At 38.8% G+C, this 60948-nt stretch overlaps 1 protein-coding gene across 4 annotated transcripts; it reads right to left on the reverse strand.

The window, feature by feature from the left end:
- Positions 1-4081: 4081 nt before the first annotated feature.
- Positions 4082-60622, reverse strand: TRAF5 (TNF receptor associated factor 5). Of its 4 annotated transcripts, none has more exons than XM_078156328.1 (12): positions 60455-60622; positions 58679-58795; positions 27143-27367; positions 26483-26540; positions 24129-24230; positions 20302-20466; positions 19417-19494; positions 17846-17920; positions 11264-11356; positions 9698-9838; positions 7854-8022; positions 4082-7066 (listed from the first exon to the last, which is right to left on the reverse strand). In XM_078156328.1, exons 2-12 carry the CDS (start codon positions 58711-58713, stop codon positions 6489-6491), a joined length of 1719 nt encoding a protein of 572 aa, XP_078012454.1. In that variant the 5' UTR covers positions 58714-58795; positions 60455-60622; the 3' UTR covers positions 4082-6488. The 4 variants fall into 4 exon arrangements, with proteins under 4 accessions (XP_078012454.1, XP_020863512.1, XP_078012455.1 ...); XM_021007853.2 differs by having other exon boundaries at positions 58764-58795; positions 60455-60621; XM_078156329.1 differs by lacking the exon at positions 19417-19494.
- Positions 60623-60948: the final 326 nt, after the last annotated feature.

Genomic DNA, 60948 nt, shown 5'->3' on the forward strand with positions numbered 1-60948 from the left:
TTACACCCAAGAAGCGCTTTCACCTTTCGGGTGCGAGAGACTCTTACTCATCTCCCTTCGAGCGCCTCGTTTCATTCACTTCAGTCAGCATTTAAGTGCCTACTATGTGCCAGGCACCGTGCCAGTAGCTACATAGAGGATGAATAGGAAGTAATTAACAGAGGGAAAGCCCTAATTAAAAGGGGCTGGGGAAGGCTTTCTGTAGAGAAAAGGTGGGATTTTCATCAGGATTTGAGGGAAGCCAGGGAGGTCAGCAGTTGGAGGGGAGAGGGATGGCATTACAGAGATAGGGAACAGCCCGAGAAAATGCCCGGAGCTGAGAGATGGCGCGTCTTGTTCGTGGACCAGCCAGAAGGCCAGTGTCACAGGACTGAGGAGTGTTTTGGGGAGTGGGGGCTGGGTTATGAAGGGCTTTGAATGCCATATAGAGCATTCTGTATTTGTTCCTGAAGGCAATGTGGCAGTCAACTGGAGTTTGTTGAGTGGGAGGGTAACATGACCAGACCTAGTTAGAGGCAAATCACTTTAGTGGCTCAGTGAATTTTATCCCGGCGTGGAAGCTGAATTAAGAGGGTGCTGACATTAGCGCACCACCTCTAAGGGACAAGGAAGCCCCTATATTTTCTGCTGTCACAGTCTACTTGGAGCGAAGAGTTGGGGGGTTGTAAAGATAAAGGGCCTACCCACGAAGTGGCAAGAATAGCTTGGCTGACTCTGGGCAAGTCACTTAACCCCAATTGCCTCACAAAAAAAAAATGGTCATCCTCATTACCTTGGTTTCTCCACTACAATGTGCCTTGTAGGAGAGGGAGTTTCTCCACCTCGTGGAATCCTGCGAAGAATGACTGCACCTGGGCAACCTTCTACAGTGTAATTAAAACAAACGTTAATTAGGGTCAAAAGAAAGAGTAGAATAAATGAGGAGGCAATAGGATTAAGGGAAATAGTATTTCACAACATGTCTACCATGGAAGTGTTTTGCATAACTGCGCATGTATAACCTATATTGAGATGCTTGCCTTTTCAGTGAGGGTGGATGGAGAGGGAGGAAGGGAGAAAATTTGGAACCCAAAGTTTTAAAAACACATGTTTAAAAAAAATGTTTTCACATGCAATGGGAAATAAGAAATACAGTAAATGGGGTAGAGAAATCTATCCTGCACTTCAGAAAAATAGAAGGGGAAGGGGATAAGAGAAGTGGGGGAGAGATAGAAGAGAGGGCAGACTAGGGGAAGGGATATTCAGAATGCGTGCCATATTCAGAATGCGTGCCATCTTGGGGTAGGGGCGAGATGGGGTAAAAATTTGGAACTCAAAATCTTGTGGAAGTAAATGTTGAAAACTAAAAATAAGAAAAATATTTAAAAAACGTTAATTGAGCCCCTCCTGTGTAGAGTTCTGTACTAAGCTCAGTGGAACATGCCATAGTTAGAGAAGACAAAGACAGGAGATCTGATGGCATTGCCAGGGTGTGTAGATTACTTAGCCCAGGGCAGCTTCATGGAGAAGGTGGCATCTAAGTTAGACTTTATGGTATGGGAGTAACTTAACAAGCAAGAAGGAGGTAAACAGAATTACTAAAGTAATTCAGAAAGTACAAGATATACTGGTGGACAGAGCAGTTCTCAGTTTGACTAATAGAGAAATATGTGATAGGGTAGTATGAAATGAAGCTGGGAAACTAGGATGATACCAAGTTGTAGAGGGTGTTGAATACCAGGCAAATGATACTGAACTTTATTCAGAGTGCAGTTGGGAATCACTGAAAATCTTTATGTAGTGATATGACTAAATCTTTACATAAGGAAGATTAGTTTGGTAATGGTATGAAGGACCAAATGGGATCTATTAAGCTAGGACCTTAAAAATCCAGGCATATGTTATCAGGGTGATTGCAGTGGTTAACAGAGAAGATAGATGGAAGGGATATTGCAGTAGTAGGATTGACAAGACTTGGTAACTAGTTGAATATGAATTGAAATAGAGGGAAAAGTCAAAGATAAAATCAAAATTTCAAACATGGGATATTGGGTGAATAACATTGGTATTACAATGAAATCAGAAAGAAGTGGTCCCAGTGCCCCCTGTCTTCAATGTGTTCTTGCTCACCTGTATCTTACAGAATCCCTAGCTCTTTCTACAGAAGACCTTTCTTAATTTCTCTAGTTGTTAGGATTCTCCCTCTTGAAATGAACATGCATTATTTTGCATATTTTTTATGTTTATGTTGTATCCCAATAGAATGTAGGCTTCTTGAGAACAAGGACTGTATCCCTTGTGTCTTTGTATTTATTATGAACTTAACAAACTTTAACAAATACCAATAAGAAAAGAGGATTGCACATGAAACTGGGAATCTCTTATGTAGAGTGTTTGTTTTAAAAAGTATTTATTAAATTTAACATAATGGTACCAGAAGTGCCATGCTTATCTGTACCCAGTCTGAACTTTTGTTCTCTTCTTAAATTTCGTTAATATTCTTTTTTCCTTTTTTTAATGGAATTATCATTAACCCCCATTCCCATCCCCTAACTCTCTCATAAATAAACCCCTTTGGCTTGTAACAAAATAAATAAAATGGCCAAACAAAAAAAATTCACAGGTTGACCATGTCTTTGAAAGTATATTTCATTTTGCATTTCTCGTCCATCACCTCTCAGTCAAGAGGTGGGAAGCGTGTTTCCTTGTTAATTTTTCTGTAGTCCCTATTGGTCCTTGCATTGTCTTTCAAAGTCGTTTTCCTTTCCTAGTTGTAGTCATATAAATTATTCTTCTATTTCCATACACTTCACGCTGTATCAGTTCATACAAGTCTTCCTGAATCTGTCCCTTTCATCCTTTTTTAGGATACAATATTCCATTTGAGTCATTTGTTCAGCCACTCCCCAAGTGATGGGCACCCCTTTGTTTCCAGATTTTTTTTTTGCTCTAACAAAAAGGCCCTATTCTGAATATTTCTTATATATGACTCTTTGCCCTCTTTTTTTGGTCTCATTGGGTTAAATGTTTATATTTCAACTGCTTTTTGGTATTGTTTTTGTTTACGTTATTGAGCATTCTGTGTATTATTAGTTTTGCTTACTTGGCTCTACCTCACTTCATACAAGTGTTTCTTTGCATTCTTCATATTTTCCATTTTTTATCAAATATAGCAACGTTTCATTACATTCATGTACTGCATCTTCTTTAGCTATTCCCTAGCTGATGAGAATCCACATTATTTTCACTTTTTTTCTGCCACAAAAAGTACTACTACAAATATTTTGGTGCTACTCTCTATGTATCTTGTGTTCTATCTACACAGGACTAGTCACCATGCCCTTATGTCAATAAGCATTTATTAAATTCTTACTATGTATCAGAGACTGTGCTTAAGAGCTGGGGATAAAAAGGCAAAAACGGTATTTGCCTTCATGGAGCTCACAATCTAATGGACAAGCTTGTGGTCACATGTCCTGAGCTTTTCTACCTCTGTTCCTTTGTTCATTCCTATCTTATGCCTGTAATACCACCTGCTCCCTTTGGATTTCTATCCATTCTTTAAAGCCCAGTGCAGCCCACCTCTTTTGGGAAGGCTCCTCTGAATCAATTAGCTAGTAATGACCTTCATTTCATAAAACTTTTCATATCTTTCTCATGTACTTTTGGTATTGTTTTTACACATAGGTGAGCTCTCAATTCAATAAACATTAAGTGCCTACTATGTGACAGGCACTGTGCTAAGCACTGGGAATACAAAGAGGTAAAAGAGTGTCCCTGACCTCAAGGAGTTTATAATCTAATGGGCAAAACAACATGCAAACACATATATAGAAAGCAAGCTGCATACAGGATAAATGGGAAATAATTAACAGAGGGAAAGCACTGGAATTAAGAAGGGTTGGGGAAGGCTTGCTGTACAAGTTTCCTCATCTGTAAAATGAAGCTACTGGACTAGATCTTTGAGGTTCCTTTCAACCCTTTATCTTTGATTTCTATGAACTTTAGTGAAGCGAAATACATTTAAAAATTTACTTTAAAAAATTAAAAGTAACAACTGTTCATAACTTGGATGGATGGATAAAATAAACACCTCAATGGATTCATCTTTTTAAAAACACAGGTCACTTTTAATTTTGTCAACAAAAATGATAAGTTTTCTACCACAATTATTTTTACATTTTAATCACTGATTAATGGCAGTTTGAACCAATAAACAAATCAGTTCAAAATCAGACCTTTTATACATAGTTTGATGAAAATAAGAGCCTTTTGCAAACGCTTAAGTTTTTTACTTTCCACTAAACCCATTATAAACATGTTTTCATGACCCTTCAGAACTGTGGCCTAAAAAAATGATAAAAAAAAAAACAACACTGAAAATCATCATAAATAATTGTAGCCACCTGGGCTTAATATGAATAAAAAATAGCAAAATGCTTTCAAAGTCTGTCTGAGAGCATCTGTTCACATTATAAATCCACAAACACAACAAAATTCACCAGAAGTTACAGAGGGATTCTTCAGTGAAAGGCAGTTGTTTACATATGTCTTTGTAAATAGTTTGACCCTTCTGAAAACTAACTGCTTTATAACTCATTTCAACATCTTAATGTTTTACAGGAAGTGACAATGGTTTCCATCAGTCTCAGAAGATATTTGCACAGTTGATATTTTTTAAAGTTGATATTGCAGTTATTATTTAGTAGACCATTATTACCTTTATACCACTAAGATATTTACCTTCTAATATTAATAAACTATCTTTTGCATGCAATATTGTCCTTTACATGCACTTGTAAAAACAAACAGATTTTTAAATAACATAAGAAAATATTGCATATGACAACAAGGTTATAGGGAACATTGCAGTTTACCAAAGTGTCATTCTTTGGCAGAAGGAATAAATACTCTTTCCACTATATCCAGATTTGTATCCATACTCTTAGAACCACACATGTGCATGAGAACTTTATCCTTTCCATTCTACACAAAGTTCCTGTCAGTAATATGTCTGAAATAATTAAGGATGATGCAAATAAGTTTTATTCATTCCTATTATGGCCACTTTCATATATTAATAACTGACATCTATATAACATTTCAAAGTGTGTCAAACACTTGATATATATTATTATTTCCACCTCCTACCAAGCCTGTGAGGTAGGTGCTACAGGTATCATCCCCATTTTGCAGATGAGGAAACTGAAGCTCATAAAAATTAAATTATTTGCCCATAGTTGTATAGCTGATAAGTGTCAGAGTTGGTATTTGAACCTAGATTTTCCTGACTCCAAGTCCAATACATAGCCATTATACCACACTTTGAATTGCACAGTCCTCTCAAAAAATGTATCACTTTTTGAAATCAGTATTTGATAGGTGTACTATCTTTAAAACAATTTCAAAGCCCAAATGACTGATCTTTCATTTTCAAGTCCTTTTGGAATCTCCTTATTCATTTTCTTCAACACTACTCAAATGGATCTATGATCTCATCTAATGAGGCATACAATCCATCCATGCCTTACCATCCTGTGATACTATTATCCATGTCTACCCAGAAGTACGCCACAAAGAATTTCACTCAATATGCTGGGGATCTCCATGGCTTTCTCTTAACACTGTAAGGATACAAGTGGAACACATGGACTGCCCATTGATTATCCCTGGCTTTTGCCACATGACCAGACCATCATTATCCTCACTCTTTTCTTCACCATACAAATTTTTCCCAGTCTCACAAGTAATTCAGCTGGGTGTTCCAAAGTCTTTCTCATCCTACTAACCTGTAGATTCTTAATCACCAACTAAAGGTAATAATAAAATCCTTTTTCTTTTACAGAGGCTAAATATTAGCTGCACACACCTCTGTATCACCCTATTTTTGTGCTTTTCAGCATCTTTTTTGCTCCACCCTGGGAAAGAAGGACAAATATTCAATCTATTTACCTTTCTTCCAGTAGGTTTATGCTACTATGCTTATAGATTACTGAAGAGCTTCACAAAAATTTTAATAGAGCCCAAGTAATCATAAGTTTAGCACACTGTCCAAAAGGGTCTGGTCCTAGTTAGATACCTTAGACCTGCAGTAAAATCACTTGTTAATGAAATGCATTTCTTCAGTTGCAGAGTCAGGTCTAGAGACACATTTTTATCTTATCATCATCATTAGTAACACCAACAACAAACACAAAGATACAAAAGTTCCTGCCCTCAAGGAACCCACAATCTAATTGTATAGAAAGGTATATACATCAAAAGATATACAACAATATGAAAGAGAATAGGGTGAGTATTCTAACAATCAAAATGGGGCATACATTCAGCCTACTGATAAGAAAAGACAAGCCAGAATTTGGGCATTTTTATATAGCTTTAAAATATTAAACCTAAACACATTTCAGTAACGGGTTGAAATACAGCTTACTATGGCAATTAAGTCTGACCTTCACTACTGTCAGCCCAAGAGCTTCTTTCATCTTAACAACAATGAATCTTGTTACTCTTTACAGGTCCTCAAGATCAGATAGATCTACAACCACTTTCATAAAGAGGGTATCTTCTTTGATGTAGGTGTTCTTGGTGTTCTCCAGAGTGGAATGTGCCACAAAGCGAGGACAGCCCGATGCAATGTTCATCTCTCCATCAGGTCTTTTAAAGCTACTGCTATTGGGGTCAGCCTTGAAGATCTCTGTAATGTGGTTCTTTTTTCCACTCTGATCCAAAAGCATCATGGTAACTCTCTGCTTGAAAGGCCACTGCAACAATGAGTCGAATTCCCCTTTCATCACAACAAAATACAGGGATAAATGTGTCCCTTTCCCTGACCCATCTCCATTCAAGTAAGCTCTTGCACAGAGTCGGTAGCCACAGCGGCTGGTGTAGAAAGGCTGGCTGAATATGGACACTGTGCGCCCTTCTGTTGCTTCTCTTTTTTTCATCTTGTAATCCGTCACCTTCCATATCAATTTGCCATTATAACAAGTGCCTTCTAACATTTTAAATCGCTCTTCATTTTTATTCAGCTGGGCTTTGTGGACATTAATGTGGGCATCATGTCTGTTAGTTTGGCCTTCCAACGTGACTACAAACAGAAAAGAATGCCAAATGTCCCTTTAGATAAAGCTGCCATTACAATTCATCAAAATATAGTTATCTGATCCTGAAATCTAACACAATCAACACGAACTCTATGTATACAAAGACCACAAATGGATAATTTAAGTTCAAACTTGTTATAAAAAAATTAAAAACAAAACAAAAACTTCTGCTTATTCACTGTGCTATAGAAAGTTGGGTATTGAGAGGACTGTGCTCAAGACTCAATCAGCACAGCCTGTGTAAGCTGATTGCCTGAAGTTTTGTATAAAGAACCCAAAACAACCATTTTTTTCTATCTTTTATATGGGCATCTGCCACCCATCATCCACTTTATCCCCTCATTTCTGGCTCCCATTTCTTCATCCACTGGCCTTTTATAGACCTGTGGAGGCCACCTATAAAGATCTTGTTTTTTTTAGAATACTGCTCAGTTTCATGAACATCAGATGCAATACATCTTATATGTTTTGCTTCTAATCATAGTTGGGGACAGTAGTTTTCAATTTGTCTTGTCAAGTGTTTAATTGTTTCTAATAATAATAACTACCATTTATATAATGTTTTAAGGTTTGTAATGTGCTTTAACATACATTATTATTTCATTTGATCCTCACAATTACGCTAGGAGGCAGGTGCTATTACCATCCCCATTTTACAGTTAAGGAAATTGAGAGAATTCTGCCATGTAAATGCCTCTGTTTCATAAATCTACAGTAACTTGGCCCCAATTTCCAAAACAGCCAAAAGCAATCAATAAAATATCAACATACCCAATCTCTGGTCATAGGTTTCCAGCAAAGTGATCTTCTGCTTTATAGTATCAATTGTATTCATCAAAGGTCTTAGATCAAATTTGTTTTGCTGCTGGTTAGCCGCCTCTAGTAACTCCCTTACTTGTGTTTCCAACCAAGCAGATTTATCAATGTGACTGGCAAGAACCTTCAAGTGTAATAAGGTTCATAAAATTTGAAAGAGAGAGAGAAAAAAGAATTTCAGCCAATATTCCAGGTATATCCCATTTCCTTGGACAGGTTTTACTGCCATCATCTATATCCCACAAAAGTATCCTTTTCTACAAAATAGCTCACATTTATAGCATTTTATATGTGTAATATAGTTTGTTCTTTATATCAGTTCTGAGGGTTAGATAGATAATAGATAATTTGTAGAAGAGGAATTTCAGAAGCAAAGGTTAAATTGCTTTCCCATAGGATAAAGGCTAGTAAATGTTTTGAGCTTGAGCTCAAATCTAACACTATTTTCATTATACCATGCACCTTCTGTCTAGTAGATCAGCTAAATTCAGTTTTACAGGTAAACCATTTTCTTTAATCTTCAAAACTACTCAATGTCTTATCATTATCATGATAAATGAAACATTCATAATTCATTAATACTCATAATTTCCAAAGTAACCCTCCACCCTTCCCTCTCTCCCACCCCCACCCCATACTTCCATTCTATCCATTAACAGTGCTAACAATAGACAGAAACTAAGACAAATGGATCACAATATGTAGAGCTAAAAGATATTTTGGAGACAGGGGTGAGCTGGCTGTAGCATACCTCTGTCTCCAAGGTATCTTTCAGCTCTACAAATCATGATTTTTGTCTTGTTGATTTTCTAGATTTAAGAAAGTCTTAATGCTGATTAAACTTAAAGTACATGTGAATACTTTTTAAATATTTTCCATAAAGCCCTGTTGTTAAACATTTATTAGCACACCTCTCTATCTCTCTATAAACTTGCTTGAGTTCAGCAGGAGTGCAGTAGAAGACTCAGGGAATGAAGTCATCACCAGACTGGGGCTTGACGACTTATTAACTAATAATAACAACTTGTACTTATGTTAGACTTTAAGGTTTGCAAAGTGCTTCCCCTCTATTCACATCTCATTTAAGCCTCACGGTATCTCTGCTCTGAGATCATACAGTCCAAATTCCTTATTTTAACAGATGAAGAAACTAAAACCTAAGTGTGCCCTTTCCTGCCTAGTCAGGCATACCATCATCATCTATACCCCATGGAAGTAGGGCCCACGGTATCAATGGCTCTCAGATCTAGGGCTGGGGAGAAGAAAGAGAAGCTAAGAGAAATGTTCAATAATAAATTTGAAATATTAAGCAGAATGATGTCACTGAAAACTTAGAAACCTCAGAACTTTTTGCTGAAATCTCTAAGAAACAGGCAGATATCTTAGCCTGAGCTGGGGTAGGAGGAGAGGCATTGTCAAACACCTCTGAGTTGATGGTTTCTGCCTAGTGGTTGGACTACATTTAGACCTATATATAAACCAACTTCTGAAATGTTTTCATATATCATATACGTTATCATGATAAATTCACTATACATTGGGAGTTTATTAATAATTTACTGATATTTGTAAATTTCAATGTCATTTTAACTTTACTTTAGGGATTTTGGAAAGACTATAACATTTTCTTTCCAAAGGAATTAACTTTACTTTATGGACTGCACAACATAAAACTACATATCCTTGCAGTGACTCTGAGATCAAGAGAATATTAGTGGTCCAATAGATCATAATAGTTATTACCAAACTTTATATGCAAATGAGAGGAAAAAACTGATCTTGGATGGTTAGTATCTCACCTGGGTATTTGCCAGCAAGTTACCATTTTTGCCAAACAGTTGTACAAATTGCCTAAACTCCTTTTCAAATTTCTTCACAGTTTCACTTAACTGCTGAATTTTACTTTCCTTTAATTCTAAGTTCTTGTGCAAGTCATAAATCTAATAAAAGAAATTAGAATAGGAAAAAAAAGGAGGTCATTTAAAAATACATAATTAAGTTAAAATAAACAGTGTATAGCATTAGGGGGAAAAGGCAGTTTTGTAAAGTTCCTTAAAATTCTATAAGATCTCAAAAAAATTTTATCAGCTCTTTTTTTTTAATTTAACCAATGATATGGTAATATAGCACATCTCATAGCAATGACCATTAACCGAAAGAATTGTAAGACTGGTACTAACTTTATTTATTCATTCTGTATGTGTTCAGGGAATGACCACCATATAAAATTGCTACATGAGGTGCTACGTGGCATACAAAAGCACAAGACAGAGTCCTAGTTCTCAAGAATGTTTATAATCTAGATAGGCATGTAATAACAATAATGCCTTATGTTTGTGTAGCACATGTTACAAGCACATTCCAATAAATTTCATTTGATCTCCCCAACCTTGTGAAGTAGGCACAATATTATTTGTTACCTCCATTTTAGTGATAGAAAAAACTGAGGCTTAGAGATTAAATTATTTGTCGAAATGTATACAGGTAGTTGAGAATGAAGCTGGGTCTTGAAACCAGATTTTTAATTTGAAGTCCAGTGGTTTTTCCATTATACCATAAAGTACACAAAGCAATCAGAAAACAGTTACAAAGCAGCACATCTTATGCCATATTACCAGCAATTTGTTTTTAATCAGTTGCTCGCAGCCTGATTTCATTTAGGCCATATTTAATTTTGTGGAGATTTACATGCCTAGTTTGAGGCTGTATCAGATAGTAATACCAAACTTATACAAAGTGGAAAAATTCTGCACCATTCCTAGTGATACAGAACGGTGTTTTTGGAAGATGAAGCCCCATGGACCTGCACAGAACTAAACCTGGCTAATCATGTCATTCAACTGTTGACTTTTCAAAGGAAGAAACTAAAACCTAACAAAAACCCTGCAAATTTCATAGTTCCTTAGATGTCTTTGCTGGCAGTGTTAGTATTGGCTAGCATTTATATAGTGCCTTAAGGTTTGCAAAGCACTGTAAGTTCTTATTTGATTCTTAAAACATGACTATCAGATAAGTTCTATTTTTATTTCAGTTTTACAGATGGGGAAACTGAAGCTGAGAAGGAAAGTGATTTGCCCAAGGTTATACAGCTGTCTGAGTCAGGATTTAAAATTAGGTCTCCCTGACTTCTCCAGTGCTCTTACCCATTGCATTGCGCTCCCTTGCTATCTGTGCTGCTTCATAATATGTAAGGATGACATGACATAAAAGCATTTGTCTTTTTAAAGTATGAACAATTACTTCACAGAAAATCATCTGCTTCCAGTTAGCTAATATTGATGTACAGTAAAATACAAATATTTAGGGATTTTAAAAAAGGAAGGTAAATCCTATTTAGTTTTTAAAAATTATACTTTAAAGTTTACCTGTTCTTCTAATCTGCAGTTCTTTTCTAAAACCAGGAGCATGTGTTCTCTTAAAGCAGAATTCTCATGTTCCTTAAGATTTACCCTTTTGTCCTTAGTAGCAAAAATAAAAACACAAGCAGTCAAAAAGCATGCCTCAGAAATGGGAAAATAGGGACATTTTTTATTAAGGCTATCTTAATATCTTTGCACATTTTTCAAGAATTTGTATATTTACTTGCTTTAAATGCAGGGTTCCCTTCCAGTTCCAGAATTACATGACAAGAGGGGTGGAGCCAAGATGGCGGAGTGAAAGCAGTGACTTGCTTGAGCTCTCCTCCAAACCCCTCCAAATACTCATAAAAATGGCTCTAAACAAATTCTGAAGCAGCAGAACCCACAAAAAGACAGAGTGAAACAAATTTCCAGCCCAAGACAACCTGGATGATTGATCAGAAAGGTGTATTGTGCCGGGCTGGGAGTGCAGCTCAGCACAGCGTGGGCACGCAGGCTGCAGCAAACCTGGAGCAGGCCTCAGAGGACTGAACCGTGGGCAGCTGTGGAGATTTCCGGACTCCTCAATCCACCAATGGCAAAGACAACTTAGAAGGTCAGTGGGAAAAGTCTGTTTCTGTCGGTAGTCAGAGAGGAAGGCGGGGTTTCAGCTCCATTCCCCAAGAGCATGGCCCTGGAGGGGGGCAGCTGCTTCCCGAGCTTCTGGCCCACAGACTGAGGGGGAATCCAGTGGCTGATCAGAGAGGGACTGCAGGGATCTCTTTGCCAGTGCTGAGGCAGGAATCTCTTCCTTTGCCCCTGTTTGGATCTGGGTCACAGTTCTGGGCTGTGGTGCTAAGGGTAAGGAGGAACACTGGCGTGGTAGAACTTGGAGTGGCTGTGGAGAGGAACCCTTCCTCACAGTTACAGGACAGAAAGGAATACTTGTGGTCACAGGCCAGGAAAGGAGTAAACACCTCGCCCCTTATCATACCACCTTGGAAGAACTGAAAATTTACAGGTCCCTACAAGTATCTCTGAAAACAGCTACACAAACCCCTGAAGCTTGGGACAATACATTCTCCACATTGGAAGCAGACTCTTACCTTAACAAAGAGTTTAAAACTCAAGTAATTGGCTGGGATCATGAGCAAGCAGCGTAAAAAGAGTCAGACCATAGAATCTTACTTTGGTGAAAAAGAAGATCAAAATACACAACCAGAAGAAGACAACAAAGTCAAAGCTCCTACATCCAAAGCCTCCAAGAAAAATATGAATCAGTCCCAGGCCTTGGAAGAGCTCAAAAGGGATTTTGAGAAGCAAGTAAGGGAAGTAGAGGAAAAACAAGTGATGCAAGAAAATCACGAAAAACAAGTCAACAGCTTGCTAAAGGAGACCCAAAAAAATACTGAAGAAAATAACACCTTAAAAAATAGCCTAACCCAAATGGCAAAAGAGGTCCAAAAAGCCAATGAGGAGAAGAATGCCCTAAAAAGCAAAATTGGCCAAATGGAAAAGGAAGTCCAAAAGATTACTGAAGAAAATACTTCCTTAAAAATTAGAATAGAGCAATTGGAAGATAGTGACTTTATGAGAAATCATGACACAGTAGAACAAATCCAAAAGAATGAAAAATTAGAAAACATGTGAAATATCTCATTGGAAAAACAACTGACCTGGAAAATAGATCCAGGAGAGAGAATTTAAAAATTATTGGACTATCTGAAAGCCATGATCAAAAAAAGGCCTAGACATCATCTTTCAAGAAATTATCAAGGAAAACTGCCCTGATATATTAGAACCAGAGGGCAAAATAGAAATTGAAAGAATCCACAGATCTCCTCCTGAAAGAGATCCCCAAAGGAAAACTCCTAGGAATATTGTAGCCAAATTCCAGAGTTCCCAGGTCAAGGAGAAAATATTACAAGCTGCCAGAAGGAAACAGTTCAAGTACTGTGGAAACACAATCAGGATAACACAAGATTTAGCAGCTTCTACATTAAAGGACCGCAGGGCATGGAATATAATATTCCGGAGGGCAAAGGAGATAGGATTACAACCAAGAATCACCTACCCAGCAAAACTGAGTATAATCCTTCAGGGGAAAAAATGGTCATTCAGTGAAATAGAGGACTTTCAAGCATTCTTGATGAAAAGACCAGAGCTGAATAGAAAATTTGACTTTCAAATACAGGACTCAAGTGGAACATGAAGAGGTAAACAGGAAAGAGAAATCATAAGAGACTTATTAAGATTGAACTGTTTACATTCCTGCATGGAAAGATGATATTTATAACTCATGAGACCTTTGTCAGTATTAGGGTAGTTGGAGGAAAAAAATTAAATGTATGTATGTGTAGATAGATAGAGGGCACAGGGTGAGTTGAAGATTAAGGGTCATATCTGGAGAATAAAATTAAGGGATGAGAGAGGATTATACTCAGAGAAGAAGAAAGGGAGAGGTAGAATGGGGTAAATATCTCACAAAAAAAACAAAAGAAAAGTCTCTTACAGTGGAGGGGAAATGGGGGAAGGTGAGAGGAATGAGTGAATCTTATTCTCATAGGATTTGGCTTAAGGAGGGAATAACATACACATTCAATTGGGTATGGAAATCTGTCTTACCCTACAGGAAAATAGGGGGAGAAGGGGACAAAGAGCAGGGGATGATAGAGAGGAGGGCAGATTGGGAAAGGGGTAATCAGAAGCAAACACTTCTGAGGAGGGACAGGGTCAAAAGAAAGAACAGAATAAATGGGAGGGCAGGATAGGATTAAGGGAAATAGAGTTAGTTTTTCACAACATGTCTACTATGGATGTGTTTTGCATAACTGCACATGTACAACCTATATTGAGTTGCTTGCCTTTTCAATGAGGGTGGGTGGGGAGGGAGGAAGAGAGAAAATTTGAAACCTAAAATTTTAAAAACGTATGTTTAAAAAAAATGTTTTCACATGCTACTGGGAAACAAGAAATATAGGAAATGGGGTACAGAAGTCTATCCTGCCATACAGGAAAATAGAAGGGGATAAGAGAAGGGGAGAGAGATAGAAGAGAGGACAGACTAGGGGAAGGGATATTCAGAATGCATGCCATCTTGGGGTGGGAGGAGTGGGGAGATGGGGTATAAATTTGGAATTCAAAAACTTGTGGGAGTGAATGTTGAAAGCTAAAAATAAATTTATATTAAAAAATAAAGGGTTAAAGAAAGTAAAAAAAAACAGAATTACATGACAATCTAAAAAACAAATTCAAAACTTTCTGAAGAATGGGGAGCACTCTTTGGTACTTTAAGGAGGATGCAGCTGCTAGTCCTCCAGTGAATGATAAGGTGGGTCCACAAGTATTGTCAAATAGGATATTGTCCAAATGGGATCAGAGGAAAAAGAGTAGAGTCCTGGTGGTTTCATGACTTCCTGCTGAGGGAAACTGGAGCATGCATCTGTGGGTGTTGTAACAACAGAGATCATCTCAGGAATGGTCAAAAAAGATGACTGTTATTTACTTTTGGTAGCTTACATAACTACAAGTGTAGATGGAACCTAAAGTATTGCCAAAGATTATAAAATCTTGTTAAATACAGCAGCAACACTAGTAGTATTTTTAATCACTGCTGCTCACTGAAGGCAGGAGACACAAAAGAGAAGCAATGGGACATAAACAGCTGGTTAAGAAAATGGTGTCTGAAAATGTGATTTACATTTCTGGATTACAGCTGAAAACAGACACAATAGACAGATGCTACAATGTAGGAGGACAAATAGCTATTAAAATACCCAGACGTTCATAGAAAACAAAAAATAGAAAAGGAGTTGGGGTAAAATGAATGGCTTCAAATATCCATATATAGATGCATGCAGTGTAGGCAATAAGCAAGATGAACTATGGGTCCCAATGTAAAGAAGCATATTTGATCTCTTACTGCTACCAGTAAGATTTTGTGAGATGAGAAACATTATTGTAATGTAGATATGAATGGATACAGCATATTCAAAAGAAAAAAAATAGTTACTAGGTGATATCGGAAGCATCATTTACTAAGGAGGTAACTTGTAAAGTTACCAAGAGTCAGAGAGGCAAAGCATGGTGGAGATCATTTGGGTGAAGGTCACTGTAGACATATATAAAAGGAGTTTTATTATCTGAGTATATTATAGACCACATGGGCAGAAAGAGGAAGTAGGTAAGTTTAGCAAACAGATCACAAGCCTGGCACAGAGACAAGAAATAGTAATGATTGTTGTTCAGTTATTTCAGTCATGTCCAACTCTTCATGACACCTTATGGGGTTTTCTTGGCAAAGATACTAGAATAGTTTGCCATTTCCTTCTCCAGTGGGTTAAGGCAAACTGAAGTTAAATGACTTGGCCAGGGTCACACACCTAGTGAGTGTTTGAGGAGGAATTTGAACTCAGGTTTTCCTGACGCCAAGTCCATCCCTCTTAAAAACGGATTTGAGCTCAGGTCCTCTTGACTCCAGGCCCAGTGCTCTATCCCCTGAATCACCTAGCTCCCTCAATTATCCAGGTATCTGTTAAAGACTGGCACTTCTCTCTGTCCCAAACACAGTAGCCAATAGCTTCTTGACTCATCTTAATGAGGATCTTGTCCTTTAAAAGGCAGAGGAATTAACAAGGGGGAATGCCATTTCTATCTCTGATTCTCATCACCAGGATGGAAAGCAATCAGGTAGAGGGGGGAATGAATTTGTTCTTTTTGACTGCAGAAGACCAGAATAGGAGCAATGGGAGGAAGCTGTAAAGAAACAAATTTAGGCAGGTAAGGAAAAACTTCCTCCTATGTTAAGCTATCCAAAAGTTGGCTGTCTCAGTGGGAGTCTTCAAGCCAATGCCATGTGACCGCTTGTCAGACATGCTCTGTAGTAAGGACTCTTTTTAGTTTATAAATTGGACTAAATTAGAGTCTCTTATAACTTTGAAACTCTGTGAATTTACCATAATATGTGACAATCTCAAAAGACAAAAGTAAGTTCTCCAAAGGGGAAGATAAAAAGATCTGATCATTAAATGGCATGGCTAACTAAGGATTCTCTTCCTTTTCCTTGAGGTCACATGCCTTTGGTACAACATATAGCTGCACTCAATTCTCTATTATCTCCAAAAATTTCTTATCTATGTAGTGGATGAGATCCATCAAATTTGTAGTACCAAGAGCCTGGACACTCTTCTTTCATTAGCTAGCTAATGTGTGCACAAAGAGTACACCTTAATTTAATTTTCAGCTCAAGTTAACTGCACACAAAAAAACCACAATATATTTCCAATCCAAAGGGAATGATTTGTAGTTTCTCTTTGTGATTACTGCTTCTAATTAGAATACATAAAAAACCAAACATAATATTTATACTCAAACTTGAAATAAATCAGCCATTCTCTTTTAGAGCTGACATTTTGAACAGCAGGCTCTATCAAAAAGGGATCTCTGAAATTGTTTTCTGTACCTGACCCCTACCCTAACATGTCATCACAACCAGGGACAATTTTTTAAAGCAGTAGGCACTGATAGCTAAGGCTTCCACTTACCACATTTCAATGGTTCTTGATGTTTTGGATGATTTGACTTTTTTTTTTTGCGCTTAATAGTATTTTATTTTTTTCCAATTACATGTAAAGATAATTTTAAACATTCATTTTTGTAAGATTTTGAGTTCCAAATGTTCCTCCCTCCCCAAGACAGCAAGCAATCTGATATAGGTTACACATATACAATCATGTTAAACATATTTCTACATTAGTCATGTTGTGAAAGAAGAATCAGAACAAAAGGGGAAAACCACAAAAAACAATAACAAAGTGAAAACAGTATGCTTTGATCTGCATTCAGACTCCACAGTTCCTTCTCTGGATGTGGATAGCATTTTCCATCATAAAGCTTTTGGAATTATCTTGGATCATTGTATTGCTGAGCTAAGTCTACCATAACTGATCATCACACAATGTTGCTGTTACTATGTATGATGTTCTCCTGGTTCTACTCACTTCACTCAGAATCAGTTCATGTAAGTCTTTCCAGGTTTTTCTGAAATCTGGCTGCTCATCATTTCTTATAGAAAAACCAGTACTCCATCACAACCATATACCACAACTTGTTCAGCTATTCCCCAATTGATGGGCATCTCCTCAATTTCCAATTCTTGGCCACCACAAAGAGAGCTGCTATAAATATTTTTGTGCATGTGGGTCCTTTTCCCTTTTTTATGAGCTCTTTGGGATATAAACATAGTAGCGGTATTGCTGGATCAAAGGGTATGCACAGCTTTATAGCCCTTTGGGGGATTATTTGACATCTTATTATTGTTTATTTGATATTGTAATAGAAATTATTTCAGGAAAATTTATATTGTACACATGGGAATCAATTCATTGTAAGAAACTCAAGAAATTTCAGAAACACTGGAAGAACTGGAATCAAAACTGTGAATGACTATCATTGCTATATTCCCAGAACTTTAAGAGATTATTCTGGACCTTAAAGGGAAACCTCAGTTTTTAGGCTGCATACAAAAATACCATCAAGGACTGTGAAATAAATTGCACAGTAGTGGAGGGGGGCAGGGAGGGCCAAATTAAAAAACATTTATTTCCATACCTTTACAGGACAGCCATAATGCTTATAGGGGCATTCTTGTTCCACCTCAGGACACACAGTAATATGCTCATCAACCTGTGAATATGAACAGTCCCAAGCTGATTCAACATTACTGATTCAACTATAATCAGTCAGTCAATCAACAAGCATTTATTAAGTTACTATGTGTCAAGCTCTGTGGTCCCTGCTAGAAATACAAAGAAAAGCAAAACCAGTCCTTGCTCTCAAAAAGCTTTCATTCTAGTAAGGAAGACAAGATGAAAATAAAATATATATAGTAGCACACATTCACAGCTAATTATTTCTATTCAACAAACAGAAAGAAAGATACAACATAAACACAGATAGGTAAATATAAATTGAATCAAGGGGGCCTAAACTACTAACAACTAGGGTGGTATCTAATTGTCACCTGGCCCGTACTAGCTAATAGAAACTACATGAGCGTCTTCTCAATGCCATTATGAGTAGAGCTTTAGAGAGTGGCCATACCCATAACAAAATACAGTATATGTTAAGTGCCCTTTGGGTGGCACAGATATTAACTATCATAGGAGTCCCAAGGAGATCACTTTGTGATGTGGGAGAGTTTAATGGTGTATGTAAAATTTGAATTAGGTCCTGAATGAGGGGCTGAATTTTGGTCAGCAATGAGGAAAGGAGGGTGCAGTATGGTGATGGAGATAAATGCATCAATCAATCAATCAGTTAAGCATTAAGCGCCATGCCCTCGGGTGGGTAACGAAATCATTCCAGGTAAGGGAAATGTCATGAACAAATGTCCAGAAGTGAGAAAATTCAAGGACTTAAGGGAATGGACACAGTTGCAGGATACATTTAGTTGAAGCACAGGGTTTCTGAGACTCATCTTTTTGATATAAGTATTCTTCTAGCAATGTTTTATGGCCACGAATCATGGCATACCACAGGGTCAGCAGAACCAAGGCTGCTGGCCACCCAAAGAGCAATGGAGAAATGCATGACGGGGTGAAAAGGCTGCAACATATGAAGAACTAACTCCGCCAGACAATCAATATAAAGGATGTCATCAAAGAGGTGTACAGCAGATAAGCAGGCGAGCCTGTTATGTAGTGATAGCAAGGGATAACCAACAGACAGGCTGTGTGCCTAACAGGCTCTTCCATGCAACGTCAAGAGGTACTGAAGAAGGCTCTTTCACAATGAGTTTAATACCATGGAATATTCATGGGAGTACAATGGAGAAAGTACCCATCACACTGATGAGATCACACATTCATAAAAATAAGGAAGTAGATGCCCTTATTATATAAAGGCTAGAGAGGCAAAGATTGGGCTGGGTAGGGGAAAAAGAAGAGACAGATGTTTGGATGAGTGACAGGAGGAAAAAACTGATGCTTAGGTTTGCAAGGGTAAGGCTATGATGGAAAAAAAAAAGAGAACATTTGGGACTACAGCAGGGAGGAAAATCACAGAGAAGCAGGCAGACAGGTCCTAGCGATAACCTTAGATCTCTAGTATTATCAATTCTACAGTACTGAAAACCACTAAAAATGTTTAGTAATTCTACTCAAACTGCTTATTTACAGTACCTTAGTTCTGGGAATAATTTGTAAACAGTTATTGGGACAAGATACAGGGTAGTCAGGGCAAAATTTTTCCTTGTGATTCTGAAAAACAGAATAGATGATGAAAAGAAAACAAAATACATAAGGTCTGTCTTTTCTTTTCAGCAGGGTTTAGAAAGAGAGGTCTCACTGTGTGTGTTTATAAATATCTTTTTTTTTTAATAGTGGAAACTCTTGAAAACCAGAGAGGATATGCTGTGGTCCCTTCTGAACAGTGGTCTTAAATAACAATTAATAATCAATATAATATTTTATACTTTTTCTAAACCTTAAACCAACATTGATCCAAAACAATCTGATGAGACAGGAAAAGGAATGCTTCCAAATATTCTGTCATTTTAAAATCGGAATTATTGGCTCAGTGGTGGATGACACAAGGCCACAAGGGTTATCTGACTTAGGAGATGGTTAGGTCAGGGTTCCCTATTTGGGAGATGATATAGTTCTCAAACACATTAGTGGCTGATGTAGTGACACAGAGGAACACATCAATGATGATGTTTTTGAGAGCTAATCTGAAAAAAGACCCACTTTTATGGCTATTTGTTAGCTGAAACCTTATACAGAGTATTCAAAAATTTTAACAGCCCATTGCTATTTGTGTCATATGCCTCTACTTCTTAAGTGAATTAGAGCTGAAATACATTTATCCAAAGAAGGAATATTCTTTTAGTAGCAGGAACAAACTGAGGAGTTTATATTAGATTATATTTGAAATCTCTTGATTCTGCAAATCAGCTGTATAACCCAAAGAGCAGTACTTTTTTAAAGCTAGAAGTTTAGGGTTTAGTAATGTGTTCTTTGTATAGTAACTGTTCTATTACAGTCATTCAAATTATTCAGACTTACCTGTAAACTGATTACCACTATATCCTTTTTGCAATATGGGCACGTTTCCTCTCGAAACTGACAATGTAAGCCCAAATGGTCTTTCAAATCTTTTCGAAGGACTCTTTCCTGACAGCACTCATTAGAACACTGCACAGGCTGGAATAAACACTGTAGAAGGTGATCCTAAAACACATATTAATATGACTGTATTCTCAATTAATTAACATTGGTATAGAGAGAAGATGCACAGTGATCACCCCAGTGGGGAAAGGGAAAAAGAACAGTATTTAAACACCTACGATGTGCTAGCCACTGTGCTAAGCACTGCACCAATATTATCTCATTTTATCCTCACGACAACTCTATGAAGAAGGTGCTATTTTTATCTCCATTTTACAGTTGAGGAAATTGAGACAGGTTAAAATGACTTGCCTGAGATCACACAGCTAGTGTTTGACTCTGGATTTGAACTCAGTTCTTTTTTACTCCAGGCCCAGTCCTCTATCCATTGTGCTACCTAGCTGCCTCCAGTTCTACAGAAGGGAACTACAGAAGATATATGAGAAATATTAACAATGTGATGAATTCAGTATGTGCTGCCACTGTATTTGGTCCTGTTGCCTTCTGATTTTACCATTTTAAAGCTGTAAGTTGTTTCCGCTAAGAAGGTAAGCAGTGGGAAGTAGAAAGAGGAACTACTTTGACTAGGGAGTGTAGAAACTGCCTTTGTTTTGGAGATGCAGAAGATTGGGAAAGAAGAGGCAAGTAGAGACATATAGTTTGTATTCAATTATATTTCAATTAAATTCAAGCATTTATTGATCATCTGCTATGTGCTAGCTACTAGGGAAGGGGATATTTTTCATAATTAACTATAGGGGAAGACTTCTTGACCAAATAAGGGATAGAGATAATCAAAGAAGATAAAATGGACAATTCTTATCATATCAGATTTTAAAAGTGTTTGTTGTTGTTCAGTTGTTTCTGACTCTTCATGACCCTATTTAGGTTTTCCTGGCAAAGATACTGAAGTGGTTTGCCATTTCCTTCTACAGCTCATTTTACAGATGAGGAAATTGAGGCAAACAGAAAATAAAAGACTTGCCTAGAGTCATATAGCTAATAAGTATCTGAGGGTGGATTTGAACTCAGGAAGATGAGCAGTCCTGACTCCTGGCCCAACACTCTATCCACTATGCCACCTAGCTGCCCTGAAAAGTTTTTGTACATACACAAAAAAATGCAATTAAAGTTAGAAAGGAAAACAGGGAACTGATTTAAAAATTTAAGAACAAGGGCCATTCCCCAATAAGTAAATGAGCAAAGTATATGGACATGTAGTTCTCAAAAGAAGAAAAGCAAACTATTGCCAACCATATGAAAAATGTCTCAAATCACTAATAAGAGAAATGCAAATTAAAACAACTCTAAGCTTCTACCCTACATCCCTCAGATTGGCAAAGATAACAAAAAAGGAAAACGATAATTGTGAGAGGACAAACTCAGTATCGCACTGTTGGTGTAGCTATGAACCAGCTATTCTGAAAAGTATTTTAGAACTATACTCAAAAAACATTAAACCACATGCTCTTTAATCCAGTAATACCACTGCTAGGCCTATACTTCCAAAGAGATCAGAGGAAAAAGGAAAGGACCCTTATGTTAAAAAAAAAATGTAGAGCAGCACTTTTTTGTTTTTAGCAAAGAACTGGAAACAAAGGGAGAACCTATTAATTGGGGAACCTTATTGCACCCTTAGAAATGACCAACGATAAATTTAGATAAACCTAGGAAGACTTGTTGGAAATAACAGTAAAGTGAACAGCACCTACCACACTGTAAAGAAAAATAATTTGAAAAATGTAACTAATCGATGCAATGATCAGCCACAACTACAGATGACCCAAAAGCACACTTTCCTCCTTTTGGCAGAGAGGTGGTAGACTGCAGGTACAGAATGAGACAGATTTTCAGACATAGCCAATAAGCACACATATTCATTTTTTGTTATAATTTATTATAAGAGATGGACCCCCCCCTTTTTTGTGGGTAAGGAGAAATGGGAAGGAAATGAGAGTGATGCCAAAGAAAAGAAAAGAACATCGATGAAACATTTTTTTAAAGTACAGAAGAGAACAAAAGGAAATTCAGAGGGGGATACAAGCAGAGTGGCTTTGGAAACAATGTGTTGAACTTGCTATATGCTTTTTAAAAAATCAATGATATATAACAAAGATTTGCAGTTACATATAAAAATATTTCAAAGGGAGAAAAGTGAGATCTTCCTTGATGATGAACTGGGAAAGCTGGGAAGAGTGACAGGAGGTTGGGATGAGGACAAAGAATAGATGTGGGACTAGTAAAATATAAAAACCGGACATTGTGACCAGATAGGAAAATTTCAAGAGTTCTGTATCATGGAGACGGAAACTTGTGGGTGAATATGAGATCAAGAGTGGGATATACCATCCCACGTGTGCAGCTTGTTTTTATTCTATATTCTCTGTCTCCACCCCCACCTCTGATAATAAACTAGGTCTTTTATTGATTTTTATCCCACAGAGCACAGGTGTATGCAAAATAGATCCTCAAAAAATTCAGTCAGATAAGAAGGGGAATAGAGAAGAAGAAAAGGCAAGAAGCTCCTGTTATACTAAAGTCAATTAAATTGACAAAGGAACAACTTTTTATCATGGGCTCAGGATTACTTAGTTATGGTCTTGTAAGTTAAATAAGGACTGGGTCATGGTTTGGTGGATAATGACATGGTTATCACTGCCTTTATTTAACTTACAGGGCCATAACTAGGTAATCCTGAGCCTGTGATAAAACTTCACTCCTTTGTCAATGTTGTATCTCATTACAGCAAATGGCTTGCTTCCTTTTTCTTTAACGGATCTTGCTGGGAGATGCATTCATTGGGACAATAATAACTTGTAATTGCCGTCATATCTAGATTAGTTCAGAAGTTTTTAAAAATGAGAAATATCTAATTTTATTAACTTATACTGTGGATAGTTCTTACTAATGAAGTGACAAGGCAGCTAGGTAGCATAGTGCATGGCGTGCCAGGCCCAAAGTCAGGAAAATTCATTTTCCCGAGTTCAAATCTGGCTTTAAACACTTATTTGCTGTGTGACCCTGGCGAAGTCACTTAACCCTGTTTGCCTCAGTTTCCTCATCTGTAAAACAAACTGGAGAAGGAAATAGCAAACCATTCCAGCATCTCTGCCAAGAAAACCCCAAATGCGGTCACCAAGGGTTGGATGATTTAAAAGAAGTGAACAATAACAGCAACAACAGAATTAAGAATGAATCTTGTGAATAAACGAAACATGTGAAAGACATGTTTTTGAAGAAAAGAAAAGTTTCAACAGCCTCCTGGCAGTTTGCCAAATGTTAGACACTAACATTCTTATTTACTCTGTGGATGTACTTGACATAGACCTGCCAAAATAAAACCATCACATCTTCAGCTTGAGGTTTCTATTTAACAGAATGTTTCTTTAGCTAAATGGAAAAGTGAAATTGAATGAAAGCTTGAAGCGAAACCTTTGAAGAGAAACTCACTGTGGCTCCCTCTTTACTAAGCAACCCCCCTCCCCCTACACACACACTGAATGCATCGTTTCCTCCATTTGTACTTTATGCAAATCTTTCTCTTACAATGGCCTTTCTTTCATGAACATACCAACTCTCTCTGGCTAAGTGAATATTATCTCCAGCTATAAACTCATAGAAAGAACAATGACTATTGTAGAACATCTGTTACGGTGCTGTGTGCCCAGAATGTTTTTAATGATGGAACCTTAATGTGAGTTAAACGTAGATTATCTCAGACCCACCTGGAATCGCCCCAGAATCATCTTGGCAGCACAATGGGGAGCGTTTTTGCAAAAGACCTGTAAATTGAGGACTTCTCGTTTGCAGCAATTATCTTTAAACACCTGAAAGAAAAGCACTATCAGTCACACATACATATGTCAAGGCTAACGAAGACAACAATCTGACCATCAGACACACTTCAAAGGTGGGGAGGTATCAGCTAAATCTATAGATGGAATTCCGGACAGAGGCTTGAAAACAGGAAACATTCTTCTTTCCTTGAAAGGAAAAAAATCGGACTCACCACAAAACTGAAAAAAGTCTGTTGCAGACATATAACTCTGATGGAGCATTTCCAGCAGAAGTTGGGTAACCCTATGCCCAGATCTGTTGCATGAGGAGTCTACTTGTGAACTTGACCTCAAACTCTCCGAGGAGGTGGGGCTGTGGGCGAGGCGATACTTCCGGCCTTAGAGGAGACAATTACCTCACTCACAAATGTTAGCATTTACTAGTGCTTAGTTACCGGCTTAGGGCAACCTCAAAACTTCAGGAAGCTATTTTTGTAGGACAAGGTTAGCGTGTCGTTTAACTCTCCTTTCTGCCAATCCAAATTCACTCCTCCATTCAATACTTTACTCAGCTTCTGGGAGTTCTCCCAGATTAACAACTCTGCCACAACGTCCCCTCAGAATTCAGGTACTTAGCTTAAACCAGGGGTGGGGAACCTGTGGTCCTCTAGGTCCTCAAGTTGTTTTTCAGTATCCTTCCATGAGACTTAAACCACAGGGGCATGCTGACCATATTTCTTTCCTGCCTCCACACAAAGTTCAGTACAAAGATTCTTGAACTTCACAAAGACCAGCCTCTCTACATATTTCTAGTCTTTTGAGAACTTTTTCAGAACAAAGTGTGAAACCCCTTTCAGCTCTGATCTTCCCACTTTCCCCAAACAACACATATGCCCCACTAGGTGCTCTAACTCCTCCTAAAAAGAGTTTAGTATACTACGTTGCCTATGCTTCCCAGTAGCAGCTTTTATACAACTGGGAAAAAGAGAGCTATGGTTAAAGGCTTGCAAGGGTCACTAAAAAACACTGAGAAACACTGATCTCAGCCAAATGCAGACCCAACAGAAGGTAAAATAAAATTTCAGAATTTATAAACCAAATCATACCTGCAAAATTACCTGAATTTGGAATAAAGTCAACTCAATTACCGTACATAGGAATGAGTGCCAATTGTTTGAAAATCTCATACTATAGAGGAATCTGGAAATCATTACTTATTCATTTATGAACACATAGATTTACACAAACACATACATAAGCACACACCCATATCTTGCCCAGCATAGCATAATATAAAGGTTAATAGAGCAAGACTAAGAAAAGTGATTTCTAGGTCCAGGTCTACCATATTCAGTGGCTGGGGGTCTTTGGGCCAGTCACTTAGACCCTAGGATCTATAAAAATGAAGGAGTTGGATAAAATGAGTCCCTAAGATAATACCTAGCTCTAAAATTTGGTAGAGATTCCTTAATTCTATGCTCTATGAGTTCCCCCTAGATTGTGTTACCTATATTCCTAAATGTTACTGTTATTCTACTGACCAACAAGGAAAGTCACTTTCAGTCTGATGAGAAGAGGAAAGAAGGTCCTGGAACCTAGATGGGTACTTATTGAGGAATACAATCACAAATTATATTGTGTTAGGATTGTGAGAGTCATCTTAATTGACTCCCTTATTTTTACAGAAAAGGACACTGAGACCCAATGAGGCGAACTGTTCTGCTCAAGGTTATATGGGCAATAAATGGCTGACTCAAACCCAAGCCTTTTGACTCCAAATAACACCATCAATAAAACAAAATAAGGATAATTATACTGCAATGCCACGACTCCACTGTATTGGGGTGAGGGGCATGGAGTGGGTAGGAGAGGTATTTTGACTATATTGCATTCCTCTATCTAGCTTTGACAGCAATAGCAGAATTTCCATCTCCAAGAAATAACAGTAATGACACTGTATACATGTGGGGGGGGGAGAAAAGTGAGAGAAGGGCATCAAATGAGTATGAGACAGTTTAGTACGTTCAATGAATTGCAATACATCTTGGTGCTCTGACCTGTTAAGAGTTGAGGGACCTGAGTCACTTAAAAGACTTTAAGAACAGAAAATTCAACAGAGCCTTGGGCACTAGGAAGGTCTTCATCTCTCAACTTTCTGTCCCAAGCTATAAACCACACAACCTTAGGAGACACATTGGCTAATTTTTGCATAACCCCCAAATAAAACTGAGACTGACAATCAATCAATAAACATTAAGTGCCTGCTATGTGCCAGGCACTATGCTAATTGCTGACCTGCTTACCTCCTGGGGTTTGATAATCTCCTTGTCTACAGGACAGATGGACACTGCATTTAATTCTCTAGAATAAAAAAAAAAAGCTAATATTTACCTTCCTAACAGGTAAATATCCCAAACATCACATATAAGCATCGTCCTGAAACACCCCACTTCTAGCCCTGAAGAGTGTAACAATTTGGTCCCCCAGAGTCCAAAAAGAGAGGAAATCTCCCAAAATGCTGTGATCCAGTCCAAGAAGAGAATTGGTAACCTGAAGCTAACAGCTTCTTTGCTTACAAAAGCTAATTCAGGTTACAAGCCATACTTATCATAGTTTTGTACTTTGAGTACAGAAAAGAGAATTTTGGGAAGCAAGTGCTTTTGTCCCTTAATATACTCCATTCCTAACCAACCCTCCATATGAATTTGCACTCTGTATACTAAAGGTGAAACTCTGTATTTTAAGAAACATAAAATACATGCAAATCCACTCATAAATATAATAAGTACTTAGGTCCCCACAGAAGTGCCCCAAAGAAGTATCCTGGAAAAGTCCCCCCTTTTGTTTCAGAAAATGCTGAATGCTAGTGATTATCTATGGATGATGTCTGGGTGCAACAAACATCTTCCTGATTTTATCTTGTCCTTGATTTACTCAACTCAGGTCACAGACCTTCTCCCTACCTCAAGGATAGGATACAGTTCTCACAGAATCGATGTCCACAGCCAGTCTGATGCGGGTTGTGAAGAACAGAATGGCATGATGCACATTTATAACGTTCTTCTAATTGTTCTACAAATTGGTATTCCATGTTGGGTTCAAAGTCCAAGGATATGTAGTTACTGGAATTCTGGGGAATGAAGTTGCTGGAGGCACTCCCCTGTTCTTCAGAGGTTGAGGATGCCATGCTGTGGGAGGGAAAATGCCTACATATTAACACCAAAAGAAATCAAGTCATTTTTTATTTATAATGATTTATTTATCCTTTCTCATTACAGTCTCTTTGTACATCAAACTGTTTGAAAATCAAGAGACTAGGGAGTACTAACAGCCTTAATGAGGTCAGCAGACATTACTTAAATAAATGAACCATGAGATAAAGACTAGAATTATCACCTCCAGCTGCAGGAAACATGGTAGGTCACACTTGGAGGAGCACTGTCACTGGCCACGTGCAGGGCCCTTTTCCTCAGCTACTACATCTACATTGAACACCCCAACTTTAAAACACAGTCTATAAGAACACAGACAAGAGCTGAGCTTTCCAAGTTACCCACTTATTCTTCCTTAAAGAAATACAGCTTTAGGGGCAGCTAGATGGTGCAATGAATAGAGCTCTGCCTTGGAGTCAGGAGGACCTGAGTTCAAATCCAGCCTCAGACACTTAACACTTACTAGCTGTGTGACTATGGGCAAGTCACTTAACTCCAGTCGCCTCACCACAAAAAAAAAATGCAGCTTGGTGAGGAATCACTAGCCCAAAGTGAATATTAAAAAGGTGTGGACCATCTGACCAATGCTTCTGCTTCCTGTAGGTAGGCACAGCAGTTATTACAATATGTTGAATATTTTATTTTTCGCCAGTTACATGTAAGAACAATTCTTAACATTTGTTTTTTTAAAACTTTTGAGTTCCAAATTCTCTCCCTTCTTTCCTCCCTACCCCCCCCATTAGAAGACAAACAATTCAATATAAGCCATACATGTGTAGTCATGTTGTGAAACCAAATAAATAAAACCTCAAGAAAAATAAAGTAAAAAAGCATGCTTCAATCTGTATTCAGACACCATCAGTTCTTTCTCTGGGGATGGACGGCATTTTTCATCATAGGTCCTTCAGAATTGTCTTGGATTACTGTATTGCTGAACACAGCCAAGTCATTCACAGCTGATCATCTTATAATATTTCTGTTACTCTGTACATAGTAAATTTCACTTTGTATCAGCTCTCACAAGCCTTTCCAGGTTTCTCTGAGAGCATCCTGCTCATCATTTCCCATAGCACAATAGTATTCCATCATAATCACATGCCACAAATTGTTCAACTAATCCCCAATTGATGGGCATCCCCTCAATTTCCAATTCTTTGCCACCAGAAAAGAGCTGCTATAAATATTTTTATACAAATATATCTTTTTCCTTTTTGCAATTATTACAAGTTTTACAGCAAAGTCTTCTACCACCAATGTTCCAGATGCTTCTGACTAAGCTACCAACAACGCCAGAGAATTGTTAAATCTGCAAAGTTTGGTTGAAGATGATGTGGAATGAGAAGCATGTTAACGTAATCAAATCTTAATAATTTTTTTAAAATTCATAGCTCTGAAGATGAATGGTGGCGGTGGGGGTGGAGTGGGAAGATGGAAAAACATACTAGGTGTGGACTATTACAGTAAAATCTAGCAAACTTAATTTTAATTTTGCATAGGTTGATTTGCTTTGATTTTATTTATTTGTCCTAGTGAAAAGGGTATTTTAATTAATTTTTTAGATTTTTCAATGGGCTATATGAATTATTTCAATATCACTCATTTTTATTACTAAAATATGTGGTTCTAATTACATAGAACATGACACTGTTACATGTTAAAATACTCAGTGTTCTTTTTTGAAAAACAAAAGCAATAAAATTAATTCTATGCATTACGTATTTTTTTTTTAAAGAAATATCACCGGAGCTGGTTATTGGCTATCACCAGAAATATATAATAATAACTAGCAGTTACATAGTACTTTGCATTTCATTTTATCCTTACAACAACTCTGTGAGGTAGGTGCTATTTTTGTCCCAAATTTACAGATGAGGAAACTGAGGCTGGAAGATTAAATGAGTTGCCCAAAATCACACAGCTAATAAATGACTGAGGGCAGGATTTGAACTCAGGTCTTCCTCACTTCAAGTCCAGCATGTAAATAGGCAGACTTAATGTAAAACATAGTATCTCATCATATTCTATCAAAGAAATAATCAAATGTTTTGTAAGGGAGTGATTTATAGAAATGGATCATATCTGTACATTGGCATGATGCTTTTATTCTGTCATCTAGGATTCTAATTGGTTTTGTTGTTGTTCAGTTGTTCAGGTGTGTCTGATGACTCTTTGTGACCCCACGGACATAGCATGCCGGGCCCTGCTATCCTCCACTACCCCTCAAAGTCTGTCCAAGGTCATGTTCATTGTTTCCAATATGCCATTTATCTCATTCTCTGCCACACCGTTCTTCTTCTGCTTTCAATTTTCCCTAACATCAAAGTCTTTTCCAATGAGTCTCATCTTCTCATTTTGTGGCCAAAGTATTTAAGCTTCAGCTTTAGTTATTTGACCTTTCAGTAAAGAGACTGAATTTCTTTAAGTATTGACTACTTTGATCTCTTTGTTGTCCAAGGGATTCTCAAAAGTTCTCCAGTACCATAATTCAAAAGTGTTGATTCTGTAGTGCTCAGCTTTCCTTATAGTTCAACTCTCACAGGGGGCAGCTAGGTGGCGCAGTGGATAGAGCACTGGCCCTGAAGTCAGGAAGACCTGAATTCAAATTCGGCCTCAGACCAAACACTTGACACATACTAGTTGTGTGACCCTGGGCAATTAACTTAACCCCAACTGCCTAAAAAAAATGCTAATTAAACTCTCACAGCCACACATCATTTCTGGAAAAACCATAGTTTTGACTATATGGACCTTTGTCAGCAAGATGACATTTCTGCTTTTTAGTATGATATCCAGATTTGCCATAGCTTTCCTTCCAAGAAGCATCTTTTAATTTCATGGCTGCAGTGATCTTTGAGTCCCAAGAATATAAAATCTGACACTGCTTCCATTTCTTTTCCCTCTGCCAGGAAATGATGGGACCAGTTGCTAAGATCTTTGTTTTTTGATATTAAGCTTCAAGCCAGCTTTTACACTCTCCTTTTTCATCCTCATCATCTTAATTCTTCTTCACTTTCTGCCACCAGAATAGTATTATCTGCATATCTGAGACTGCCGATATTTCTCCTGATGACCTTAATTCCAGCTTTTGATTCATCCAGCCTGGCATTTTGCATGATAGATTCTGTGTAGAAGTTAAATCAATAAGGTGACAATATACAGCATTACCATACTCCTTTTCCTTCTTTAGCTAAAACCTATTAACTTTTTATCATCACAGTTGTGCAACTTGGCCATGTAATGCTTTAAAAAAAGCTTCCAGGAGCATAACTCATTTGAATAAATGTTGTAGGAGTATTCTCTTCCCTTGACCAGAATGTAAAATGTGAATTAAGGTGAGGGGAATCAGGGGTTCTACCTCTGCCTTTTCCTCACACACACATATATAACCCCCTCATACCCATAGTCCATTAACAGTTATGGTCATTAAAAATGCAAAGACATGTGCACATACAAGTATATACTGTCCACTCTTGATTATTCTTTCTAACCAAGAGGAATGGACACAAATAAAGTTGAAAATGTGAATAAATGAATGAAGCATTTATTAAGGTCTTAAATTTACAAGACACTATACTAAGCACTGGGGACAAATATGAAAAAGATGGTCTCTGCCCCCAAGGAGCTCACATTCTAATGACAGAGATAACACAAATGGAAGATTTCAGCTGCAAGTCAGATGACTTTTCCATCTGCCTCAGCTCAAATATCTCAATGACTCCCAATAATGTGCTAAGTGATCGTCAAGCATTCAAGAAACCTCCACAATCTGGGATCACCTTATTTTTTCACTCTTAGTCCCTTATACATATTTTTATTTTCCAGTGAAATGGACTGATTTCTGCCATGCCTCTGTGCCTCGGAGAGCAAAAAGAGTTTTGTAAAACTTAAAACACAACATTGAATTAGAGTCATGACTTGCTCATGCCATTCTCTAAGCCTGGAATGTCCTTTTTTCCCCCTATCTGTTGAAAAGTTCATTTCAAATACCACCACCTCAAAAGCCTTTCCTTGTCCATAGGTCAGTAACAATCTTCTTCAGACTGAGGTTTGAAAACAAACTGTACTTAGTTTTATGCCTCTCCAATGTATTTACTGGGTATTAGTGTGCATTATTCCTGTCTATTTATATGTCTTATCCCTGTGTACACTGTAAGCTCCATGAGGGTAGGGACCATATCTAATCAGTATCTGACGCAGTCTTGGCCTTTTCCTCCAAAGGAATATGGAAGGATATGTGTGTATATGTATGTATGTACATTTGTATATACATATGTGTATATGTGCATGCGTGTATATATATGTAAGTATATATGTATGTGTATGTATATGTTTGTATACACACATACACGTGTATGTATATATATCCAGTAGAAAGGGTCATGTTAGTCAATATGAATTTATTAAGCACCTACTATGTACAGGGATACAAAGAAAGATAAAAGACAGTCCCTTCATAGAGCTACCATGCCCCTTCAGTCTGCTCTTCTCCAGGTTAGATGCCTTTAGTTCCTTCAAATGATTCTCATATGGCCTGCTCTGGAGGCCTTTCATCATGCTGGTCACCAAACTCTGGGTACTTTAATTTGGCAATGTCCTTTCCTAAAATGTGACACCCAAAACAAAACACAATAGTACAAATGGACTATGCCTGGGCTAGGTTACAGTGGTACCATTACCTCTCTAGGTTCAAACACTATGTCTCTCTTAATGCAACATAAGATTATATTGGCATCTTTGGCTGCTAAATCAGTGTCCTGGAGAAAGGAGGGCTGTTTCCAAGTCCCAGCTGTCACTTTCTAGTTACAGTATCCAGGCAAGGCAGCTAAACTCCCTCTGAAAAATGAGAATAGAAACACATTCACTCCTTACCTTACAGAACTGTTGTGAGGGCAGCATTTTGTAAACCTTCAAGCACTTTATAATAGCAAGTTATTATTATTACTCTAGATCAGGGGTTCTTACCCTGGAATCTGTGAACTTGTTTTAAAAACATTTTTGATAACTATATATAATTCATTTCCTCTGTAATATCATATCTTTTATGCATTTAAAAACATTATTCTGAGAAAGGACACATTGGCTTTACCAGACTGCCAGAGTGGACCATGACACACACACACAAAATGTCAAAAACTCATAACCTAATTAGATAATCCACAACAAAGATAATTCCCAGAATAGATAATTGAGTTTAACTAAATATAATTGGCATCACAGCACCATGGAAAAAAAGCAGTGGATTTGGATTCTGAGGAATTGGGTTGAAATCCAGTCTCCGAAATTTACCTGTTATAATCTCTGGCAAGTTACTTAACCTCATGGGTTCTCATTACCTTTTTGATTAAAAGAAGGGATTGGTCTAGATAGTCTTTAAGGTCCCTTCCAACTCTACATCTATGATCCTATTAAATTTATTACATCACGAGAGGATATCTCCCCTTCTTTGCAGAGATGGAGTTTTCCATAGGTGTGAAATATTGCATATAAAGTCAGATTTTTTTTTCATAATATTAAGTGGTTTTGCAGAATTGTTTTTCTTGGCTTCCTCTTTTTCTTAAAAAAATATTATAAGGGATAGTTCTCTGATAGAGGAGTGAGGAAAGACGTACAGAGAGAAATCTAGGCAATGTAAAAAAAAGATAACCATATTCCTTTTTTTAATAAGGAAAAAATTTATATTAGGTACTTGGGAGATACAAAGACAATATAACTCAATGCAAATTAATGTACTCCAAGCCTTGCCTTGGCATGTTTCATTGGTGGTTTCAAGGAATTCTCTTGGAATTGTACTTGCTACAAAAGGCCTACCCCTGGTATCATGTCTTCTCCTAAGAATCCACACCCAAAAGTAGCTGACTTGTGCTTTGGGTACATACATTCAACAACAGATTAGCACCTGAGAAATCTCCCTGCCTGGGGAAGGGAGAGTTTGTTGTTAAGAATAGGACATTGTGGTTTTTTAAAAAGGCAAACCTGGAAATCCCCTACAAACCAGCTCCATCAAGAACACTCCTACAAGAGTGTTCCCATGAAACCAGATGAGAAGATTGCTTTACCTTTAGCCTCCCCTCAGCTGCTGGGACAGATGGATCAGTCACTCAGTAAGCATCAAATGCCTACCAAGTACCTAGGACTAGGGGCTAGGAAGACATCTAGCACCTGCTAGGAATCTGTGGCTGCTGGTATGTATATAGCTGCTCTTTACTGAGCTGCTACCAGGTGTGTGCCCCTGCGCAACCAATTACTCTAATATTTACCCAATATATATATACCCAACCATATATACTTCTAAGACTTTGAGCACCCTACCTGCTGTAGTACTGCTCTAGGCGCTGGGGAAGATAGAAAATGATTAGGGAATGACTTCTTTTTAACCTCACAGAGCTTATAGTGATACTATGGAGGGACATAATAATCAGATCTGTGTTCCCTCAATATAGCATTCAGAACACATGCAATATGAATTGTCATGAACAATTAGAAATTTACAACAGAGGATGAGGGAAATGGAGAGGGAGTTTGGAACTATTCTTTCAGACAAAAGAGAGATAGGATCCCATGGATTCAAATTCTATACTGGGAAACCAGCCCAGGAGGGGGAAGCTTTGAAGAATGAAATTCTGAAACACAAAGAGAAACAACCATTATAAGGAGGAAAAAGAAGGGGTTGGGTGGGGACAGGATGTCTAAAAATCACGAATGCACAGAAAACTTATGGACCACCTTATATTTTTAAATATAGGTATAAAAAATGAAAAAAAAAAGGTTAGATAAAAGAGAATGAACACAATAGCATGGTACTATACTTTATCATAAATACCCTAATTAGCTACAAAGCACATATGGAAGAAGATGCTATCTACATTCAGAGAAAGAACTGATAAACAGAAGTATGTACACAATGGTGTTTTACACACACACACACACACACACACACACACACACACACACATATATACATACACGTGTCTAAAGGTAGCCATCTCTAGGGCGGGGGGAAGAAAAAAAGGAAAAAAAGTTACATGATAACTTTATCATATACGGAAAAGCAATAGCAAGTAGTACCTTAATAGATTTTCAGTTTCATGTGCAATCATCTTTTTTTCTATTCTACTATGTTATGGAAATGCTTGTTTTATTTCTTAAGTTCAGAAAAAAATAAAGAAGACAAGCCATGGTTTTAAAAAAAAGAATAGTGGCAAGAGTATAAAAATTCAGAATGACCTATGGTTGGGGAAGAAAATTAATTACAAAAAAAAGACAAGTGTCCACGACAAGATAGGACCACTGTTCATGGTGGATGAGGTGATAGTCATCACCAGCAGAGACAGAGCTACTCAACTCTTCTTTTGCTTCCATTTTCTCCAGAAAGGAGACCTTTAGACTTTAAAAATCAGAACAAAATAACTAATAAGCTGAAATCCAAGATAAGTAAGGGGATAAGAAAGCATCTAGCTACACTCCACGATTTTGAGGCATTTGGCTTAAATCTGAAGGTAATATAAGAATTGGTGTATTATCATTGCTAAGCTACTGCTGTGGTCTTTCAAAGATCACAGAGGACAGTTACCACAAGACTGAAGAAAAGTAAATGTTTCAATTTTCAGAAAAGGAAAGAAAACAATCTGGAAAGAACAGGCAAATGAGCTTAACTTCCATTTCTGTCCGAATCTCGGATTATACCATTAAAAGTATGGTTAACAAATACTCAGAAAAAGAAGCAATGAATATAAAGAGTCAACACGACTTCATAAAAGAACTTATTATTTGTACAGAGTTACTACGGACTGTTGGATCAAATGAATGTTTTAGATAAGCTTCTCTAGATTTTGGCCTTTAACAGCAAAAGAAGGGGAGTTGTGGGCTAGATGATAGTGTATTTAGGTGGAATTAGAGCTGGTTATACCCAAAGAGAAGCTAATAATGTTTTGATCAGTTTGGAAGGAAGTCTCTACTAGAGTTCTCCAGGGATCCATACGTGGCCCTGGGCTGCTTAACATTTTTATTAGTGATTTGGATTAAGGCATAGACCACATGTTTATCAAATTTGCCAATGACACAAAAGTAGGAAAAATAGCAGACCATGTTAAATAACTGAATGAGGATCTCCACAGATCATGACAGCCTAAGGATGGTGGTCAGAATTTACTAAGATGAGATCTCATGAAAGGCCTTACCATTGGGCTAAAAAAAGTAAACCTCACAAGTATTAGATGGGAAAGACCTGGCTAGAGAGCTCATGTGAAAAAAAAAATCAGAGGTTTTTAAGTGGACTGCAAAAGTTAAAGTGACCTTGATGTATTAAAACAGCCATTGCACTCAAGACAAGGTCAGCAATAGTCCTACTGTATCCTCCCTTGTCACATCTTGTCTGGAGTACTGTGTTCAGCCTTGGGTGCTAAATTTTACCAAGTGAACTGATAAGGTACCAGAACGAGAAGAAATGAATGGAAATTAGAGACATGAAGGTTTATATTTAATGAAATGAAAAACTTCCTAGCAATGAAAGTTTTTTCAAAAGTGGAACGGACTGCTTTGGGAGGTAGTAGGCTCTTTCTCATTGGAGGTCTGTAAGCAAAGGTTTGTTGGGTAGGTGGTAGAGATGATTCAATGATTCATGTCAATTCTGAGATTCTGTGAAAGAGAAAGAGTACAGAGCTAAGAACAAGAAAGAAAGTCAAAGAGGGAGAGAATAAGATTTTGTTTTCCAAATCATAAAATACTAGAGCTGTAGGGAATCTGAGTCATTTATTTAACAAAAATTTATTAATTACCTGTGCACCGTGGTAGACCCTGAAGGAGGCAGACGGCTAAATAAGGCACAATTCAGCCCCCTTATTTTACAGATAAGGAAACTGAGGCTCAGTAAGGTTAAATGATGAACCCATAGTCACAGAGCTACTAAATGGCAAAGTTCAGATCCAGACCCCAGTCCACAGCATTTTGCACTAGAGCATATTGCCTCAGACCCACGAGTTTGGAATTTTCTGTACTTATTTTTCCCACTCTGAGGAAACAAGGAAAAATACGTTGTACAGTGTTAGGTGTCAAAAAAGGTGCTTTCTTCATACGATACTCTTCAATCCAGTGACACTCACTGCCTGGCTGTTCCATGAACAAGACATTCCACCTTTTGGCTCTGGGAATTTTCTCTGGCTGTCCTCCATGCCTAGAATGCTCTCCCTCCTCCACTCCAACTATCAATCTGCCTGACTTCCTTTAAGTCTCAACTTAAAATCCCATCTTCTTTAGAAAGATTTCTGCATCCCAGCCCCTCCTAATTCCAGTACCTCCCCTTATTTATTTTCTATTTACCCTGTACATAGCTCACTTTGAATATATTTATTTTCATGTTGTCTCCTTAATTAGATTTTAAGCTCCTTGAGGGCAGGGACTATCTTTTACCTCTTTGTGTATCCCCAGCAGGGTGCCTGACATGCAGCACTTAACAAATGTTACTAATTAATTGACTGATTTCCAGCTCTTTAATTATTTTGCCAGTCTTTTTCACAACCCTCTGTCCATTTTCTCTATATTCCTTTCAAAAAAAATAAAAACAAAAACCAACACTGTTGAGTAAAAATAATAACAACTCACAGTACATGAAGAGCTTTAAGGCTAAAAAAATACATTTCTCATATTAATTTGTGAGATCAGTATTATAAATAGTATCATTTATACAAGTAATCATCATTCTAATGGTGATGATAAGTATTATAACCACATTTTACAAATGAGATAATTGCTCCTTAGAAAGGTTAAGTGACTTTTTTGGTGTCACAAAGTGAGTAAGCAGTGGGGCTCGACTCCAACTCATGTCTTTTGACTGTGAATTCTTTTTATATCATGCTGTTTCTTGTATATCATACTTAGGATTATAGATTTAGAGGAGGAAAAGGCCTTTGAGGTCATCTGGCCCAGCCCACTTATTTTATTCATGAGAAAATTGAGGCCCAGAGAGACTAAGTCATTTGCCCAATGTCACACAGATAATAAATATTTGAGCCAAAATTTGAACTCAGTTGCTCTGACTCTAAATCTGTAAATTTTTCTAGTATATCTCACTAAAAACATCCTATTTATAAATCTTAGCGTTTCTCTTATTTTTAAAATTATATAACGTACAATGCTCACTCATGTTCAAGGTTATTTGGGTCTTTCTCTCCCCTTGCCAAACTTATGCTTAGTTAGTCCCATCTGACATCTATGTCCATTTATTCATCTCTCCATCCATCATTCATTCATTCATTCATTCATTCATTCATTCATACAGTGAGCATTTATGTGCAGATACCAGCACTAGATGCTATACAGGAAGACTAAAGAAAAAGACGCTTCACAGCCTAGCTGTGGAGCATATTCATGCATCAAACAAATGGAGTAAAATTATAATTAGGCCCTAGCCTCACCAACAAGAAGGGAAGACATAGTAGGTCACTGCCTGTGTACTATAAAAGGGAATTCCTTATTCCTACACTATCTGAAAATTTGCATTTCCCTTTGTCAGGTTACTCAAAATTAAACCAATCAGAGATTGCTTTAGAAACGCAAATACATCCTAAGAGGGTTAGGGAAAGCTATGAGTTATTCACAATTTACTATGAATTTTACCTCATGCCAAAGATTGACACAGAGCCCTGGAAAAGTCTGAGAAGATGACACAGTAGGATGCTTAGAGCAACCAGAGGGTATAATGGGGACCTCAGAGGTCATCTAAGCTGACATACACCTGAACATTTGAAATCCCTTCAGCAACACCCTCAACTATGGTCATTAAGCATCTGCTTCAAGCCCTCTGGTGAAAAGGAACTCATTACTCCTTGAGGCAATCGGCCTCTCAGAAATCTCCACCCAATGCTTCCAATTCTTCCTGCATGGGCCAAGCAAAAGAGGGTTCATTTATTACCTCTTTCATGGGAGAGCTAGGTAGCATAGTGGCTAATGTCGAAGGTGATTTAAATTCAGGTCTTGGGGTGCTGTAGTTGGAGTGAGAAGGCCTGAGTTCAGATCCTGCTTCAGATATTTACTAGCTGTGGGACCTTGGGCAAGTCACTTAATTTCTGACTGCCTCAGTTTCCTTATCTGTAAAATGAGAACAATAAGAGTACCTACCTCTCAGGGTTGTGAGGATCAAATGTAAACATGTAAAGAGATTTGCAAACCTCAAACTATTATATAAATGTTAGCTGTTACTATTATTAGCATGAAAACTCTGATACCTGAATACAAACAGCAGGTCCCCTTAGATCTCTTGGCTAAATATCACTGATTCCTTTTGATTCTGATTCTGACTCACTGACAAAGAGGAGGGCAATATCTTTACTGTGGGCAGACTGGTTACCTAGTGAGCTCTCTCCATGAGGCCCCTAGAAGGAAATGGGCAGGCACCAGAGGGATGATGTTCCCACAGAGTCCCAGCCTCCCTCTTTTCTTTCCTCAAACAAAATCCAGCTTGCCATCTGTTTCAACCCATTAAACTAGAGTTCCCTTGCCATAATAGCCTTGGTGGACTCCAGATCATGTAGCATCTTAATGGACATTTCTACGGGTTTCCGAGCCATCCCCAAATGACATTCGTAATAGCCAAAATTATCAGTCTCTCTACATCAATCAGGCCTAATGACTTGTAATACTGGCTTGCTAAATGTTCCAAGTTGGTAACACTGACTCTAGACCAGACCACTTCCTGCCTTTTCTTAGTGTTGATGAGAGTACAAGACAGTAATCATTCCTTCACTCATCTAACAAACATTTATCAAGTACTTGCTCTTGTGCAATGAAATGTGCTAGGTGCTGGAGGAGATATTATAATGATAAACAAGGCACCATTCAACCTCCTTATTTTATATTCATACCTTCACCAGAATAGGATATGAAGTAAACTACCTTCAACTTCTTTCTAGTACTGCACCCTAAATTGAAAGGGTACCTACCCAAGCAAATGTAGTACCCACCCCGGGTTCAAATCCAACTCTACCACTTACTACCAGTATAATCTTAGGCAACTTCTCTGGGCCTCAGTTTTCCTCATCTATAAAAAAAAAAAGGGGGGATTGAGACCCAGAGAGATTGTTTGTCCAGGGTCAAACAGGCAGTAAGGCAGAGCTAGGATCTGAACTGAGGTCCTCTGACTCTAAATCCAGCCCACTTTCTACCATACCACATTCTCTCCTGGTAAACTCTCTTCAGCTGAGCACAGTCTTATGGACTAGAAAAAGGAATTCCACAAGATAAAGGAAGCCAACCTACCACCTGTCACTCACTGTACAAACAGACCACTGAAATCTGAAATATCTCCAATAGTCCTGGAACCCAAGCCAGGGCCAGGCCAAATGGCCCCTTTGCATCTGCCTTGATTTCAAGTACTCTATGTCTAAGAGAAGAAGAACCTGTAGTCTTTTGATCTGTCATGAAAACCAGCATTTGGAGATTTCAAGTAGGGGAAGGGAAAACAATCCTATGGCCAGAGAACTTCCTGGCAACTCAGCAAACTGATGGCTAATTGCTCTGTCAGAATGACTGTGGCTATCCATTGTACTCTCTCTGATCCAGCTATCTATCATGGTGAGGATTCAGCAGCAGGACCTCTCCCATTTGTCTAACTGGTCAACGGACTTCTAAGTAAAGCTCCCCACCTTGATTTAGTTCTACCCTGTGTTCTATTAGTCACTGCTCCAGAAGATCCTTATGGATACCAAACTACAACAGTCAGTCCATGGTTCACAAAATGCTAGGCTCCTGGTGATAAAGCTGGAAGCTTTAATACTTGAAGGGCTGGGAGAGATATGAATCCAAAAAGCATATGTACGAGTCCTCCTGGAGCCTCCAAGGTATATCAGTTCATTCTGTGAAGAAGAAAATGGCAAACTTAGACTTTGCCACAACTACTGCAGCCTTCACATGATACCATCTGAGATAAAGGCCCCTCCTACTGATTCGAAACCTTTCTAATCTGGTGTGGTGGGAAGGGCATGCCTTGGTTTTTTACAAAGGGAAATCTAAAGAGGGCATACAACATCTGGCCGGGGGACAAATGGAAGATAACATTTCAGACACAGGTTAGATAGTATAAATGCCATGTGCCATCATTTGAAGTACATAAGGAACCTCTCATGTTTCAACAATTCATGAACATTTTTTACCATCACATTCTAGAGCAAAAAGAGAAATAATACATACCTTGACAAGATATACATCTCTTGCATGGACTGCATACATAATACACATAGTTGATATGAGCTATTGACATAACTCCATGAACACCATTTGCATGCCAAGCTTAAAAAAGGCCAGTTTAATCAATAACAGTCAATCTACAAGCATTTATTATATATTAGACACTGCAGTCAGCATCAGGAACACAAAGAAAGGCAAAAACACAGAGGAGTTGAAGTTCTTAGAGCGGAGGATGAAACCTCTAAAGGTGGAGGATGTCCTGACAAAAACATATTCTCTGATTATCATAAACCTGCACCAGTTGCTGGGATTGTGCTATTGCTGCATCATAGGATACTGAGACTTACCATTATCATCCTTCCCCGTACCATTTCCTATAGCGTCCTGAGAATTTACAATGGCCCATACATAGGGCCATCCAGGATTTTAAAGTACTTTACCCCAGCTACCCTTCTGGTCTACTCTGATCCTCACCATCCTTAAGACACAGTAGAAATAGTTACCTCCAACAATGCTACGTAAATTGACTATACATACACACACACACACACACACACACACACACACACACACACACACACACACTTCATGATCTGTCACATACATACACATACATATATATGTATATATACATATATATATATATACACACACTTATATACATATTTCATGATCTGTCACATTTTATCCCAATGTATTGTTCTCCCAGAAGCTGTCCACAGTGAAATAGAACTATATGCCCTGGGACTCACTGGTCATTAAGGCATGTTAACATCATCTCAAAAAAAAAAAGTGCAACATCCAGTAGTGGTCCAGGATGACCTGTGCAATCAAGCACCCAAGTCAGTCCAAAAACTCAATCAAGGACATCTCCATCCCTTTAAGTTAAACCATATTTGGCTTCTGGTTCCACTATTTCAAGGCAACAGAACTCTTGGGCTGATGCTCTGTCATACAGATCTAAGTTTGGGGGCCTTGAATGGGGAGCCAACTCTTTCATCAGGGCAATCTTAAGATCCAAGAACTTTGTGGCTACCCTGCAAGCCGCAAATAAAAGAGTTCATCCAGTGACTCTTGCAGCAGTATACCATCATCCAGACTGGCTTTTTGGCTCTATAGGAGGACCCAAACTCTCCCATTGAGAGAGAATCCACCCACCACTGACGCTACTACACATATGCCGTATGTGTTTCTTAGAAGGGATGAGAAGTACCACATGAGCTTTACATGAGACAACAGTGAGGTTATGAGAAGTTTTTCATCAAAAAGAATGTTAAAATTGTTTGTACATGCAATTGTGGGAAAAATTAAATTACAAAAATAAAAAAAGAAAGCCAACCCCCCCCCAAAAAAAACCCAACCCTTTCATCTAATTACCACGGATTTTCAGTATCCTGGGGTCTGAAACAGCATACCTCATTTTGTTCAATCATGTGGGGCCTCCATCTAGACTAAGGATACCAATTCAAAGCCCAAAACTACAGCAAGAAATCCCTCTTCCTACTGAGCCTCATAATTTATTACTGACTTATCTCCTTCTAATACTCAAGACATTATGACGGTGTTGGTGACCGAACATTTTGACCAAGGTGTCCCATCTCCTCTTCCATGATGGACTTCTCAACAGCAGAGGGGTAGCACACATGATTTTTTCCCTCTGGGAAACTCTGCAGCATCACTGTCTGCCTACCCATTTTATCCTCAAATGTAGACAACAGCTCATCTCCTAGTGATGTTCCTCCTTTCTTCCACACTACAAATCAAGATTCATCTTATATTACATTCACCTTTAAACCAACAGCTAGACAGAAATGACAAAACTATACAGGAGGGGGCACAGTGGATAGAGCACTGGCCTTGAGTCTGGAAAACCTGAGTTCAATTATGACTTCAGATACTTAGCAGCTGATGACACGGGCAAGTCACTTCACCCTGTTTTCTTCAGTTTTCTCGTCTGCAAAGTGAGCTGGAGAAGGAAATGGCAAACCACTACAGAATCCTTGCCAAGAAAACCCTGAATGCAGTCACAAAGTCAGACCCAACTGAAATGACTGAACAACAACTGGTACATTAATGACCATAAAGATAATGGACTCTCTTATTTGTTGCTACTGATTCTGACTTGGTTACTCCATTTACACCTAAACCAGAATGTACCATGGTCTTCAGATTTCACACTAATTTCTTTCCCTCCCTCACAATTCACACAATATTCAGGAAATCTACCCCTAACTGGAAGAGCTGAAAACCCCCAATCAAATTTACAAACTATCCTAGAGGCTGTCATGGTCATATATAAATGTATCACTGTCAACAGACACCCAGAAAACCCCTTTAAGTTGGTAACCAAAATTAGTTCTCAACACAAAACCCCAGACCAGCCAACCAGAACAGATCCTTTCCAATTACACAGGTATCAAGTCTAGTGGCCTTCCAACTTAAGTTCCTCAGAATGACATGGATACAAACAGTCTTTTAATTAGTCAATAAGCAAGTATTTATTAAGTGTCTTTCACAGGTCACTGTCTCAGAAGGCCCAAAAGGAACATATATTCACTCCCTCTTCCCATATTCTGTCCACTGATGACCATTATCAAATGAGCTTTTATGTAAGTGAAGTGTCTTGTAAACTATAAAGCACTATATAAATGTGAGCTATTATTAATATGAAGAGAAGTTCATGGTCAAGGAAATAGACTTTTTATTAAGCAACTCCCACCAAGATAGCTGCCTGAACTGTCAGTCTTCTCAGATCCCCCACACCTACTCCAGAAGAAACCTGAAATTCACATGGGACAAAATGATGGTCAAGAAATTCAATGAGAAACTATAATAAATAACTTCTTCCACCCCAGAACTGCACAAAAAGTCAGCCAGCAGCCCACAGGCAATATGAAAGAAGGCTGTCCCCCACATCTGATTGGCCAAGATGACAAAACAAGAAAATGATAAATGTTGGAGAAGATGTGGGAAAATTGGAACAGTAATGCATTGTTGGTGGAGTTGTGAAATGATCCAACCATTCTGGAGAGCAATTGGCAACTATGCCCAAAGGGCTATAAAAATGTGCATACCCTTTGACCCAGCAACAGCACTTCTAGGGCTATATCCCAAAGAGATCATACAAATGGGGAAAGGACTCACATGTACAAAAATATTTACAGCAGCTCTTTTTGTGGTGGCAAAGAATTGGAAATTGAGAGGATGCCCATCAATTGGGGAATGGCTAAACAAGTTATGGCATATGAATGTAATGGAATACTATTGTGCTATAAGAAATGATGAGCAGGCAGACTTCAGAAAAACCTGGAAAGACTTGTGTGGACTGATACTGAGTGAAGTGAGCAGAGCCAGGAGAATGTTTTACACAAAAACAGCCATGTTGTGCGATGACTAGTATTGATAAACTTAACCCTTCCCAGCAATACAAGGATCTAAGACATCTCCAAAGGCTTCGTGATGGAAAATGCTATCTACATCCAAAGAAAGAACTATGGAGTTTGAATGCAGATTAAAGAATACTATTTGCTATTTTTTTTCTTCTGCCATGTTTTGCTTCCTCTTTCTGGTGGTTCCTCCTATTGGTTCTAATTCTTACAACACCACAAATGTGAAAATATGTTTAATAGGAATGTATATGTATAGTGTATATCAGATTGTGTACCGTCTTGGGGAGGGTGATGAGGAGGAAGGGAGAGAAAAATTTTAAATTCAAAAGCATATGGAAGTGACTGTTGATAAATCAAAATAAATTAATTTTTAAAAGGAAGGAAGGAAGGGAGAGGGAGAGAGAGAGGGAGAGAGAGAGAAAGAGAGAGAGAGAGAGAGGGAGAGAGAGAGAAAGAGAGAGAGAGAGAGAAGAGAGAGAGAGAGAGAGAGAGAGAGAGAGAGAAAGAGAGAAAGAAAGAAAGAAAGAAAGAAGGCTGCCCCCAAAGCAAGCAAATAAACACATAGCCTCACAGCATGACTGGAGAAGGCCAGAGACACATGTAGACCACAAGATTCTTTTTCCAGCAGAAACTCTTGGAGCCCATAAAGACCCAAGGCAACTGAAAACCCACCGTGAAGACTTCTGGAACAGTGACAACCTGTGTATGTGTGGTAATGCGTAGATTCTAATAGCCTAGGGATTCAGGGCTCAGCATTCTATCCTGAAATGCCATAAGGGACCCTGAACCTCAAAGATCCAGAGGAGACTAAGCCTGAGAGGTGGTGGTCAGTGCAGCAACCCAAGGGACTCAGGGCAAGACTAAACAGGGTTGGGGCAGCCAGACAGCATGGTAGATGGAGCACCAATCCTGGAGTCAGGAGCACCTGAGTTCAAAGCTGGCCTCAGACCCTTACTAGCTGCCCTGGGCAAGTCATTTAACCCATATTGCCTCAAAAATGACTAAACAGGGTCAAGGCCAAGCAGGGCTGAGACTAAACAGTCTCAACCACCTTATCCAAAATTGTTGCAGAGCCTGGCATTAGAACAAAGCTCCAATTCAGGAAATAAAGCTGAAGAAACAAAAGAAAACACCAAACAGTACCAAAACTTATTACAAATCTAGAAATTCCCTCCTAAAAAGGAGAGAGTAAACTCTGAACTCTGAAACAACTGCAAGCAATGATCCAAAGGAAAAACAGTATTTTCCACAAAGGCTCTATGATTACCTGGAAGAAATAAAGCAAGAGATTTGGAACAAAAGCTCCTAAGGAACAAATCAGAAGGACAACAGTTTCAAAATGAAGGTGGTAAACCTTGCTCAAGTAATCCATTCTCTGAAAGCTAGAATAGATCAAACAAAAATCAATAAAACAACAAGAAATATTAGAACAAAATCAGAAAACTGAAAAAATACAAGAAAAGATAAGCTGATATTAAAAAATTGACTCCAAACAGGTCAAGAGATAATTTAAAAATCACTGAATTCTCTGAAAACCACGATAAGAAAAATCCTGGACTATGTATTTCAATAACTCATAAAGGAATGGTTAGAGTCATAGGGGTAGGAAACTGACTAGTAGCCTCAATATTCTCAAACTGCTTTTTGATTTCCATCTTTAACATCCCTACAACTCCACAGTCCACAGCCCACAGAGGCTTCTAGAAGAGGAGAGGAGAGGAGAGGAGGTCTAGGACCCACCAGCTGCACAGGTAAGCAAGGATTAGAAACACATTCAAAAAAAGTCTGAATTCCTCATTCCTAAATTCTAGGCATACTGAGCAACCTGGGCCAAGTACTAGTTCCTGTTGTAACTGTTTCCTTGGGGTCTGGATTCCTTGATTCTGGATCCTGTGTTATTTTTTTCTGGATCTCACTTTTTGGATACATTGTTTCAATGTCAGAACATATCACTACTCAGATTTGTTATGGATATTATGTTCTCTGGAAAGACTTATCAAACAAAGCTTTCTAAGCTGTTCTACTGAATGGCTCCTGCTCACAGTATTACACAAAGCAAACAACTAGATAGTAGTGCGCGCGCACACACCCACCCACCCACACCCACCTAGGAGTCTTGGAGGATAGGAAGCTCCAAGAGTTATTAGCAGTCAATACTTGGAAGGGCAGAGAAAGGAAGATAAGAAGGCACCAAAGACAAACAACTTAATCCATAATTTTATCAGAGCCATATGATTAAGTACCAGATATGAGAGTATAAACTATGTCAGTCCTGAGAAGACATATAATAAGAGACAGATTAACTTGAGCAGCATTAGTCATAAAGGTCTCCCACAAGAGGTGATGTTTGAACATGTTCTGAAGGAAGGGAAAGGCATGTTGGCTCACAGTAAGGTTACTGCAGCCACAGAAATGGAAGGAGAGGAATGAACATGACATTTATAAAGGAGAGAAAATGAAAAAGCTTGGCTGAAGGAAGGGCATCTATTTTGAGAAGTAACAAGAGATTAGGTTCTAAGAAAAGTAGGCAGTGGGGAGAAAATGACCTGAAAATCACCTTGAATTCCAGATTGAGTTCAGACTTTGTCTTTTATTCTTTAAGTACCTTTCCTTTAACTTGCTTACTGATTTTCACTTTTTTTTTTGCAGCAAATCATTTCTTTCTGTCTGCAAGTCAATTTAATCCAAATGGAGTATTAAGTTACAGAAATGGAATTCCTAGAATCAAGACAGTCTGTCTAGCCAAGAAACAGGAACCAACTATACTCTCAGAATCCACCTGCCTACATACATACCTGGGAAAGGTCCCAATGCCATGGCATCTTCATGAAATGCAGCCAAGAAGATCAAGTGCTCATCTCCTGTCACTCCCCTTCTTTATCACTCCTGCCTCTGTCCAAATCTCTGTCCTAACCTGAGCAATCCACTCCCTTTTCCCCAAACATGACCTTTTCATTCTTTTCTTTAGATCTTTAGACATGCCTTTACCACTAACTTGGAATGTCGACCTCTTTTGCAAGACTAACCCATATATTTCTCTTTTGCAGTTCAATACATATTTATTAAGACCTACCAACTGCAAGGAATTGTGGAAAGAAAAACACCTCCTTCAACACTATGCTCAATCCTATCTACTAGTAACGCAAAAGGTTTTACCTTATTCCTTCAGAAATAATTGGAATAACTGCACCACATTTTGACCCCTCCTTTAATTCTACATCTTCTTAGCACTCAGGAATATAAAATCATAGACTACCAGAGTTAGAAGAAACCTTAGACCGTTCATCTCCAAACTTTTTTGATTTTGCACCCACATTAGTGAAAAATTTCCCCAATATATGCATATTTATTATGTATTATGTATATATCCTCAATATATGTACATGTACTATAATATATATTATATATTACAATATATACATTTGAAATCCATATAATACACTTCAATTTGAATATTTCATATAATATATAACTTGAAAACATACATAAAATAAAAAATTTAAAGAATGATAAAAAGATGAAATGAACAAATTTTTTAAAATACATTTCACAATTTTACTTTATTTACCAAATGGTACAAATATCTTTTGGCTCTCACAAAATAAATAATTATTGAAGTCCTAAAAACATTATTGTTAACACCAACACAATTGAATAAACTTCATTATTTTAGAAAATCTTGATTTAACACTGTGATACAGCAATGCAAAGGTGAGGTTCTAATTTGGTACTTGGTTTTAATGGCTATCCAAGATACAAAAAAGGCAATGTACTATAGTGGATAGAAAACTGGTTTTTAGCCAGGGAGACCTGATGCATACTGGGTACGTGACTGCGGAAGTCATTTAAACTTTCAGGGTTAGGCAACTCTCTGAAATCATACACTGCCCAAGTGCACACCTGCATCGGTAGATGGAATTTACCTACCTGGAAGTTTCCTGTCTCAATGAAATCACAGGTCTAGTTGCTATTTATGCCTGAAAAAAATAACTGACACAAATACATAGATCCATATGGAAGAAGAGCATCATTGACTACTCTTCCTAAATCATGCTGCTCATTTTTCAATTTTATCTACCAGTAATGCTTGGGAGAAAAATAATGTTTTTGTTGAGATTCAGCTAGTAGGTTTCCTTTTCCTCTAATGTCAATCAGAAGGTGGGATTAAAAAAAATTTTTTTTAAGCAAATTAGATCATAGCTCAATGAAATTCTTTGACTGAAAGATTTTTTTTAGAGGGTTAAAATCATTTCTAACTTTTTTTAAGGATGCAGATATCAGTTAGGTACATCTGAATCACTTGTAGAAGCAAAAGCTTAGTTTTTAGATGTCTTGCTAATTGTAATGGTTTCATCTTATCATTAATATCTCATAAGGCATACGTCATATACACTTAGGGTGAGGTTTTACAATCATGGGGGATATAAGCCCATATTTCAAATAACCTTCTTGATAATTTCTATATTTTTTGGCTGATGTCTTGACAGATTTGTTTATATTGCCATTGTCTTTACCTTGCAATATGGCTAACAGAGCTCATACTAAGAAATGGAGAACTGTCAGCCCTCCCATTTTTTTGCTATCCCCTTGTGCTCACGTAATTAACAACATTTTCAATCCACAGTTTCTTTGCAAAATTATTTTTTAAGCTACTAGTCCATTTTGTGAAAGTTAGCTTATTTAAACTAGGTGAGATAATCTGCAAATTTGGCATATATAAATTGCAATACTTCTCAATACACTCAAAGCAAACAGACAAGTGAGGGCACCACTGTCAAATCCTGAGCCAGGTGGAACTCTTACTCTTCCCTAGGGAAAATTCAAATATGTACATGATACATGACCATCTGGCACACAGATTGAGTGAAGAAGCCAGTGTCAATCCACATATTAAATAAGAGTAAATCTTAATTTCTTTAATTTCTTTAGCTGAAGCAACAAGTCACCATGAGGGAGAAAAAGGAGACTACGTACCAGGCAAATCAAACCACCACCACCACCTTGACCACCATTTCCCCTCAGATTTTAATGGAGACAGTCCAGGACCCTGATCCCCAAAGCCTTGGGAACAACAGTGCCCCTTAAACCATCAGATCTGTTTCTGCCCCAGCCCCCATAGCCATTATTGAGGGAGAAATTATTGTGGTGAGGGGATCCACCTTTCTCAACACCACCAGAAACAACTGCTAAGCAACTGCCACCAACAGGCAGACAGGAACAAGAACCATGGGAATGGATGCACCCCCAGACCACAAGTCCTGCTTCCAACCCAGCCCTCACACTCATCATCCAGGAAAGCAAGAACCAGTTTTCTGCACCAACTGCCACATACAAGGCAGGCAACTAACTGAAGCAGCAAGGCATCTTGAGAGAGAGACAGGAGGCACCATGTACCAAGCAAGTCAAGCCATCACCACCATTTTGGCACCATCTCCCCTCAATTCCCGATTGAGACAGACTACTGAACCCAAGGCCCCTGGGAATAGCAATGCTTTCAGCCCAGTGTCCTCAGTCATCATCCTAGGATGATCCTTGCACAGTCACAGCTACTGAAGACCCAGAAATGAAAGTTCTTGTCACCAAAGTCTCACAACTGTCAAATAACTCATCATCAGGAAATGATATGATTTTATCAGAGGAAGTGACATTAAAAAAGAAGTATTAACATATCTGTTTTGCCACTGTACCCTAAAAGACTACGGGAATTTTCCATCTGCCTTGCAGCTGATACCTTTTGTCTTTGTGATGTCTCCCTCATTAGAATGTGAGCTCTTGGAGAGAAGGCACTGTCTTGTTTTTGTTCATGTCCCAGTATTTAACACAATGCTTTGTACCTACTAAACATTTAATAAATGCTTCTCCCTCCCCTATCCTCTCCTTCTCTTCCTGAGCTTTCTTCACCCTTTCTTTTTTTCCCCTCTCCACCTTCCTCTTTCTCACTCCTTCCTCCCCCTCTCCTCCTCCCCTTACCCCAGAGTTCAAGTCTTTCACCAACTGCCTTCCCACCAGAAGTCCCAAAGGTTATCTCCAACTCAATATAAACAAAACAGAACTCATGATCTTTTCCCCAAAACCTACCCCTTCTTCCTAACTTCCCCCTATTTCTGTCAAGAATACCATCATCTTTCTAGACATTAAAGTTCCTAACCTTGGTCATCCTTGACTCTCCCTCTTCGCTCACTCCATATGAGTTGCCAGGTCATGTTGACTCTACCTCTACAACATCTCTTTCATCCATCCATTCCCTTCTCTTCAATCATATGGCCATTAGCCTCACGAAGGCCCCCATCCATCACATTTTACACGGCTCATTGCAAGAGCATCCAAATTGTTCTCCCTGCCTCAAGCCTCTTCCCACTTTTCCACTCAGCTGCTCAACTGATATTCCTAAAGTACCATGTCACTCCCTGCTCAAAAAGCTCCAGGTGCCTCCCCATTGACTCTAAAATCAAATTCCTATGTTCCGACATTTAAAGCCCCTTCACAATATGGCTCTAGCCCACATTTTCAGGCTTATTACACATTACTGGCCTGCTAATTACTCCCCATACCTCACATCCCATCTCCTGTGTTCTTTGCATACGTTGTCCCCTATACCTGACATATACTCCCCCACGTCACCTCAACCTCTTACAATCTCTACCATTCTTCAAAGCTCAAATGGTACTTCCTATGTGAAGTCTTTCCCAATCTGATCCTTCTAGATTCTACTGTCCCCACCCTTTCAATTACTTTGCCTATACTCTGTATATCTTTGTATCTACTTTTATGTGTATACGTGTCTTTCCCCCAATAAAGTGTAAGCTCCTTGAGGGCAAGGACTATTTCATTTTTGTCTTTGCACCTAGCACACAGTGCCTGGCACGAAGCAGGCTATTAATAAATGTGTGCTAGGTAACTGACGGATGGATGGATTTTGCTAAAACACTAAAACTCTCGTGACCAAATAAGAATGTCTGCAAGACGGATAGCTGGGTTTATAGTATTAGTTGAAGCTTGGGAACAAAGGTTTCTATGTGCAAAGTTAATAGGCCCAGACAAGAATTCTACCATGACCTGGACCTTGTTAAGAAGGCTACATTTGAGAAATATCTGGTATTGGGCCTTGGGCCTCACTAAGCCGTAATCATCATCCTAGGGAAACAGTTCCTCTGCTTAGAACCATTCTAACAGCTTTTACCTTCATGAATGAATGAAACTAGTGAAAAAAATTTATTAAACATTTACTATGTGCCAAGCACTGTTTTGTATTTCAATGATTTATAAACTTTCCCTTATTCCTGAGCCCTGACTCACGGCAATGTACCTCTTTCTTGGCCCTCCCTCAGGCCCTAGTCCAGCCTGATCTCCAGAGTTTGGACATGTTATAATCAACCTCTTCTCACCAGTCCCCTTTCTACTGCCACAACCACTTTGTTTGGGAACCCATTTCCAGCAACCACTCCCCTTTCCCTCTTCTACCTCTTGTTTCCATACTCCAGACTGTAAGAATTCAGAATAATATTGAAGAATAAGATAATTGGAAAAGAACATAAAAAATAAATCTACCTAATCCCAGATTGAGTGATGCTTAAACTTTTACTTTGGTCCTTAACTAAACTTGCCTATCATGGTCCATATTCTTCTCTAAGATGGAAGGCCCATGTCATAGCATCTGGCTCCTTTACAACCCCAAATGAAAAGCTGCTCCTCTCCTTGAATATCTCAGTCAATTTTGGGACTGACCAACCCCTGGCCTCTCTGGATTGATCTGATTCATCCATTTTTCCAATTCTTGAATCACTCCCGGCCAATCAGGAAGCCTTGAAGTGAACTGGTGGGTTTTCTGGATTCCCTCCTCATAGTAATTACCTGGATAAGTAATTTTCCTTACTTACCCACCCTACCACCCTGCTTGACATACAAGAAAATCTAAATGATGAAATAGAAAACAGCTTCCATAACCTAAAACAAAAAAATCAGAATTCAAGCCACCCTCTAGCTCATAAGACATACTTTTCTTTACAGCAGTAACCCAAAAGATCAAGATTTGCTCATCAGGGTCTATTGCTAATCCTCTTTCTATATTTCCCACCTCAGCTACATGACATCAGTCTAGGTCAGTTATTTCAGAACCAGGTTTGTGGGCCTACTTCCCGACTATTATTCTTTTCCTTCAGCTCCTGCAGATTCTGACAGGTTGGGATTGTTGGCTGTTTTTTGTTTGTTTTAAATAAATTTGTTATTCATCTATTTTTAATATTCATTTAAAAAATTCTGAGTTCCAGATTCCCTCCCTCCCTCCCCTTTCTCCTTCACTGAGAAGGCAAGAAATGTAATATCAATTGTACATATGAAATCATGCAAAACATATTTCCATCTGAATCATGTTGCAAAAACAAAAAGAAAAATAATGAAATAATGAAATTTTGCATTAGTTCATATATATCTTCCCAGGTTTTTCTGACACAATCCTTCTCATTACTTCTTGTAGCTGAAGTATTATATCACAATTATATACCACTGCTTGTTCGCCCATTCCCCAATTGATGGGCATCCCCTCAATTTTAATTCTTTGCCACTACAAAAAGAGCTTGTATAAATATTTTTCCCTACATAGATCCTTTTCCTTTTCCTTTGATCTCTTTATGGATATAGACCTAGTAGTGGCATTTCTGGGTCAAAGGGTATGCACAGTTTTATAGCTTTTGGGCATAATTCCAAAATATTCTCTAGAATGGTCAGACCAGTTAATAACTCCACCAGTAGTACATTAGTGTCCCAATTATTCCCACATCCTTTCAAGCATTTTTCATTTTCTTCTTCTGTCTTGTTAGCCAATCTGGCCGATATGAGGTGGTATCTCAGAGCTGTTTTACTTTACGTTTCTCTAATCAATAGTGATTTAGGGCATTTTTTCATATGAATATAGATAGCTTTGATTTGTCCTTCTGAAAACTCTGTTCATATCCATTTATCAATTGGGGAATGACCCATAATGTTAAAAATTTGACTCACTTCTCTATTTATTTGATAAATGAGGCCTTTATCAAAAAAACTTGCTGTAAAATCTGCCCCCTCCCCCAATTTCCTGCTTTCCTTCTAATCTTGACTGCACTGGTTTTGTTTGTGCAAACCTTTTTAAATATAACGTAATCAAAATTATCTATTTTACCTCCGTGATACTCTCTACCCCTTGTTTGGTTACAAATTCTTTCCTTATCCACAGATCTAACTGGCAAAATTTCCCACGCTCCCCCAATTTCCTATTACCCTTTATGTCTAAATCACGAAACCATTTTGACCTTATCTTGGTACATGCTGTGAGATGTCTGTCTGTACTTAGTTTCTGCCAAACTGCTTTCCAATTTTCCCAATGGTTTTTGTCAAAATAGTGAGTTCTTATCCCAAAAGCTTGGACCTTTGGATTTATCAAATGCTACATTACTATGGTCATTTACTACTGTGTATTGTGTACCTAATGTATCCCACTGACTCACCACTCTGTTTAGCTTATACCAGACTGTTTTCATGATTACCTCTTTGCATGTAATTGAGATCAGGTACTGATCTTCACATTTTTTTTTTCATTAATTCCCTTGATATTCTTGACCATTTGTTTTCTCAGGTGAGTTCTGTTATTATTTTTCTAGTTCCACAAAGTAATTTTTGGTAGTCTAATTGGTATGGCACTGAATAAGTAAAATTAATTTAGGGAGAATTGTCATTTTTAAATTTTGACTCAGCATAACCATGAGTAAATAATATATTTCCAGCTGTTAAGATATGCCTTTGCGTTCCTGGGTTCAACTGTGTTCATATACTTCCTGGGTTTATCTTGGCAGCAAGACTCCCAAGTATTGTCTGCAGTCATTTTAAGTGGGATTTCTCTATCTTTTCTTCATATAATTTGCTGGAAATATATAGAAATACTAATGATTTATTTGGGTTTATTTTATATCCTGCAACTTTGCTAAAATTTGCATCAGTTGTTTCAACTACTTTTTCAGTTGATTCTTTAGGATTCTCTAAGTATACTACCATATTGTCTGCAAAGACTGATAGTTTTGTTTCCTCATTGCCTATTCTAATTCTTCAATTTGTTTTTCTTGTCTTGTTATTATAACTAGTGATATCTTAGTTTTTTATGACTGTATTTTCTCCTTTCACTTAGTGGAATCTTTTTTTTTCTGATGAAACTTAACCTGATTAATTGTGCTCGTCTTGCTCACTGTTCTTCTATATCACCTCCATTTAAATGTACACTCCTTGAGGGCAAAGTTTGTTTTTTTTGCATCCCCAGTGCTAGTAAGCACTTAATAAATGTTTGTTCACTGACATGGACCCTTGGCATATGAGCACCTGCCACCTGACTGTGAACCCTAGCAGGGTTCAAGGCCTATGGGTGGCACTAACTAAGCTCACTGGGTAAGCATTATTCCTGTAGGAGATAACATAGAATGACCCTTAAATCACAGGTGTTTCTACTGAAATATCTTCCAGGTTCTTGGGAGCTGTGCAAACTGAAGGTATGATTCCTAAGATGGGTTTTCTGCCAGGTGAAATATGATCAGAGAGGCAGAGCTGGACAGCACCCCAGAGACCATGTAGTCCCCATCCAGTCCTACTCATTCATTTTACAGTTGAAGAAATTAAATGCTTTGCCCAAGATCACACAGGCAGCACTGAAGACACAATTTGAATCCATATCTTCTGACTCCCAAAGCCAGAGGCTTTTCTCACTGTACCAAGCTACTGACAAAGTAGAATCTGGCTCCTTTGGAAACCAAGTTTATAGTCCAAAGCTGTGTTTTCCAACTAAAACTGCACTTTAAACCAGTAAAACATCTCAATTCTATGCCCTAGGTAACTCCACCCTCTCTGCCTCTGCACAAGTATTCTTTGAGATCCATGCATTAGGGACAAGGGTCCAAGAAAGAGAGTACAAAGACAAAAGGAGAAGCCAGAGGGATCCCTGGGAGGTAGACCTGGAGCTGGAAGGGCCCTCAGAGGTCATCTGGTGCAGAGGACACTGAGGTCCAGAGAGACGAAGTGGCTTCACAACTGACATTTACAGCCTACTTTAACATTTGCAGGGAACTTTACATTCTGGACCAGATCTAGGATTTCTTTGATATAGAGAACTCAATGAGAAAACTCTCTCTACCAACTTTACAACTGACAGCCTGAGCTTGAGGGCACTAACCCGTTGAATCGAGTTCCCTGACTGAGGATGGCTCTTTTATCCACTACACAGTAGTGTTAAACTCATCTAGAAACCTGGACCACCAAACTATACGTAAGACTCCCTGCCACTGCACATTGACTTAGAAAACCACATGTAAACATTATCTATGTTCTACTGTACTTTGTTAAATGTTCCCCAATTACATTTTAATCTGATTCTGGTCACACTTGGGAATGTTGTTGGCTCAAGGCCTCCCATGTTTGTTATCAATATACTATAACTCAGAGCTTTATGTATGCCATCTCATTTGAGTTTCCCCATCCTTCCAGCTCCTCCCCCAAAGGGGGACTAAGAGGACTGCTATCCCCATTAACCATTTGAACCCAGGGATCCCTGAGTCCAAGTCCAGGATCCTATCCACTCTGACTTGCCCAAGGTCACAAATGTAGTAGGTGGTAGAGGTATGGTTTAAAGTGGGGTCCTTTGACTCCAGATAGAGCATGCTTTACACCATATTAATAATAATAGCTAACATTTATAATCTGGCCTCAGACACTTAACTTGCTGTATGACCCTAGGTTAAGTCATTTCACCCCGTTTGCCTCAGTTTCCTCATCTGAAAATAAGGTAGAGAAGAAAACGGCAAACCACTTTAGAATCTTTGCCAAGAAAACCTCAAATGGGATCATGAAGTCAGACATGACTGAAACAACTGAACAACAAAATACAGCTTTTACTATGTGTCAGGCACTATGCATTATCTCATTTAATCCTCACAATAATCCTAGGAGGTAGATACAATTATTATCTCCATTTTACAGATGAGGAAACTGAGGCAAACAGTGGTAAAATGACTTGCCAAGGGTCACACAGTAAATATCTGAGGCTAGATTTGAACTCAGATCTTCCTGATGTCACACCCAGGGCTCTATCCACTGGTTTCTGAAGTTTATATGTGGTAAGTCACTGCCTTTTACAGTACAAATTTTTCCCATCAGTAAAAATTTGATGGTTCCAGTTGGTGGATGCATGATTAATAAACAGTAGCCTAATGGAGAATGTTTGGCACTGGGAACCAAGGCTGGGTGCTGGGTTTTACCTCTGTTTTACATGGGTTCTGTAATTAAATTACCCAAGTCACTTTAACTTCTAAGTGCTTCAGCTTTTCCCGTCTGTAAGATCTGGGTGCAGTGAGAGGCAGACAAACCTGATGGAGAACTGGGTGTAGCTAGCACACAAGAGCCATAAAAAGATACTGTCTGTAGTTGGCAATTTACATGAAGCAATCTGTCAATCACTGAAGCATTGCACTTCTCAGTCAGGGGTGTTTCCCTTTCCTTCCTCTGTGTGGATCTACTGGCTCCAGACCTATTTAATTTACATCAGATTCAGTTTACTCTCCACCTGGCTCTCTGGATTGGCTGCCTCTGTTTGCTTTGGCAGGCGTTTTCTTCACTCTCTCGGATCTCCATTTAAACCACTCCCTTGCCCTCCAAGATAATTTTTACTTCTTCTAGTTCACCTCAACCCTTTGCTCTCTTGCTTCTGGGATGTAGACTGGGCACCACTAATTCCGCATCTTCTAATCCACAAGGGAGCTAAGGATAAAGTTGGATTAGATTTAAAATGTGAAAGCATAATGAAAGGGAGTGGGGTAGGGAAGGGAAACATTTATCTGAAGCAAAGAATACTTCAAAGATACCCTGCTATGTTTGAGGTAACAACTAGTTCCCAAGGGGCTGCTCAGCCAAGTTCTGATTTTGACTTTCCACCAATCCCCTACCTCAATGGTCAAAGAGCTCAGGTTTGGCATACAGTTCCCTAATATTCAGCAAATTATTTGCCTTGCAATATACAAGAGCCCTTTACTCTCAATATCACAAAGGAGAGAGAGGCAGGGGCCAAATCTCCTCCTTCTCTGAATCCCTGCCACTCAGCACATGTTTTTGAACATACTGGGCATTCCACCAATATTTGTTCAGAGATGGCCAGTGACTACTATCCATTCTTCCTACTACAGTCACTTTTTAGACCCAAAAGAACTATAACAAGTCATGGTGTCTGAAGTGGTTTCCACCTTGGGTGGTTTATAAACACTTGAGAAGGTGGGAACAAGTTATTCTGAGGGGTCCACGAATTCAGAAAGTATGTCCAGTATTAGAATTTTGACTTTTATATAGCTCTAAGGAAATATGCAGCTTGCCTTCTGCAGCCTGAATAAACAATATGTCTTGTACAGAAACATATTAACATTTTTCAAATATATGTAGGCTTTCTTGTGATTAGTAAAAACACAAATTCGTTTACTAAATTTATAGCAGTTTTTTTTATCATCACAGACTTTCCCAACTGGGGGATGGTAATAGTATTACTATTACCATATACAAGTCTGAGAAATTTTTTGAAGTTCTATACTTTCTAATGTTCAAGGTATTAATTTTTTCCCCATTTATCTTATTCAGCTTCCCTTTTTTATTCTGACCCAATTTGGGAGACTTTATCTTGTCCAGTTGTTTGCATCAGAATCTGAGTTTCTTTTCTTCAGTAGTCCTAAGAACACTGGCATATTGGTGGCAGCTAGGTGGCGCAGTGGATAGAGCACCCAGCCCTGGAGTCAGCAGAACCCAAGTTGAAATCCAGCTTCAGACCAGACATTTGACACTTATTAGCTGTGTGACCCTGGGCAAGTCATTTAACCCTAATTGCCTAAAAATTTTTTTAAAAAAGGAAAAAAAAAGAAAACTGGCATCTTGAATTTCTTCATATTGCTTGGCTCACACTTTGAATAAAAATTATACTGACTGAGAATTTTCAACAGTGAGTATTTGAATAACAGATATAAATGCTCCACTCTCCAGTTCTCTGAAGAATTGGGCAAAGTAGAGAAAGAATCGCTAGTGGGTAGGCTTTTGGACTTATGGATATCCTTATTCTCCCAGCACCAAAGCTGATAATGCAGCTCGAGAAATGAATGGTACAAAAGCTTGGTAGAATATGGTGGGATGAAAACTGTCAGGAGAGGTAAGAAGAAAAAAAAATAGAAGTGAATGATTTTGTGTGTAAGAAAATGTAGGAAAAGAAATGGGACTGATTTCCCCTGGAGAGAAAGTTTAGACAATTCTAACACCTAGAACTTCCAATATAAGTAGAAAAGGGAGCAAAAGCATAAAAACTAAATCTTACAAAAAGAGGAGTGATCAATGAAAGACTATCCTTCTAGTAGAGGTAAAGCTACGTTCCAATAAACATTGTGGCTTTAGGAAATGGTAGAAACTACCATTTTGCAAACTGTATAAAATTAACATAATAAAGGATTGGCCTTATTAAACCACAAGTGCACAGGATAAAAGTGTGTAGGCAAATATTTTACCTTCAAAGATCTATCAACATTATAGTTTTGAAGACATCAAGGTTGGCTATTAGCTAGAGAGTGGGGCTTGCTGTCAGGAAAAGCTGAGTTCAAATCCAACCTCAGACATGTACTAGCTGCATGACCCTGGGCAAGTCACTTTACCTCAACTTCCTCAATTGTCAAATGAAGATAATAACACCTACCTTGCAGGATTGACGTGAGGACCAAATGAGATCATATTTGTAAGAAGTCTGGTACATGGTAGGTGTTACAAAATGGCTTTATTACCTTCCTTTCTGTAGTTTTCTCCCCCAACATCTCTGTAAGGAACAGCCAAAGGAAGAAAAAGGCATTCCATCCAAGTAAATGACTTCACAGGCTTTTTTTTGTCATGAGGACTTGGTGCAAAGTGGAGGCATCAAAGACCACAAGCTTTAGTTACACCCCAGATGTTTTCCTAACTGCTGAAGTCAAAACTTTCCACAACCTGGTCCCACCTCTACTCTCCAATCTTATTTCAAATGCCTCTCCTTCACATACTCCTCATTCTGGTAAAAATGGCCTGTTTGCTGGTCCCATACATGACATTGCATCTGCAGGCTCCGTACCTTTGCATAGACTGTCCCCTATGCCTGGAATGTGCTCCCCTCATCTCTATTTCCAGAATTCCTAGCTTCTTTCAAACCACAGTGCAGGTGTCACTCCCCTTTCAAGGTGCTTTTTCCTGGTTCCTTCCCCCCCCCCCCCCCGGCCAGGGGTTAATTATCTCTATTTCTTTAGGTTACTTTGTATTTACTTATCAGCATACAAGTTCTATCCCCCAGCAGAATGTAAGCCGCTTTAGGTTAGAGACTTTTATTTTTTGTTTGTGTCACAGGCCCTACAAGTAGTAGGTGTTTAATAAATTTTTGTTGAACTGAATTGAATTGAGAAGCACGGATGGCTGTAATACTGGTCTCAGAGTCAAAAAAGCTGGTTCTTAGTCCTGGGACTTATTAAATTGTGTTACCATGACAAATTCACTCTGAGCCTAAATTTCTTCATTTGTAGAATAAAGATTACATTAGCTCCTCCTCTCATATGGGGCTGTGGTAAAGATTAAATGAGGCAACCTACAGCAGTAAAGCGGCTTTTCAGATTGCCTTGGGCACAATCTAGACCTTTCGCTGCAGGGCCCTCTGCACCCACCCACCCCACCCCCGACCCAAGGACTCACCAGAGCAAACCTCAGCCTCTAATTATTCCACGTTCAACAACTCTCCCAAGCAAGGCTTCGGAACGCCCCTTTCCCCCCAGTAGAATCTATCCCCTCACCCCTACCCCACCCCAGAGGCGGGACCCTAGCTAAGACCCTGGGAAATCATTCCTACCAATTTACCGCTGCCGCTTCCCCCCGCCCCGGTCCAGTCGTCTGCCCCGAGACAGCTGCCCCGCGGACCCCAGGAATCCAACCAAGCTCTCAGGTCTCCACGCTCCACACATGTTGGCACCGCCCTCCCCGCCCCCCCCCAAGCCCTGGCCACTAAGGTGTTGCCCTAGGGTTCTCGTTCCTCCTTTCTGGATCATTCTTGCCTTTGCGTGGGAGAACTCCTCGCCCCTCTCTCTAGGTCTGCGAAGAGACTCTCTTTCCACCTCCTCTCCCCAAAGTGGAGGGAATGTAAAACTTCCTGTCGTGCCCCCTGGGAGGGCAGCTGCCAGTCCCGATCCCGGGCAGACTCTGCCGGTGCTGGCCCCGTTAGAAGAGAGGAATACGAAAGGAGGCACAGCAGCGGGGGTCCCCAGCCCAGGCCTGCCCTTGAACAAGAGAGGCCGCCCCCACAAGCTCGTCTGGGCTTGCCAGGCGAGAGGAAGTGGTCCCTAACCCACAGCGCTTTCGGTTTCAGAGTGGAAGGGATGGAGCTAGAGAGACCTCCACCTCCCTTCACCCCCTCCCCAAACTCCAGGCTAGCCCCCGGGGCAATTCCTGGGGTGCGCCCTACCTCGGTCCAGGAACTGCCTCCGGGACTCACTTTAACTTCGGTGCCCTATTGCAGTCCAGGACGTTACTGGGCACCCAGGCTAGAACCCCGGCGTGCAGTTACTCCTGGGATGCAGCCCTGGCCGCCCGAGGGACACCGACAGAGCAGAGCGAATCAATGGGACGCAACCCAGCCCAAAAAAGCACGCCTGAGGGGTGGGGGTGGGGTGGGAGTGGGGGCGGGGGCGGGGGCGGACAAAGAGGAGTAGGCGGAGGGACTAGACTGAGAAGAGAGGGTTGGAGTGGTGGAGCAGCCTGCTGAGGTTACGGAGCCAAACGCTTTCACCTCCTCCTCTCACCTCCTCCGAGGAGCTGTGGTGAGGACAGGAGATGCCGGAGTAAAAGTCTGCTGGCCTGAGGACTTGCTTAAGGAGTTGAAAAAATATCTTCCGCTAGAGCCATGTGTACCTTCCCCCGAAAAATAGAATATTTAAAAATTCCCAGTCACGCAACAAG

Source organism: Phascolarctos cinereus, unplaced genomic scaffold (genome assembly GCF_003287225.1).
Source record: "Phascolarctos cinereus isolate Bilbo 61053 unplaced genomic scaffold, phaCin_HiC Scaffold_5;HRSCAF=322, whole genome shotgun sequence".
NCBI classification, from domain to species: Eukaryota; Metazoa; Chordata; class Mammalia; order Diprotodontia; family Phascolarctidae; genus Phascolarctos; species Phascolarctos cinereus.

Bases quoted from the DNA above. Each gene is read 5' to 3' on its own strand.
- TRAF5 (XM_078156328.1), bottom strand. From the start codon at position 58,713: ATGATCTCATTTGGTCCTCACGTCAATCCTGCAAG. The intron at 20,467-24,128 runs GTGGGTCTGAGA...TATGTGTTTTAG, and splicing joins TGATTCTGGGGCGATTCCAG to GATCACCTTCTACAGTGTTT. The intron at 11,357-17,845 runs GTATGGAAATAA...TTTGCTACTAAG, and splicing joins ATTATGGCTGTCCTGTAAAG to GACAAAAGGGTAAATCTTAA.